At 42.0% G+C, this 60,948-nt stretch overlaps 2 protein-coding genes across 2 annotated transcripts; both read right to left on the bottom strand.

Moving 5' to 3' along the window:
- Positions 1 to 835: 835 nt before the first annotated feature.
- LOC121605630 lies at positions 836 to 19,509 on the bottom strand. The gene is made up of 14 exons (XM_041935625.1): positions 19,393 to 19,509; positions 15,048 to 15,173; positions 13,844 to 13,999; positions 12,409 to 12,547; positions 11,847 to 12,016; positions 11,521 to 11,655; positions 11,025 to 11,210; positions 10,268 to 10,872; positions 8,834 to 8,976; positions 7,959 to 8,180; positions 7,260 to 7,499; positions 6,554 to 6,687; positions 6,085 to 6,411; positions 836 to 5,966 (listed from the first exon to the last, which is right to left on the bottom strand). The coding sequence occupies exons 1-14, from the start codon at positions 19,447 to 19,449 to the stop codon at positions 1,602 to 1,604; spliced, it is 7,005 nt and encodes a 2,334-aa protein (XP_041791559.1). The 5' UTR covers positions 19,450 to 19,509; the 3' UTR covers positions 836 to 1,601.
- A 5,631-nt stretch (positions 19,510 to 25,140) lies between these two features.
- Positions 25,141 to 44,420, bottom strand: LOC121605326 (desmoglein-1-like). Its single transcript, XM_041935198.1, has 15 exons — positions 44,259 to 44,420; positions 39,896 to 40,012; positions 37,907 to 38,062; positions 37,347 to 37,488; positions 36,455 to 36,624; positions 36,216 to 36,350; positions 34,493 to 34,678; positions 33,523 to 33,610; positions 33,012 to 33,252; positions 32,355 to 32,497; positions 31,824 to 32,045; positions 31,476 to 31,730; positions 30,990 to 31,111; positions 29,447 to 29,728; positions 25,141 to 28,092 (listed from the first exon to the last, which is right to left on the bottom strand). Exons 1-15 carry the CDS (start codon positions 44,304 to 44,306, stop codon positions 26,587 to 26,589), a joined length of 3,813 nt encoding a protein of 1,270 aa, XP_041791132.1. The 5' UTR covers positions 44,307 to 44,420; the 3' UTR covers positions 25,141 to 26,586.
- Between the last annotated feature and the right edge of the window lie 16,528 nt (positions 44,421 to 60,948).

Genomic DNA, 60,948 nt, shown 5'->3' with positions numbered 1-60,948 from the left:
CCACCAAGACACCAAAATACATAAATGATGGTTGTTTCAGCAACAGAACTATATTTGTGATTGTGTAGAGAATGTTCTGAAATAGAATTTAGAATTTACTTGTCGGCAAGTATTTTTTACATAAAAACTATAATCAAACAGTTGAATGAAAAAAAAAAATCCAAATCCAAATGCGTTGGGTGGACCTGACCTCAGCATTTCTAAAATCCTCATCGACTTGCTGCCCCTGGTATTGGTAATTGTTGAGTAAGGATGCATTGATCCAATATGATGGATCCATGTCAGCACTGGTACTGAGCTGAACTGGCCATGAAGTGACTGAACAACATTATAGTTTTATTTTGTTTTTTTTATTTTATTTTTGTTAGCACCACATCAATGTCTGGTCTCATTCCAACAAGTTCCATCCAGAACACTGCTATCACTACTCAACAGCAGGCAGAGTGAGTTCAGGAATCAGAATCAATACTGAGAAAGAAAAAGTTGGATCACTGTAAAATATGCAATATGCACAAAGGTATGTACAAATCTCTAAAATAGTCTCTAAAATCTCTGTAGCCAATATTCTAAAAACACTTAATCTCAATTTTCATACAGTATGTCCGACTCTTTTAGCGTACAATGGCCCAAGTTTAAGTCTGGGATTGTTCATGTTGAATTTATCTTGTCTTAGGGTTGTTGAGTTCAGGGAAGCCTTTCATCAAAAGGTTCACATGCAAGGCAAGTATCCAGAACAGTCCTGTACACCACTCCCACATCAAATAAACTTTAAAAAGAAAATCAAAATAAGACAAACTATTGCATCAAGCAAAGAGCACACTGACTGTACACAACCTGATGCTGTGTGTAAAATCTTTAATGAATGATGAATGAATGATGACAGTATTCAGCGTTCCCAAATTGAGTTGACTAAAAATAGAGATATATTTATGAGTAATGGTATATTTTTTTAAAAAGTCTCCCAACAAAAAAAATGAAATTACCAAATTATTGCTTTAACACACACACACACACACACACACACACACACACACGCAAACACACACATAAATCCAGCATAGTTTCTCCATCTTATCTTTAATCTGGTAAAATGTTCCACCCTGTAATGATTTACATTTACAGTTCAGCCACAAGTCAGTAAGAAGAGATGTCTCTCACCCAAACATAGTTACATGGTGAAATAAAGGGCACATCATACAAGATATTCAAGGCTCAATATAGCAGTAATTAGAAAAAACAAAGGGCTGACCCATCACCAAAATTTTAAACAGGTTTGGAACTTGGAAAAGCATCATCAGTGTCTGCAATCAAGGCTATGAGGTGGGCGTTCTTTTTAAAATCATGATGACATGACATACAGTCTTATATGATGATGACAAATGAGAATTTACCTCAACTTTATATGGTCCACAATTTATGATTGGCCCGTCGAAATGCAGCACTCTGGCCCTTTTTGAAGGTGTCTAAAATTTAATTAACCCCTTGTAATTTCTCATGACAGTGGTGCAGAGAGTTGCCAGTTCAACTGGGGTGCACCACCTCAACATTTAACACTGTATGGAAACTGTATAGTTGTTAACACAGCTTGAAACTGAGAGCGATCACTGCTGCTTGCACTTTGCAGAGGAGCTTTTTGGGCTTTGAGGACTCTTGCTTGAGTCCTTTCTACTCTTTCTGGATTTGTTCCGAGGAGTTTGGCCAGTGACTGTCTGAAGCTCAACAGGACTCACTTGGCCACCACTTGCCTCAGCCCCATGCATGTAATAAGGAGTTTTTGACACAGCATCTATTGAGCCAGCCTCCCCAACAGCGCTTGGCCTTACCCCTGCTACCTCTCCAGTCATATGCACACTCTCATTCTGAAGAAGGTAACCAGCCTCCTCAGCTACCTCACTTGGAGCAAAGCTGGCAGCTCCTGTCTCTGCTGAGCCTGGGTCTGTTTCCAACACTGAAGATAAGGGCTGGTCCACCACTTTAATCTCTGAATAATGCATCGGTGATACCTGACCAGATGCATTATCTAATCCCTCTCTATTCTCTAGGTCAAAAGAGACATCTGCTCTGCATTTTTCCAAAGAGAAGTCTCCACCCTCATTCTGTTCAGTTTTAATTACCTCTCCGTGCTGGTGATCACACAGATTTGTTTCACCCTCAGCTACTTGTCCAGATGCCGCTATGCTACCCCTGGCTCCTCCGTCTTCACTGGACTTCAACACGAGACAAACCTGTCCTGTTGCCACCCTCAATGGTCTCAGTTCCTCTGATGATGTGACTACATCATCTAAACTCTCTATGTTAGCAGCACCCACTATCTCTTGGCCATCAGTATTTTGGCTCTCAGGAATATCAAGAGTTATGCAACCTGTCTGAGAGATTTCTTGGGTTTCAGTCACCTTTGGTGTTGCTGCCACCTGATTCATCTCTAAACATTCAGTGTCTAAATACTGAGCGTCCTCTTCTAAAACATGGTATGATTCTTCTTCTTCCTCTGTGTGAGAACTGCCTGATGTGTCAACATCTTGGTTATCTAGGACACTTATGTTTTGCTGTGAAGGTGACATCACCACATCCTCCTTTTCTCCTTCATGTATGCTATCTGAACACATGAGATGATCCTGCGACTGAGGACTTGTTCCTGCTGCGTCTTCTCCTTCTCTCTCTTCATCTTGGTTGTATGAAATGCACATGTTTTGCTGTATGGATGGCGCCTCTTTCTCTCCATCACTTACACTGTCATCTGAGATGTTCTCATCTTCCACTTGTGGAACTGTATTGAATGCATCTTCTTTTTCACTGTCTTCATCTTCATCAGAGATGCTAGTCATTCGCTGTACAGGTGACACCTCTTCCTCCACTATATCCTGTTCTTTCACTCCATCCCTGATGTTGCCTTCTGAGAGGATCTGATTCTCCAATGGCGGACTTCCTGAAGCAGCTTCTCTTTCAACCTCTTCACTTTGGTCTTTGATGAAGCTAACATTTTGTTGTACGGGTGATGCCACTACCTCCACAATTTCCTCGTTATCTGAGGCTAAGGTGTCATCCATTTGAGAACTCATGTGTGATGCGTCTTCTTTAGCACTCTCTTCATCTTGGTCATCTGAGAAGCCTATATATTGCTGTACCGCTGGCACAGTAGCTTCATCTTCCTCGTCATCAGTAATGTTGTCATCTGAGATGAACTTATCCTCCATTTGAGAACTTGTGCTCAATGCATCTTGTCTCTCAGTGTCTCCATCTTGGTCATCAGATGTGCTGAAACTTTGCTGTGATGCTGCTTCCTCATAATTTATCTCCTCTTTCTCCCCATCACTGATACTATCTCCATATGACTCGGCTTGATACTTGTCTACTCCTGATCCTACTCCTCCTGTTATATTGTGTTGATCGTCGTCATCTTCTTCTGCTAGTCCAATTTCTTCTGATGCTGATATCACATTTGAATCATCCAGATCTCCTTCCTCTTGGTTAGTTAAAATAGTGCTCATAGTGTGCAATGATGTTTTTGCTTCTGCAGCAGCAATATCTGTCTCTGCATGGCATTCATCCATTTTATGCCCTTCACGATCATTCACCTGTGGTTCTGGCACTGTTTCTTGATCAGGGATGGACCTTTCTTCAGACTCATTTACAGTGTCTGCTGAAATCTCATTTGGAGGTGTGTTCGGAGGCAATTCATCACCCACAGCATTGAGTCCCACTTCAGCATCCAACAGTTCCTCCTGCTCAGCCTCGACCTCTTCAGGTGCAGTACTGGTAACTGTAGTCATTTCCTCCATACTCTCTTCTGCCAGGATACTATCAGAAGTGGCAATAAGATGATTTGCTGGACTGACATCTCCATCGAGCTCCCTTCCACTTTGATCCTCCATGCTGTCATTTGATTGAGGATCTGACCCATCTTCAAAACTGTCGTCTGGACCTTCAGCTATGCTGAGCTGAACAGGTTTTCCTGCTTCTTGCACTTCTTCTTTTAAATGTGCTGCTTCCTGTCTGCCCACACTGTCTTCTATGCTATCATGTATTCGATCGTCCACAATGTTCATGTGGTCTGAAGTAGGAGTGGCTTCCTCTCCTTGAAGAAATGTTGATGTCTCTTCAGTCTCTTTTTCTGGTGTAGCTAAATTAGTGACATTTGATTCGGGTAGGAAATCCTCTGTGGAGGACGTTTTAGTGACCATAGATGTATCGTCCATAGAAAAGCCCTCAGAGGGAACATGATCATCCTGCTGTTCTGGTTGTGGAGCTTCTTCCTCTGTGTTCTCTGTGTCACTGGATTCTGTAAATTTGCTTGATGGCGCCTCAGTGATTTTATTCAGCTGATCGGGCACAATTTCGTCAATTGTATCCTCTGGTTTTTCTGCTACCATGTCAGACTGCTCAAATGATGTCTGTAGTACATTTGGCCCTGGTATTGACTTTACAAAATCTTGATGAACCTCATTGTCGATAAGCGCATGTTGAGTCACCTCACCAGGATCCTTCTCATCTAATGTTGTGTGTTGCTCTGATGTATAGATGGTCACATCTTCTGATTGCTTTTCTTCAACTGTATCATCATGCATGTTCAGAGCTAGATCATTGTCATCCTTAACCTCTTCCTTAGAAGGCAGATGAGTTTTAGTGGTTTCAGCAGAGATGAAGGTATTTGCAACATTAATGGTGTTCTCTTTCTTCGGTGATGATGTGCTATATGGTTTTGGAATACAGCTGGCTTCCACTGATTGTTCCAGTGGAGAAATTCCTTGGAACTGCTTGACACTTACCTGCCTAATCCCAACTGGCTGTATCCCAGCTGGCCAAATTCCAGCCTGTGTAACTTGTGGCTTCACTGCCACTACATGCCCCATTCCCATTTCTGGCTGCCCAACACCAACTCCCAAAACAGAAACTGGCCCGGACTCCATATGCCCACGCTGCCCAACCCATGTTTGCCCCAAATTTCTATTTACTGCACCAACGACCCCCTTTGTAGGAACAGGGTGTCCTGGCAGAATGGCGCGCACACTCCCCTGGGCTGCTGGGCCTAATACCCCCTGAGGGGGAGCAGCCTCTTTTACCAGGATAGCACCTCTGGGCAAAGTGCCCTGAGATGAGCCTGGGTCCACCCCCTGTGCCTCACTTGGACTACTCTTAACTACCATGTAACTAGCATTAGGACTTGGCCCTAAAACTTTCCAACCATCCACAGGGACTGATCCCTGAGACACACCTTGGCTCAAAGGTAGCAACAGGGTGGGGCTGACTGGACTGGTGGGGCTGACAGGGCTTTTGGAGCTCTCAGTGCCCTGGATAACTAGCCCAGGAGGAGAGCCTGGGGAGCCACTGATAACAAGTCCAGAAGAAGGACTCTGGGGCCCAGTGACTACATACATACCTGAAAAATTGGCTCTACGGGTCACATCTGGCAGCAGAACTGTGTTCTGAAGCTGTGGTTGAACTAGTAATTGCATGGGCTGTAGCACAGGGCTGGTGGTGTAGTAAACTGGCTGCTGCTGTAGTACCACTGTCTGTACTTGACGAGGGAGAGAAGCAAACTGAGTGGTGTTCGAGGAATGACTGATGTTAGTAACACTGGACCGAGGAAGTGTCAGGGATGGTGGGGCAGTGCTTGCAGTACTGATGGCTGATTTGGAAACGTTAGTGGAGGCCATGAGTTTCTCTGTCTTTACTTCGGTATGTTTCGTCTCAACACTTCGCTCAATTTTGGGCTTAACAACTGGTTCAACAATATCAACTGTAGTTTTGACAGTGCTTGCTACTTTGTGTGACAGGGAGGGCTCGGGTGTAGGAGGCAAGCAGACCTCAGCTAGGGTCTTGAACTTGGGCCCGAGGTTGTTCAGGAACTGCAGGTCATTGTCAGACTCCAGGAGGCTGCAGCAACCCACGGAGCCAGCAGAGGAGCCCTGGCCCTCAAAGTCATACTCCAACAGACCGTCCTTCACTGGCACTACACACCCCGCTTTCTGTTTAGGGCAAATAAATGTCACAAACACTGGTGTCAACAAACTCTGAATATATATTTGTATGTCAAAGATCTGTTAAAAAAAGAAAAAAGAAAATGAAATGAAACTCTAATAGTACCTGCGAGTAGTAATCATTTAGGAAAGCATCAGATAGAGCTATGTCATCAAACAGAGCTGTTGTGCTTTGGACGCCAAGTGTGTGCCTGCTGAACGTAGCACTGCCGTAGCCATGGTTGAATGATTCCCTTGAAAACTTGTAGGCGTTATCGACCTCCATCAGACTTTGGCTGGTCTCGTGAAACTTCTGCACAGATTCATTGTAGATTCTAGATGCCTGTTGCGTTTCTGTGATTTTTGAAGTAATGATGTTGAAGTTCTGTGCTGCTCCCATCTCAACATTCTTTTGGTTACTCATCATGATAGGGACACTATGGAGTGGCACTTCCTAAAAAAGAACAGAAGACATAAAATGCTAGCTATCAACACATATTATGTATGATTTTGACTTGGTATTGTGGGTGTGGTGAAAAAAAAGCATATAAGTCACTAATGGCTCCCTGAATAAGACGGCAAAAATGCCAGCCAACCTTATCCTCGCCTTTGCCTTCAGTGTGGTAGGATATGAGGTGTTCTTTGGCGTCAAATGGCATATCACTAAATCGGTCAGGAAAGATAGCATCTGCTCCTCCACACTGACAGAACAGCATGAGAAGCGGGATTACTGCAGAGAGGTACAAAACATTCAGATCAATATAAAGCAAAAAAAAAGGCATTTTTTGACTCTTGTACCAAGATTTTCTGATTGAAGACTCACAAAAGCGATAATGAGATATTGAATGTTAGCAATGTAATTTTATACTACAGTGACAAGAATAAATCCTACTTTTGAGAATCTTCTAATGTTAAATTTATGTTGAATCAGAGAGGTGGCAGAGAGATAGTCATTAAAGGCTATTGTCATTGTTGAAGCTATACTTATTTGAGGCACTTCAAAGTATAATTCTGTCCAAAACAGCACCACCACTGATGTTCTGTTCCCTTGATATATGTAAATCAGAGAGTCAGTTACTTTCATCAGTAATGCTTTAATGCACTACACAATTAAGTATACTTGCTGGCAGGTCTATGTCATACACAAGTCATTTTTTGTATATATAGTGTCAAACCATCATGAAAGTTTTCGCAGAGCACTTTTCATATAGGAACCTATAATAATACTGTTTACAGATACCCAACAATTCAAACAATGATCTCGTAATAATGTTTATCAGTGTTTGAGAAATCTCAACTCACACAGCAGTAAGCACATTGCTGCTAGCAGCAGGCCGATGGCTGGAGCAGAGAGCTCAGAGGGGGAGGTTGATTGTCTGCCTGTCTTTGAACCGCAGTCCTCTGTTTCCACGCAGGTACAAACATTCACAGTAAAAACCTCATTGGCTGGGCAGGACAGACCCTTAGCGTCCGACACTTCCACCTGCAGCCCATAGAAGCCAGGCCACAGCTTCTCATGTGAGTGAAGAGCGGCAGTCGTCTCTAGAGACAACAGAGAAGAGAGAGCTGTCAAGCTCACATTGTATTATCATAATTACTATTAGTTTTATCTGTAGCTGTAATACTAATAGTGCAATAATAATAGTGCGATTTCTACTGTATGCTACCAAAATAGAATTCTTACAAATTATTTTATTTTGGTTAGACCTTCAAAATCCAAAATCTTTATACATATTCTCAGATTAAGGGACAAACATCCTTACAGAGGCAAAGATTAATCTGAATTTGAAATTTGCTTTGCTTTCATATCTCATTATAGTGCATCTGAGATTTTTAGCACTTCACTGAATATTTTTTCATATAATATGGGCTTTATATTGATCATTTACACTGTTGCAAGTCTTTGCTAAAAAGGAAATTATCACAACAATCGCTAATGCAAGTGGAAAGAAAACAGTTTGTGCCTGCTTTTGTGCTTAACCACTTCCAACAGTTTCTTACCATTGATGACTTCTACCTCCCAGCTCCCTCGCGTTCCTTCAGGTATGACTGTGAATGTGAATGGAGCAGCGTTGGGGCTAACATCCCCATCAACGGCAGTTACATAAACCGTTTTTTTATCGGAGCACAGACTGCTGTGAGTTGTGGTCAGGGTGGGGCAGTGGTCGTTGGAGTCAGTCACTTGAATGGCTATTGTTCCTGTGGCTGTCTTTGCTGGCATGTCTGAGGATGACAACAGCTTAGTTAGTTAAACAGGACATCACATGTATGGCCAACACCAAAAAGGTCCACTCAGGACTGTAAAGGTCAAGTCAATAGTGAACACATGTGTCCTACTGCAGCTTTACACAAAATCAATGACTCCAACTTAAGTCTTGAACATTAGTTGGGCCTTAACTGCACAGTATGCCGCTGTAGCAAATACATATGATGGCAGAAATGTTATATTTCTCTCTGATAAAATTGCCATAACACACATCTGAATAATTCTTAATGTAAATAGCGTTTTTCTAACTATGTCAAAGGGTTCTCCCCCCACAGTTTGTATGGAGGCCTGATAAAACTGGCAGTGGATGTACATCTTTTCACCCGTGGGCCTCTTCTCATTCTTTTGCTGACACACCTTGAATCACAGAGTGGTTTGGTGGGTTCTGTCAGAGATCAGTGTGCTTCATTTCATAAATTATGTCTGGCAACCACGCATATGAAGTGTTCATCCAACCCATGAACGTACACATCATAAACCATGCCAGAGATGAAAATAATTAATTAGAGTCCTTCAGCAGTAAAACCGTAGTTTGACAGGAGGGAATAAATCAAGCCTTATTTTTGACAACAAGCCGACAGGATTTTAAATACAAATGGTACAGTATTACCTTTGGTTATGGCCAGAATCTTGGCAATGTAGGTACCGTTTACCAAGTACGGTGACTCCCTATCTGGATTCTTGTTGAGTTTGATCTCAGCTGTGTCTTCATCGATGCTAAACCAGTTATCTGGATCGTAGGCTTTGGCATAACTGGAGCCCAGCAAATATGTAAGAAAAGCAACAAAAACATTAAGAAAGTAATAAGGAACAGCAAACTGTTCAGGCAAAGGCAGTGAAATAGTTTGACAATAGGGAGAAAGGCTTAATCGCTTTCTTACAGAGAGTTAGATGAGAAGATCGATGCTAATCTCATGTCTGTGTAAGGATGTAGCTGAGGCAAGAAAAATATTTGCTAAATTTAGCAATTAACACTACGTAGCTGTTTCCCTTCTTCCAGTATTTACTTAAGGATCATCGTATTACCATTTGTTACTTCAAGGTTGGATTAATGTATATGAGGAAGGAGGCAGACACCCTCACCACACTGAAGAGGATTAAAACTTAAGTCTTTGATAAAGCTCGTATTTAGGGCTGGCTCGGGCGAGCATTAGCATCTCTTAGTTATGCTGCTGTAGGCATAGACTGCCAGGGGACTTCCTATGATACACTGAGCTCCTAGCTGCTCTTCTCGCTGTTCTAATTCTTATCAAATTAATGCGTGTTACTGACTTGGCTTCCTCTCTCTCCTGTATTTTAGTGCTTTTCCATCTCTCCTGTCTCTCCTCTCTTTCTGCATGTTCCTCTGCCACCGAAGCTGCACCCTCTGCTACAGTTCTCTTCTTCTGCTTCTCCTTACTACTTAAAAGGGAATTTTTCCTTGCAACTGCTGCCAAGTGTTTGCTCATGGTGGGAATCGTTAGGTCTCTATAAATAACATTGTCGTGTACAGTCTAGACCTGCTCTATGTGTATTCAAATAAAGGCAAAAAAGCAAATAAATGTATTTTCTAAATTATAAATAAAAAATAAACTGTTTCATATATTTGATTATATTATAAATACATATATTACTGTTGCATTGTTGGCATAGCTTTAGGGATGGTAACATCAATAAAAAAAATCTGTATCTAAAATATCTCAGTCATTATTAAATGAATTGTCATGAAATTTGGTTCAGATATTTGTTAACTTTGATGAGCCCCTGACTTTTCATACAGCCATCATGAGGTTGATAACGTTTGGTTTTGAGTGAAATGTCTTAAAAAAACTTTTGGAATCATCATCATCAGGTGAAAATCTTCATTTGTCCTAAAACAGAAAAACTGATTACATTCCCACCAGCCTAAATTATACTGTGTTTTAGTTGTAGAAAGTAAATATTAGCATGTTAACACTGTAAACAAAGATGGTATCCAGATGACATGGAAAACATTACAAACATCAGTATGTCAAACACTGTCATCTACAGAGAGCAGAGCTACTAGCTTCTGTTATTGACTAACCTGACGTTTTCAGCTGGTTTTCCTGTATCTGGATCAACAGCAGAAAACACTGTGACCACACCATCCTTGGGCTGTTCATTTGGATCTTCTGATACAGGAACTTTCTTGGTGCTAGGTTTGAATGCTGGGCCCTCTGGCAGATTATTTACTGCTATCTTAATGGGATAGGTTTTCTGCGGTGCGTCTGGCTTCGGCTTTGTCCCTGGTCCTGGTTTGTCACCTGGTTTCAGTCCACCACCCGCTCCAGCCTCAGGGCCAAGCCCTGCCCCAGGCTTTACTCCTGCATTCGGCCCTGCATTTGCACCTGCACCTGCACCTGCACCTGCACCAGCTCCAGCTCCAGCTCCAGCTCCGGCTCCGGCTCCGGCTCCGGCTCCGGCTCCAGCTCCGGCTCCAGCTCCGGCTCCAGCTCCAGCTCCAGCTCCGGCGCCGGCGCCAGCACCGGCACCAGCACCGGCACCAGCACCAGGTCCAGCCCCCTGAGGATCACCCTCTCCAACCTTAAGGCCCACATCCATCACTACAGCTTCACCTTTCACAAAAGGAGCTACATTCTTAATGTGCAGGCCAAGCTCAAGATTCTTGACTTCTTCAAAGTCCAGTGGCTGTTTGGTCCAGGATGGAAGGTAAATGAAGTTGAGAGGGAAGACAGCAAAAGGGATCGGAAACAGTAAGCTTAGGGAGATAACCGACCAAAGTTACAGTAACAAAGTAAAATGCCATAACATTTAAAGTCACATCACACAAGTCTAAATACCTTGATCAGCTTCAAGATGCCCACATTGGTTTTATTGTCTGTCTCAATGGAGAAGATATTTTGCTCATTTCCTTTGATGATTGTGAAGACAGTCAGCCAGTTGTCTGAGCATTCAAGGTCTTTGTCCTGAGCTTTGAGTTTCATCACAACTACATCTGCAACATTTTCATCCACTGAGCCAGTGTACTGCAAACAGAACAAGATTCAAATCACACAGCAGATAATTTAAACTGTTTATGTGCTAAAAATGCAGGTCTGTGTCTGCATCAGATGTATGTCTACACTTTTCTGTACAAAAAACAAAAATGCTGGAAACAGACAGAACCAGACCAAAGCCCCTCACCGCACATGATGTGAAAATCCATAACCCTAACCACAAGAGGAAACAAAAACTAAAAAAAAAAAGAGGTAAAGGAAAATAAGCAGTTGTTGCACATCATATTCTTTGTGTGTGTGTGTGTGTGTGTGTGTGTACTCTATAGGCTATATGCCTCACCTCCGATTTCTCCAGAGTGGGGATGTTGTCATTGATGTCCAGGACCTTGATCTGCACCGTTCCTGTCCCTGTCAGCCCACCTGCTGCCCCTCCCAAATCGGCCCCCTGTACTGTCAGTTTGTATAAGTCATTAGTCTGTCGGAGGAAAACCAGTAGGTTAGGTTAGGTGTCAGTCAAGTCCAACAACAGTGTTGTGTTTAGAGGGTGAGGTGCTGTAAAACTTTGATTCCACCTTGAATTTGAATTTCAGTTTTTCTCATACAGATCTGATAAAGCTTTTAGAGGCAGCTTGAACGGCTGCGACACATGTGAAGCGTTTTATGTACCTCTCTGTCCAGCTTGGGGCTCTTCACATACAGTTTGCCCGTCTTTTTGTCTATAGAGAACATGCGACCATCGCCTGCTGGCTCCTGACTGATGATGCTGTAGGCGATCTCTGAATTAATCGTCCCAGCTTGGTCCTTATCTTTTCCTGTGATCTGCATAACAAAGGTTCCTACAGTGGATCACAACAGGACAAGATCAGGACCATCAAATGAGTGTTGAGAGAACCTGCTCACACATACAGTGTTTCCAGCCAGTGTTTTCACAGGAAGACATTATGGTATTGGTCAGTTTGGGGGAAAAGTGCCCTTTTGAATGCCCCAATGTGCCCTTCTAGTAAGAAAATGTCTATGTCAAAGCCAGAAAATTTGTAGTATTAAATATCTGATACACATGATAAAACATTTTAAATCTTAACTATTGTGTGGCACAGTTTCACCAGAAAGGCATCACAACTTCCTGTGCCCTGGTGCCCCATTTCATGCAGCTGGTATCCTTTTTTTATTTATTTATTTGTCCTCCACTAAGGCAAGCTGATGGAGGAAACAGGTGTTGTGGCCGTACCTTCTTTGCTTGCCTCTGTGACGTTTCCAACATGAAGCTCAAAATAGGGAGCGTTGTCATTCTGGTCCACGATTGTGACAGGCAGTGGGATGCTGGCTTCTGCTGTGGTCCCGTTCCTGTATTTGGCGATCCCTGTTAGCTGCATGAATTACATCAAGAGATAACAGGACAGCATTAGACAGCAATTGATATTTAATTTGAAAAGGTGTAATACAGAAACAAAGCTACGCATACAAAAAAATATCAATTCTCCTTACTCCTAAACTTTCAGCCACATTTCAAGGCTTTCATCAATGTCTACGACCGAGCTGTCAGCCACTTCTCAGCATGGATCAGCACATGGAGTTTGTTTGAGCAGTAATCCAGTCAGCACACTGAGCAACTGAGCAAACTCCATTCACTGATGAAGGCTGCATGATATGATTTTGTTGACCAAAGAGCAGATTACAAAAACACAAAAAAAAGATAAATAGTGTCTGTGAACAAGACAGTGACAGAGACTGCCTCCACCACCCTTTAAAAATCAGAAGCCCCCGCCAACAGGCTAACTGATTACATAGCACACTGAAATTAATGCAGTTATCTCATCAAATGTGAACATCAATCATTCTGACGATGACTGGCTGTTAGTAATGATCTGATAGCACACACCTTCAGTGACACGAAGGCGAATGAAACTCTGGTGCCAGTCAGTCAATGCAAATGTGCTCTGTCTAAACTAACATGATGCTCCGCTCTTTCTTTCTGACTTTCTTTAATTTTGTGTTATTTTTACAAGATGCAAAATTACTCAGACAGTTTAAGCACACACCTTGTCTGAACACCAGGCAGAACACATTTTGTTACTCCAATTCTAATCTTTACTACCACCATTTCCAATAAGCAGCTCTCTTTGGTTTGTCAATATATGCATAAGAAGGTATGTGTGACAGGTCTTCCTCATCATCCAAAGTGTTACCTGTCCTCTCATTTGACCATATGAGCAGATATAGTTAGAAGTTTAGGTCAGTTACCGCTGACCCTGCAGTGTTAGCATTGCACAAATGTAATGTACACACTAAACACAAAAGATAACTGGATTAACTTCTATCTTGGCCAACAAAGAGTCTAGCCTAGATAATTTTAAATTACCGTCACAAAACTCAAACAGTCATCTAAAACCCAGGAGGTGAAACAACATTTCTGTCAGGAAGTCTCCTTCCTCCTCCCTTTCCCTTTGTTCTGACAATAAAATCCTTTTGCCTTCTACTCTTTTGTGTGTGTTCTGCATCTGGAGTTCAGCCATTAATCTCAGACCAAAACAAATTGTGTTTAAGAGGTGCAAATATGTGTGAGAGGAGGCTTGGAGACATTCACTGAAGTCTTGTGACTGAAGGAAATCGGCTGTCCATACAGTACAGTACAAGGCATGGAACCTGTTTAGAGAAAGACTTACGTTGTAGGAGTCATACTCCTCCCGGTCCACAATACGAGTTATGGTTACAAACCCGGTCTTATGGTCCACCTTAAAGAGGTTGTAGGGTGGCTTGTCAGCTCCTGGTCCAGCGAGGTAATACTCCACTTCTGCACGTGTGTCTTTATCAGAGCGAATCTGACAACAAAACACAGTTATTATGTTATTTTTCTAGTTTGGTCCTTTTTCATGGGAATACTTCTTTGTATCCTGAACAACATAATGTATTTCCACATAGCACATTTGTTTGTTATGGCCACTGTTGGATGGAACCATAAGAACCTCTTCAGCCATTGCTGTGGAGCAGATGCAGTAAAATCAGACTTCTACCACATTCATAATCTTTCCTTTTTTCACTCAGGAAGAAAACACCCCACTGCTTCAGTGAAAGCTCATCTAAAATACAAAGTGGTTTACAAAACCCTGAACTTTAGTCCACTCCTAGCAGTGCAGGAAGTCTGAGCCCTGTCATTTTTTCTTGTTAAAACCAGAATTTTGCACAGGAATTACAGTTAACTAAAGTCAGAATTCAAAATCAAATGCACATTTGTAGTCACACACATTCCAACATCCCATTACAACCTCGTCCTCAAACTGCGCTTGTTACTGTAGCAGGCTTTTACTTTGGGGAGCCCTGCTCACTTGGGCCCCTGGATCTGTGCCTGGTGCCCTCCAATTTGCTTTTTTGGAGATAAAAAAGAAAAGGCTACTGGAGCTGGTTTTACCAGGGCCAAGGTGGTTTTTTTTATAGGTGTAATAAACAAACAGAACAGTTTTGCTAGTAAGGGGCTGGTCTAAGATGTCTCAGACTCTGTCATGCCTGAGTTTGTGGTTCACTACGTTCCACACTGAACTGGTTCTTCAGTCTGAAAGGAGACTTGATTGGCACTGTCACACTGTTAAAACAGCGCTTCTCAAGGACCATATATTAGCCTTTATCCCAGGGCCAAATTCCCTGTATAATGATACAGCTGAGGACTGGAACTTACTGAAATGGTCTGTTTCAAACAAGCAGAAACAGGTTTTTCACAGCAGTTTGTGACAGACCAGCCGCTGACATGACAGAAGCCAGCTCTTTGTCGGATAGCTCTATCTAAGTTCATCTAGGCACTTAGCCAATGTTTTTATGATGCCGCCATGTGCTAACTGTGGGAAATAAGATTTTAACGAGCAAAAGTCAGATGACCTTGGCAATGAATTCCCTTTTGGTATAGTCGACGTTCTCCACGATCTTGGCAGGAGGAAGGATCCATTCTCTCTTCTTTCTGCTCAGCGTCTTTGGCTTGTCCTCTTTTGCCTCAACACTGAGCATCTGAAATCAAACAGCAGACGTACACTTGAGTTTGCTTGAATGGAGACTGTAAACAGCAGTACAGTGTGCAGTACTGTATGGTATATATGTACGTGTGCTTTAGAGACCAAATGCCAGCCTTGTCTCTGGTAGACATTTTTCAAACTGAAATGAAGGGAAAGTAGTAGCTTCCTGGAAGACACAATGTACTCTATATAATATATGTAAATACGCCATTGCTGAGTTGGAGTTTCCCTGCTTGGATAGAAGTGAATCTATGATGAGAATATGTGCTGTGGTGTTGCTGATACACTATAGACAAAGAGTCAAATAGAATGATCATGTGGGAAATCATGGGAGACCCCTGTGAGGTGTAGCTATTTTAGCCCTACTGATTTTGTACTTATTGTATAAATGATACTCTGTTAAGAAGTCAAATGTTAACATTTAACTGCACTTAGCATAGCAGGATCTAGTAGAATAACCATGAGTGTTCATAGAAACATAGTTTACTAAAATAAAGTGTCATTTTGCGTGATTTTGTTGAAGCGTGCGTGTGCTCTTTAAGGTGGAGGTGAGTCTAAGGTGTGGTTCAGTTCTGGAACACTGACGTTAATAACATCAGAATGAATTGGGAGTCCTCCAGCACCGATTGACAATGAATGTTTGGCACTCAGCACCTGGCATTCCCTGAAGATGAAACCATGGTCCTGTGCCAACACTGGGACAGGTAAACAGCGTGAGATTTGCGACCTGGTAACTGGGGCCCTGCTGATGCCAGCTGTGACATGATTGCATGGTTTTGTGGCGTTGTTTGTGAGTGTGTCAAGATAGAAGCTGTGGCTTTTCCTGGAACTCTAGTGCTGCCATGTTCAATACTACAAAATGGTGCAGTTGGTGGATAATGGCCAAGTGCAATATGTTCAACCAGCCACCAAAGGTTCCACTAATTGCTTCATTTAAGATTGCACGGGTGTGGTGATCTGGGTGTGGATGGAGCCGGTAGTGTGAAAGTCTGATCAGTGTTGTCCCACCTGTGTTACCAAGTGTTAGACAGACATTGACCCAGTTTTGCACAGTATGTGTTAAACAAACACAACAGCCTACCAACCTAAAAAAGCCGCTGATTGCAATGTCATGTTTATTTTCAAATGATATTTATCACCAACTGACAAACTGGCACATGTTCCAGCAAGCATGATGATTTTCTTCTGGCTCTGTCGGTAAACTCTCAAGACTTGTGTTAAGGCGGTTGTTGTTGGGAGGGGTACTGACCTGCAGGTTGTTCTGTTTTCACTCAGGTGTTATTCACAGCAACAAAATCCCTGCGCCTCATCATGCAAATGCCACATTAAGAATAATATAACCTGAACTACTAATTAGTTGAATAAGTTTTAAAAAATATGACATATGACATGATTCCTTCCTCCCGCCCCTCAGCAGAGGCCAAGCTCCGACCTGGCCTCTGCCAAACCTTCATAAAGGAGGAATATGCATGGAGGCAGGAGATCCTTGTCTGCATAGTGTGTAGCCGTGTTGGTAAAAGTTATGGAGTAAGAAGTCATCTGGTCAAGTTTGAAGATTTCCACACACCAAAGGAATTTACCGGGCTCTGACCATTTTATCACCATTTTCCCCCCTGCTTTTTTCTGCAAAGTGCCACTTAATTGAGCCAGCTCTACTGCTACCAAGCTAAGCTCCTAACACGGGTGCTAACCGGTAATCACCACTAGCTATGTGAGCAAAGTTCACAGTTACTCTTAGGAGAAATGCCTTCTGTTTTCCAGATATTTCTGTGAAGATGCTTTCTGAAGTCTTTTGTAGGGTCACACAGTGAATTTTAAGGGAGAAATATGTGATAATACAACTACCTTTTGGCCAGAAGCTCACGTTTGCTTAAACACTGATGAAGGGTGTAATGGACTGTAATGGCATATTCTGAAGGGAGGTAAGCTACTGTCTTTAGTGTCAATAGGCCTATTTCACAGCAGACGTGTTGATATGTGACAGCAGTAATGAAGTGAACGATGGCTGAATTCAGTTTCAATGTGCTGCTTTTGTTCATGCTGTCACGCTGTCACACTTCAGTAGAACCATTTTCAGTGTGATTAACTCTCCTGCCTTTCCTGTTATCACCAGTCAGACTGGGTGCTGTGAAAAAGGAGGATTTCTTCTTCTCATACTTGTGTTTATATTTCAAAAATCTGCACTGATTATTACCTCAATCACATTACTTTCATTGCATTCTGAAAGAATAGAGCTCGAAGTGGGGATAGGTTCGACCAATTCCTGCTTTTTAAGCACAGATGTGTTTTGTTCTCCTCTGCTGATGATGCTCTCGCATCAGGTTTTACAGCAGGAGTATCAGCAAGGCTCATCAGCGCAATGCTGGCTCGAACACACAAGCAGAACTAGCAGATTATGAAGATTATTTATGAAGTGAAATCTTTTCCACACCTGCTCTTTTTTACATCCTCCCTTCATAAATGATCGAATGTAGGCCGGTAAGTTCATATGCTTCTAAATGTACAGTTTTCATATCTGGATATCTCGTGTTCGATGAGGGTGAAGCACAGAGCCAGTGACGGGACCACCATACTGCAAATAAACATTTAAAGCTGCTGTACTATCCACAAAGGCCTGTGAGAGGCTACTGAGGCTTTGTACTTATATTTTCTGACATGTTCGGTGTGAAAAGTTTCATTTTGGTACTGTTTGTATGTGTTGTTGATAGCTGTTGGCACTCCCTTTTCACTATTTGACAGTGTTGAAGTTCTTCTTCTCTTTCAGAAGTTATTTAAACTTATAGGTAGGTAGGTATTTAAATAGCATTTTAATCCAAAATATATGGAACAAAAACAAGAGACGGATGAAAAGTGAACTGTGCTGGAAAAACCTGCCATAAATTCAAAAAAGCAGAAGAAAGACGAACAAACTCTTAAATCCATCAATATTTTTTGCAAAGGTGGCTAAATTTATCACAAAGTTTGAACATAAAGAGTTGTGTCTTTAAAAATGAAGAGTTGTATTCACTAATATACATTAGTGAATACAACCCTTAACCGATGTTTCAGGTAGAAGCCAATTCCACTCTATAACAAGGACTGTAGTGATTCAATTCAATTCAATTCAATCTTATTTATATAGCACCAAATCACAGCTGAAGTTGTCTCAGGACACCTTCCATATAGAGCAGCTACAGACCAAACTCAAATTAAAGATACTCACTGTCACTCACTGATAATGCAGTGGTGCGGTAAAGCAGATAATATCCTGACATTACCTTCAATAGCTTAACAAGACACTGAAGGAAGTCTGACAGACAGCTAACAAAATCCATCAACAAAGGAAAGGCTTAGAAAGTCACTCGAGGTAATGATGTTACGATTGTGTAAAAGGATTAAAATGAATTATTTCCATCAAAATCTAAAGCTGCATGATAATCAAGCTGGAAATGAACTATTAAATAAATAAAAGAAACATGCAGTACAGTATAGACGCACACTTACAGGGCTGCAGCCAGGATTTTAAAAAACAGTCGTCATTTTGAAGAGACATTCATTCATTCATTCAAAGTTCTGCAAACGTTGTAATTGATCTGGATATTTTCCATCTGTATTTTGCCCAGCATTTTTATTATCATATTGTTTTGGGATTTTAGTATTCCTTTAAAAACAATGTTCATCTAAAGGTCGATTGAAATGCAGTTTCTAACATTGTTCGCTGCTCATCAGAAATGATTTCTGGTTGGTTAAAAGCTATTTATTAATTTATGTATTTCTTAATTTTTTTTGGCCTAAAAATCGTCCAATTTAAGGACGCAGAGTCTAAAAAAGTTGGTGTCCACCTTTTAAACCCCCTTTAAATAATAAAATGTGAACTGCACTTCAAGTCCCCACATTCCTCAACAGTGGCTTTACGTCTTGTGTAGGATTCCACGAATAAAAGCACGAGTTACCAGTAATATTTAGCAACTTAAATATAACTTAAATATAATAACAACAGGCTGTGACCTTGGTTGGGCCATCAGTGAGTCAACAGCGAGTTGTCACTCAATGTAAATGTGGCTGATAGTTCACATCTACTTCAACATGTTTTGTCATGATCAGTAATTGCTTTTAATAAAGTGTCATTTAGTCCAGGTGAAGAACAAATCCCTCTCGTCAAATAACAGGTTCCCTCATGGCTTGCAGCATGCCCTGGTGTGTCAGGCTGGAAGTCATTCAGGGGGATTACTCACCAAGGCCAGCACTAACAGAAGCAGCAGGTCCACTTCTGCGAGGGAGAGCCGAGCCATGACTGCAGGGAAGCCTGTCCCGTCCGGAGCCAGGTGGTCCGAACAGAACCAAATGATCGGCCTTAAATAAGTTCTGTTAAGGACACACCTATGCCTGCTTCATCCCCCTCCCTTCACACTCACAACCCCCCACCCCCTCCCCCCTCCACCCCATCTCACTGTAAATTCAGTGTGCGTGTTTCTCGAAGGTGTGTCTGCTCTCTGCTGTGTGGTTTGAACGGCTGCAGTTTCCCCGCAGGGCTCTACATTTCATCAGGCTGATAAGGACAGACAGGTGGAGCTCACAATGAAACACACCCACTTCCTTCAACTCTTAAATCCCTCAGGACATTATTTACCACTTTTTTTACCACAACCAAAATATATACTTTATCTTTTTGTAATGTCTACAGAATGTTCTACAGAACTGGTACAAACCAAGTCTGTACAGCACACTGTGCAGCAGTAATGTTAAGTTTAAGTAGCATTGAGTTCTCCCCCTGAGGTTATAACATAACAAAGTTCTGATATCTTACAACCGATGTGCTCATTATTTGGTTTTTGTTTAGGATCATCTAACCTTCTTTTAATGACTGTTTACAGCATCACTGCTCTTTGCTGCTGCTGACCACTTATAGATGATGATTTAATGTAAATCCTAAATCCTAAAGTTTCTTTTGTTCATCAAGATAAATTGCGGCAATTTAAGAAGTAAAAGGCACTTTTAAAAAAACGGGTAAACATGGTCAAGATTCACCTTCTCAACAATCTGCCAGTGTGAAATGTCGGTTGGAGAATTTTAAAAATGTTTGAACAGTTTATGGTTAAAGACTCCTACATATTCTTCTCATGTGTCATTGCTGAAAATCACAGTTGCTTTTTTATGATTCTAGTTACTGGTTAAGAACCTTTGAGAGTCTCTGACAAAGAATTTCCCTTTAAATTCTTGTACCTGCAACATTCAAAACAAGCATTTCATGTGAACAGCTCTGCAGTCGTAGTCTCCCACTCACTGTCTGTCCTGTTCAAACTGTTTAAAACTGTTCGGTTTTATTTTTAATACATTTGCTAACATTTCAAAAACACGTTTTGTACGTTGTCATAATGGGGTGTTGTGTGTAGAATTTTGAGGGAAGAAATTAATTTATTCCACTTTGGAATAAGGCTGTAACATAACGAAAAGTGGAAAAAGTGAAGCGTTGCTTCTGGATACACTGTATGATTGGCAGCTTTATTAACTACCTGGCACAAACCACTGGTTACACCTGTCAAATGTAGGACAGTGAAGCTGAAGCTGAGTGGCCCAGATCCTCAAACTGACTGACAACAACAGCTATAAAGAACAGGAGATGACAGTGTGGATTGTGGGTGCGGTCCACAATGTTTTTTTTTTTTTTTCAATGTCTGGGTGACCCCGAAGGATGAAGACCGATGTTGACCGATCTGCGGTGTCAAGGTCTGACAGAGCCGATAAACTAAGCAACTGTAACATGTCACTGAGGGTAAAAAGCAACAAAGCCATGTCAGATATAATGATATCTACTGTATATCTTCTTAATGCAGACACTCACACACAGATACACAAAGAAATAAAATCCCCTCCAAACACACACACATTCCTACCATACATGCAGTGAGAATGTGTGTATGTCATTCCTGTCTCTGTTAAATGGATTGTTTCATCGATACTGCCACAACAGCGTGACTTCACTGCAGAGGAAACAGTTGTGGAGGTCAGTCCCGCTGGTGCCGACATGTAGAGCACAGGTGATTTCACTGCTGTTGAATGGGACATTCGCATTCATGAAAGCACACGTGCAGTTGTGCAGGTGGAGAGTAAAGAACACTCCTGCTGAAAATACAAATACAAAATAAAATAATATAATAATATACAACAAAATAATATTAAAATGTATACATTCATATTGTTAAGGATAACATTATTGCTATGAATCAGCCATTATTCATCATCCACAAGTCTATGGCAGACTCTGCCTTAAGGGATGCTTCTGACTTTAGACAGGTGTGTGTGTGTGTGTGTGTGTGTGTGTGTGTGTGTGTGTGTGTGTGTGTGTGTGCGTGTGTCTCTGTGTGTGTGTGTGTGTGTGTGTCTGGAAGGCAGGAGGTAACTCGTTGATTTATGATAACTGCTGGTATCGATATAGTTAAGGTTACTTTGAAATGCGTGAATCAGAATGTTAACCCAAATACTTTGTACTCAGGCAGCAACCGTGAGAAACACAGTCTGAAACACAGTGCATATGAAAACAGTGACTAGAGGACACGACAGACCTGTTGGCTAATTATCTTAAATCATCAGGAAGTTAAGGTACGTGCGTTGGTCAGTACTTGTAGATCTGCATGTTTGTGAGTTTTATCGTCTGAGGTCAGAGGTCAAGGGATTTAGATTCATCCTGACTACAATAATTATTCCTTGTAACCACAAAGCATGTTTTTGGTTTCTTCACAGTGTGACTCTGTTTGGATGCTGTGACAGTTTTAAAACATCTTTATATTAAATGGAAAAGGCTCTAACAAAGGAGCGGTAGGATATGTTAGCATCTCACTGCAGCGTTGGCTTCCTTTGCTGAAGAACTCGTGATGGATGTACAAACACTGCAGCTTCATAGTTTTTTGCTTTTTCATTGTCATCCCTTTACCCTTTGACTGCTCAGATCTCAGATGCCTAATTACATGAAATAGCACAACGATAATAATGATAACTAGACACTAGAGAAATTTTGACAGTGGCACGAGGGGGCTGCTGGTGTTATCTATATTACTGCTTCTCAAACCTGGTCCTGGAGTACCACTGCCCTGCATGTTTTAGATGTATCCCTGCTCCAGCACACCTGATTCAAATGAATGGCTCGTTATCAGGCCTCAGCAGAGCCCAGTAACGAGCTGAGCATTTGAATCAGGTGTGTTGGAGCACAGAAACATCTAAAGTATGCAGGGCAGGGGTACTCCAGGACCAGGATTGAGAAAAACTGATATGTACTAAACATTCAGTAGTCACAATTTCAGTTCAAGATATCTCTCCCTTGTTTTAACTAGTTAAAACATAATTGAAGGTCACTTCAAGGGACAATATACATACTTTTAATTAATGGGAGTTAATGGGAGAAACTCCCCTGCTGTGTCTCGAGCCACAAATGCATTTTTTTCAACAGGGAAGTGTCTGTAGCCAATCAGATTTATTGGCATATTTCAATAAAATTATTGATTATCAAACCGTGGTATATGTATATATATCTACTAGTGTATATGTATATATATCTACTAGTGTTGTCATGATACCAACATGTATTTCAGTACTTTTTGATACTTTTCAAAAAAAAGAAAAAAAAGATGTCATTATTGGTTGAGACAGATAACCTAAAAAATATTTTCATTAGATACAGCCTGTCTTAAGTAGGACCAAAGTCTTTAAATGGTATGTTACTATCTTAATATTAAATGGCTAAATGTGTATGTAAAATTTTGGGTTCACTGTTTGTCAAAGAGATGTGTCTGGTGTGTGTGTGTGTGAATGTGTGTCTGTGTCTGTCTTAACTGTGTGTGTGTGTATACAGTATTTATACTCTGTCCCAGGTGTTTTGAGCCCAGCCCAACCTGCAACACTGAAGCTGAGTTCAGCTGCTTATTGGACAGAGGTTGTTTTCAAACAATGCTCTTGTTTTGACGTGCTCATTTAGTTGGCACCTTTGATCTTAATGGGCTTTAATCATGCTCCGGCTGGTTGTCATGGAGATGTGTGTGTGTGTGTGTCTTATGACACTGAATGTGTGTGTGTAACCGACAGTTACAGCTACTTCGGTTTCTCCCGAACAACTTGTGATTGTGAGAAAACGGTAGCTGCTATCAAAAAAAAGGATTAGACTGTGAGAAGTGTAGAAGTCTGGGCCAGATGTACGTGTGTTTGGTGTTGAGATATGGTTTAGAAAAATTAGTAAACGGTCGATTTAAAAAGACAGACTGCGGCAGGCTGCGAGACACAAAACTGGAGACTGTATTGGCTTACATGGAGCAGTAGAGCAGGGCTGCTGGTGCAAAATCCCTCCTTATTTAAATTTGGTGGGGGCTAACCCTTTTAAATTGAAATCAGAAGTGAGAAGAGACGTTTGTTTACAAAAGGATCCAAAAATTATGTGTCTCCTATTCACCGTTCGGAGTTTATGGCAATTTAAAAAAAAAAATTCAAGCGATTTCTCACCGCCTCTCGCACTCCAGCTGATGACATCACCCACTCTAGGGGCAGAAATTCTGAGCATTTTTTGAGAAACTTTCTGGTCTTCAGATCTAGGGACTAGCTACGCGCCGAAATTCTGGCGGAATATGAAAAATAAGAAGAAAAATGCGAGAGATTACAATAGTGGCTCAAGCTACGCTAATAATTGGATGGATATGAAGTTTCTCATAATTAGTCCTAATTACAACTAGGATGGTGACGTGAACGTTGTTTAGAGTCTAAACATCTTTTTCCAGATATTCTGATGTGACCTGAAAAATTTCCTCTCCAGTTGTTTTTTTCTGGCAAAGCCTTGCAAAATAGAAAGTTTTCTGTGATTGTGTCTCCATCCACAAAACGCACATTGGCCAAGAGTTGAGCATGTCCACTTATATCAGTAGACTCATTAAGTTGCAAAGCAAATTTATTACTGATACGGATCTTGTCCAAAACCACACTTTCAATGTCTTCAGACATCTCATTAATACGTCTGGAAATTGTGTTATCTGAGAGAGGGACTTTGGCTATTTCTTTAGCCGCTTCGGGTCCGAGCATCTCATTTACAATGGCTTTGCAAGCAGGAAGCATTAATTGCTCTGCCACAGTGTGGGACTTTTTTGATTTAGCCACAAGTTCAGCGACATGGTAGCTAGCTTTAAGGGCTCTCTCATTTACCTTTGCAGTTTTTCTCATGAAAGATGCCTGTTCTCCGTGTGTTCACGTAGGCGAACAAAATACTCAACATTTTTGTTTTGAAGTGAAGGGTGCTTCGTTTGGAGATGGCGTTTAAGCTTACTTGGGACCATAGCACTGTTGGAGAGCTTTTCATCACATACCAAGCACAACAGAGTCGGTGCCGTTGCATCTCCGGTAAAAGTAATTCCAAATGAAAGATAGCTTTTGCTGTATTGCCTTGCGCCATAAACTTTGCTGGACGTCACCGTCTTTGCTTTCTTTTGACCTCCACTCATACTAGGGCCTTCATCTGGGTCTGGATTTTGTCCAGGGTCCAGTTCAGAGTCAGCATTTTTCCTCTTTAAAAAAGTTATCCATCACTTTCACCGTCGTCCTGCTATCCACAATGCCACCATCAACGCCACCTGCCGCTGCATCCATGCGTCACTAATTTGCTTGTCTCCAAGGACAAGGCAATTAGCTACCTGCTGCTGCCACCTACTGGTATGGAAGAGTAGGCTGCTACTACATGATTACTCTACCAGGCGCTAGACCGCACAGGCACACAAATTGATAATTTCCCACGGCACACCTGACAATATCTCGCGGCACGCCAGTGTGCCGTGGCACAGCGATGAAAAACACTGGTTTAGACAGAAATATCTGTGTTGTACTCCCTTGTACAACAAAGGCCTGTATCAAAATCCTTTTTCCAAATCCATTTTAATTGTTCATATATATTAACATCTACCAGTGGAATACAGCCCTATGAATGAACAAGTCAGTGATTCCATATTGATGCAAAATATTCTTTATTGATATATGGTCGTAAAAAGTACAGCCTTTTTCCACAAGGAGTGGTATGAAGTTGAATATGACCTCTGCCATTCACAGCTGTTTGAAATGAGTTTCCAAGCCCAAATGAAGCAACCCGGGCAGGGGTTAAGGGGGTAAAAAGAGGCCGGAGCTGCTGTCCAAATTGCTGTATCAAAGTTATGTAAGGTGGCACAAAGAGAAGTTTGAACCAAACTGGTCATCAGCTGGGGTTCAACAGTTCAGAGAGTTCATCAGCAAAGAGGAACACTAGAAACAAGCAAACCCTCACCAACACTGACTGAAGCAGAATATTTCTTCAACAGCACCACAAATCACAGCCTCAAAAATGACCCCAGAGTTAAATCAACCAAAATGTACAGAAAGAGCTTTAGAGCTGTACTGCACAGCAATCATACAACTCAATCTTATTTCCTGAAATATCTAAACCCATATAAACAGCCTGATGCAAAACATGTTTGGATATACAAACTGTATCCGATAACAACTGTATGCATTAGTCTTCTTGATGTTATTTTCAGTATTTACCCTCCACCAGACCATGTAATCTCTAAACTGACTATAAGCAATGGGCCTTTAAAGAGCCAAATGTTTTAATTGTGCTTGTATGTCTTCCTAATAGTGGAACACTATGAATCCATGTTAGTCAGTGGCAGCATTTGATCATTTCTGGAACAATATCCTACGACAGAGTTTACAGGGAGAAAGGGCGTCTCTGCTTTCACTTTGTGTTCAAGCTTCTTACAGTGCTGCACACAGTAGCTCTCTACTGCCCTCTAGTGTCAGAACAACCAACAAGAACCAGATGTGAAATCCACCCTTTTCTCTCTCTGTCTCACTCACCACAAACACACACTTGTCCAAACTCTTTCATTCTTCACAGTGAGGTGTTGCACAAAAGCTGCACTGGTTTAGTATATACATATATTTATACATTACATCTGAAAGCAAGCATACAATTACAATGGGATAAAAATAGAACACAAAGATATTTCATTTTCGTTCTTACACAAGTCACTTTCTAAGTTTTGTGACTTTACAAGATGTAAAAAATTGGATTTATTATACAGTGAATGTAAAAGAATATGTTAGAAATTGTAATTTTGAACAATGCAATACTGTGTTTCAAAATGAATCATTACATTAATAACACTTGTCAAGGAGAAGTCAAGGGAGGGGAAGGATTTCTGGCTATTCTCTCACTGTAATGAATTGGCACCATTTGATCAATATTTGCACTGATTACTGATGGAATATTCAGCCTAAACCATAGTTTCCACATCTATTTTTCTGATCAGTCTCACTGATGGACATTGAACAGATCTGGTATGTTAACTGCTATTACTATTTGTTAAATTTGTATAGGTATTGGACTATTCAGTATTGTATTGTATTTCCTTGTCAGTATATAAGGGAATCTATTGATGTTCAATGTTACTTGAGAAGGTATTTTGTATGAAACCCATGAAACCTGTGTCTGCTGATGCTGTCGACCTAGTTCTTGTCTTGTTTCCTATCTGCCCCTGCTCAGCACCTGTTGCCCCTGCATCAGTGTGTGCACCTATCATTGTCTCTACAGTACTGAATTCAGCCCTTCCTCCACTCTCTGACTTGATCTGTTGACTGTTCCTCCTGACACCCATTACCTCTCCTTGGCCATCAGACCTCAGCCTTGTCCTCTTGCCTTGGTTCATCTGAACCTTCTCAGTCCCTGTTGCCCCTGCATCAACGTGTGCACCTATCATTGTCTGTATGTTACTATATTCAGCCCTTCCTCCACCCTCTGACTTGATCCTTCGACCATTCCTCCTGACACCCATTGCCTCTCCTTGGCCATCAGACCTCACCCATGTGCCCATGCCCTGGTCCATCTGAACCTTCTCAGTCCCTGTTGCCCCCGCATCAATGTGTACACCTATTATTGTCTGTATGTTACCATATTCAGCCCTTCCTCCGCTCTCTGACTGGATCCATTGACCATTCCTCCTGACACCCATGACCTCTCCTTGGGCATCAGACCTCAGCCTTGTCTGAACCTCCTCAGTCCCTGTTGCCCCCGCATCAATGTGTGTACCTATCACTGTCTGTATGTTACTATATTCAGCCTTTCCTCCACCCTCTGACTTGATCCGTCGACCATTCCTCCTGACACCCATGACCTCCCCTTGCCCATCAGACCTCACCCATGTCCCCATTCCCTGGTTCATCTCAACCACACCGTTGCCTGTTCTCCTAACAAGAGCTACAGTCCCGGCAGTCTTTCCCCCTTGCATGACGTGTTCAGCGTGTCCAGACATCCCGTTCAGCAGAATCATGCCCTGCAGGTTGGCGACAGGAGGCTCAGCCAGCAGCACAGTGCTCTGAAGCTGTGGTTGGACTACGTAGGGCATCGGCTGCAACATGGGACTGGCAGCGTAGTAGAGAGGCTGCTGCTGCTGTAGGAGGAGTACCTGTCCAGCAGGAGGCAGCATTGCTCTGGTAGCAGGACTAACATGACATGACTGAGCCATGCTACTGTTGCTGAGTGAAGCCTGCCTATGCATGCTGCTGGAAGCTGCTCCATTAAAGCCCATGACACTGGTGGACGACTGGCTGATGCTGACATTCTGGTTGCACTCTGTGCTCTCGCCATGGATACTGGGTGGTTTAGCTGTCTCCAATTTGGGCCCAGAAATGTGGTCAACTTTATCTACCACTGGGATGACAATACTTTGACGTGTGGGAGGAGTTGGAGGTCTAGGAGGAGAGCAGATGTCAGACAGGGTCTTGAACTTTGGTCCGAGGTCATTAAGGAACTGCAGGTCGTGGTCAGATCCCACGAGGCTGCAGGAGCCCACTGAGCCGGCAGAGGAGCCCTGGCCCTCAAAATCATACTCCAGCAGACAATCCCTCGATGTCTGCATCTCTGCTGCACAGCTCGCCTTCTGCACAGACATAACATCAACATGAACACAGAAGAAAACGAAAGACACGTTACTCCTGTCTTACACTTAACAACCTGCACACTTAAACTCTAATTCATCGGTTACACTGTCAGGTAGACCAGCCTAGGCTAATTTAGAAACATGCCATCTGAATACAATTAAAAAATCCTGATATAACACAAATGAAACATTATGCACAAGTAGGCTGCAGCTGTTCTCTGTGTGTTCTGATTGAGACCCATCCCTTCTGAAGTACTCAGTTATGAGCTCTGAACTAAAAAGCCATTCACATGTAAGATACTGTGAGATGTAAAGAATCAGTGGTCACTTCCAGAAACATTTAGTGAATTATCTACACCACCACCTAAATCAGAGTTCTGGTTATGCTGTTTGTTTTTTCCTTCTTCAAAGATCCAGTGAAATGAAAAATACACATTTCTGTAAAATGTTCAATTCTTTTTGATGATCTTATCCTACACTCATGGGTGTATACATTAATATATTCAGTCAGTGTGAATTAGGGTGACCTGAACTACACCGAAAGTGTATATTTTGATGTCACTTGGTAAAGTCTTTGTTCACATTTCCAAAAAATGTGATTCATTGATTCCTTCCTCATCCTTCGTCTCCTGATATGACAATGTAAGTGAGGGAGATATGCACGGAAAATAACCTCCTCCATAACACGATGATTCTCCACAGCAATGCCTCGTGCTCGCTCACTAAAAATGATACCTTGAAAAGCAGAGGCACTAATGGTGGGGTCCAGTCTGTAGCTGACTAACAGCATCCAGCACCCCACCACACTATTCCTGAGGAATATAGCACATTACACATGCTATTCTATGTATGACATTTTGAGACTACTTTGTGTAGAATTTGAATATTTCTGACTTTAGCACCCACCAGTGGTGGTATCAAACACGACACTGTGGCAGGACCTGAGCCAGGACTAATAGACAGCACCGTTTTTAACTGGAATTGTACTATGGTGCCATCAAAATAATGAATTACAATAATGGTATAATCACAACAAAAAGTAAACATAGTGGTTTTAACAATAATACTTTTATATTACCTCCTTTTCATCAAAATTCTAAAAATTAACAACACAATATATCATCTTTCAATCAATTTCAATCAACCAATCTCCAACAAGAATCCAACTTGATCAATACCATTATCAATAAATCTGTCACATGACAGGCATCAGACAGTCTAAAGTAAGCCAAACAAGAGGCTGAGCTCTCAGAGGCAACATACACTGGTCATGCTATTAGGGTTTTTTTTTTTTGGAATATATCTCACATGCTCACCATGAAACTAGACAGTTTATTTTTACGTCTTTCCTCACCTGTGTGTAGTACTCATGCAGAAACATATCAGGTAGGGCGATGTCATCCAGGCAGTCATATTGTTCTGCCATTGCGTACATCTCTCTCCAGCTCTCCCCGTACTCTTCGAAGCTGCTCTGCTGCATCCTTGTTGGCTCAAACCCGATCTGGGCAGTGCCCATGTTCAGAGGCATGAAGGCAGCTGTTGTGTTCGGGTTGGCTTTTGAAGCTACTTTGTTGGCCTGTGCAGCAGATATTACAGCGGGTGACATCTGGACTGGAGAGCTGAGCAGGGGGACGTCCTGAAGGGAACATGGACAGAGATCGAGAAGAGGCATACTCATTTTAGATTTAGAGTTTAATTAATAATTTAGGAGTGTAAGAAGCATGAACTGGTGCTGCTGCAATATTTTCATATCAGGAGTTTGTGGCCACTTGTTTTGTATGTATGTTTCAACGTTTGCTGCCTTTTAGGAATTAACCCCCACTATATAACCATTTGACCACAACGTACAGTGATATATTGTGGTCATATGGTTTATTTGATTCTTAAAACTGCATTCAGAGCCGCTTTATGTCTTTTTAAAAACATATTTTCCCTCATGCCTGTAATGGATATCTACAACTGGTGGTGTTGCAGGCGTTAATGTGCACAGACGGCAGCTTCTTTTGGATGAAGCTGCTGAATCTAAAGCAACAGTGGAAGGTGCACAAGTATGTGAAACGTTAAATTTAAAGTGTTAACATGTCCACATATGGACAGGGGAGTGCTGGAGACATATTTAATGATACCAAAAATACATTTGCAAAAACAATCAAGGCCCGCAGGACGAAACAGACGTCAGAGCACAGAGTGTAATAGCAACAGTGTTTTGTTACTAACACGACAACATTACAGTGTGAAACTTTGTTTGGTTCCCATTTAGAGAACCAGGACAGTGTACAAACACCAGACTTGTTTTCAGCGCACACATGGAACAGACAGCTAGCTGATCGAGAGGAGATACTCGCTAATAAAACTAAACCTTTAAGCTACTCATTTGTGCGTTTGGAATAAATTATTCTCAAATCAAATGCATGTACTCTTATATCAAAATCCAGTCATGTTTTCTTCCTGTAAAACATTATATTACAAGTAATACATACGTTTGAACCAACCAGTTTTAACCAATAACGTCATGACATCCATCCATCAATAAATCTTCAACTTTTAGCAGCACAGAGTTAAGATTCATTTGCCAACTAGCTACATAACAACAGCATGGTACAGCAGGGTATCTTTGGGTGTTTGCTGCCTCAAACCTTGTTCTGTGGGCTGGCCGAGGGCTACGTCTTTCTGCTTCAGTAATGGGATGGTGAAAGTGTTGAAGGAGGTGAGCAGTCCTCTACAACTGAATGGAGGCTAGCATCCAACTCTGAATTACTGTAATTCTCCATGTTTATTACGACACAGCCACCTTTCAAGATCTGGAGCTCAGTTCACACTCAGACTAATGTGCTACAGCATGCTTCCATCGCTGTGCACTCTTGACCACAGATACAGATTCACACTGTATATTTTACCTTGTCCTCTCCTCGGCCCTCTGTGTGATAGACAATCAGGTGATCTTTGGTTTCAAAAGGAAGCTCAGAGAAGCTCCCTGACATGTGTCCACACGAGCAGGACATCAGTAAGAGACCTGCGACTGAAAAACACAACCACAACAAAAGTCAAAATCAAATCAAAAGTCAAATGTCATCTTGCACAAATATTTTCTCGCACACTCCAAGTGGTAGACATGGAGATTTGTAAAAAAAAAAAAAAAAAAATGACACTCATAATGAATTTTACTAAATATTTGCCATAAGCCATGTGATGAGGAAGATGTCATTTCCAAAATGACATATATTGGTTCACGACTGCAGAAGAATCCTGCCCGTCAACAGGGTATCTTCAGTCATAATATCACTCAGTAAGGTTTTAAATGTTCCTGGTTTTTGAACCACAGGCCTTGATTAAGTGTATTTTAGCCATCATTTCTGAGTCATGCTAACATTATTCATACTCACGAAGCAGTGCCAGAAATCCCAGGATCAGTGCCCCCACTCCCAGTCCTGCAAATTTGGACGTGGATTTCTTGACAATCGCTCCTTGACTTTGACTCCTGGCTGCTTTACAGGTCTCTCCTCCCTCACAGGAACACACATGTAGGTTCAGGTACTGGGGGTCTGGGCAGGCCAGACCCTGTTTGTCCTTGATAATGAAGACAACCTTGTAGCGACCAGGCCACAGCGGTTTCAAAGCCCTGAGGGATACACTGGTATCTAAGAGAACAAAAGAAAAAGGGGGGGAGGCTTATGGTTCCAGTGCATCAATGTTCAAATAAAAAAGGTAATAATAAAGATAAGGTACCATACCATTCAAAGGTTCAAGCCTCCACTCTCCCTGACTCTTCTCTGTCACAATGCTGAAGTTGAAAGGGGCTGCATTTGGGTCTCCATCCACATCCACTGCCGTGACATTAATGATTTGAGTGTCTGAGCAGACGGCCTTCATATTGCTGGTCAGTGAGGGGCAGTTATCATTCACATCTCCCACCTGCAACGCTATTGTTCCAGTGACCATCTTAACAGGCAGGTCTGTGGGAATCAGAGAACACAAGGAGTCCACAACAGAAAGGACAACCAAGCCTGTGGGAGCCAAGCATCCACACTGAACTGCTGAAGTGTTAAGTGTCAGCTGCATAGTTGATATTGTTTCACAGTGTGAAGCAGTGGAAGCAAAGCCTTGACATGACTAGGCACCAGTTCAGCGCTGGTATGAAAAGTACTGTTTTCACTTATGGCCACAACAGAACGGATCAAAGAAAAACTAATTGCAAATTCAAAAGCTCAGCAACCCGAAACCTTCTCTAAACTCAGCACCTACTATCCATAAACAGAGCTTACCATGAGTCATACTCAGTATCTTGGCGTAGTAGGTCCCATTAACCAGGAATGGAGACTCTCTGTCTGGGTACTTTTGAAGTTTAATCTCTGCTGTTTCGGGGTCGATCAGCAGCCAGTTATCAGGATCATAGCCTTTAGCATATCTGAGGGAACAGCATGCAGCAACACCTTTTAGATTCCAACAATCAAAGCAGTCACATATTTCAATGTGTCTACTTATAATGTCATTTCTATTAATTCCTCTGCTGCAGAATTTCACAGTGAACACAGAGTTAAATGATGATCACATCCTGTACAATTTGTTGCAAGTTAAAGATGATGTTCTGTTTTCTCATTGTCATCAAATCCCTCGAAAAGACAAAATCAGTGATGTGTTTGTCAGTAAGTGTTAATTCATCTCTTAATAGCCCACTGACTTCCCTACTCATGTGACCTTTCAGGCTTGTTTAAAAAAAGGCTCAGTAATGTCTTAAAACAGCTGGTCACTTTAGTTTTTAGCAAACGTTGCTAAACAGGATGAAATAGTGCATTTGTGGGGTAGTGTTTTATACTATTAAATCCACATTGCAATCTATTATTGTATTTATATGTGATTATTGTTTCTGAAGATGCATTTCAGGACCACTGAAGGTAAAGTAAAGTGTGACTGTATCTCACCGAACGTTCTCTGCAGGCTTTCCACTATCAGCGTCGCTGGCTGCAAACACGGCAATCACCTTCATTAATGTATTTTTCTTTGGGTCCTCTGAAACCGCCACAGGTTTCGTTGAGGGTTTGAAGGTGATCCCCTCGGGCTCGTTCTCCACTGTGATGCTCACTGGGTAAACTTTGCCTTTTATTGGCTTCTTTTTGTTGCCGGGGTTTTTAGCTGTGCCGCCAGTCCCAGAACTCCAACCACTCGTGCCTCCCTTTCCTCCTCCTCCTCCTCCTCCTCCTCCTCCCCCTCCTCCTCCTCCTCCTCCTCCTCCTCCCCCTCCTCCTCCTGCTCCTCCTGTCCCACCTGCCCCTCCTGCCCCTCCTGCTCCTCCTGCCCCACCTGCCCCTCCTGCCCCTCCTGCTCCTCCTGGCCCCCCTGCCCCTCCTGCTCCTCCTGGCCCCCCTGCCCCTCCTGCTCCTCCTCCTCCTCCTCCCCCTCCTCCTCCTCCTCCTCCTCCTCCTTGACCCCCACCATCACCATCGTCTCCCCACGGATATGGGGCCACATTGGATACTACCACTCCCAGGTTGATATCAGGATTCTCCTCAAAATCAACAGGCTGGAAGCAAAGACAGAATTGAACCTCATCAGTTCCTCTCACAGGACACCGTTAAACAACAACTACTGAAAATGAAGGAACACGTTGTCCAATAAACCACAAACTGTAGTACGACTGAACAGCAATTAACACACTTCTCGACATGCTGTTTAGCCATTAGGCATAAAAAGACAGACTTTACTCTAAAAGTCACATTTGACGATTGCGCTTTTGGTGAAAAGGAAAATGTCAGAGTGATCTAGCCAATATCCATGGAAATGAAATAAATAAATCTAAAATCAAAAAATTATTTGTTCAAATAGAATAAATGATTAGGTTTTAAACTGTTTTTATGAACATTATTATTTAGGAAAAATTAACATACTACTAACTACTTACAAAGATTAGATCAGCCAGTGAACCCATGTATTCATCTGCATCTGTATCTGTATGTAAGATTTTGGCAGAGGTACATTTTTAAAGTTTTCCTCATTTTTTTTTTTTAGGATTTGATGCTTTTGTGCATTTTGACAGAAGGAATCAGAAGGAACTTTTCTGATAAAGCTACTAGCTGATTTGCTTAACTTGAAAACATAACTGCTAACTACAATAGCACAGTCATAGTCGTCTCTTTAAAATATAATGAGGTTGAAAGAATAATAATAATAACAATAATAATAAATGTTTCTTGTTTCATTTGAAACCTCATTTCTTTAAAGCTAAAAAGTAGCTGTTCCCCTTTAGTTTTTTTTTTTTTATATATATAGTATTTGCTGCTTGGCTTATGTATAATGATACTGTGCATACTGAGATTAGAATCAAACACCTTGCATCTTCTTGATAAATAATCATGTGTTCTTAAGGGGGTGCATCCTCAACCAGTTCAGGTAAAGACAGATCTACCTTTTCAAGCATCAGGACACCCTCGTTGGTTTTGGGATCGGTCTTTATGCTGAACGTTCCATTTTCATTTCCGCTGACGATGTGAAAAACAGCCAGCCAGTTGTCAGTTTTCTCCTCATCAGCATCCAGCGCTTTGAACCTCATGACCTCCTTCTTCGCTGTGTTCTCCATAATGCTGCCTGAGTACTAAGAGCACAGCACAGACAAGAAACATGTTTCATTTTCACATTATTATTTTGAATAGATTAAAGGAACAGTTCAACATTTGGGGAAATATGCTTATCTGCTTTCTAGTGGAGAGAGATGAGAAGACTGATATAACTCTCAGAATTGTTAGATATTAAGCTGCAGCCAGTTAGCTTAGCACAAAGACTGGAAGCAGTGGCAAACAGTAAGCATGGCCCTGCAGCTCCTCTAAAGCTCACTACTGACATATTATATTACCTGATTTGTGCAAGAAGGTGCTGGGCAATGATGTAGTTAATTATGCCCCTTTTACATTAGACAAAAAATGATTTGAACATCTGGGTTTTGTCTGCAGTGGGAAAGTAAAATAAATCTGCATTCATTCCACCATCTAAAAGCTATAACAAAGTAAGCACCAGTCTGCATGCTGCTTTCTATTGTTCCCTGTTAGAAAGTTAGTAGTCAGTAGTTAGTTGTTAGAAAGGCAAACTCATCTGCTGGCAAACATGGCGGTGCTGCATCAAATGCGGGTATGCAGGTATTAAGAAAGCAAATGTCTTTAAAAATTCAGTGTAAATATCCACCCAAAGTGTCTTATTGGTTTAGTGATGTAACGCAATTCATACAATTAAAGACAATTATATATACTATCAGGGGATCCAGGGACAAATTCTTCTCTGTCTGGGATCCAGTACTGAAGCATTTAGATAAACTTAAAACTGTGCCCACTTAATTAACGTGTGGTGGCCATCTCTCCCATATGCTTTTGTGATGGTGATTGTATTTATGTGAATTACTTCTTGCTTAGTGCATAGCTTGTATATTTGTTTTTGTGTATGTGTATATGTGCATATGTATATATATATATGTGTGTATATGTGTGTGTATGCATATGTATCTATTCTTCTATTTTTATTGTAATCATATGTTCTATGTTGCTAATGCTCAATAAAAAGACATTTAAAAAAAATCAGTGTATATATAAGTAAGTGACTTTTCATATTATTAAATGTTCATGGACAGAAAAATTGTGTTTATAAATAAGAAGCCACACAAATTACATTCAAGAAAAAACTCTGTCCCACTGTTTTTTAACAATAACATTTGGAATTAAGTACCATGACTTATCTTTCTTCTTAAAATGTTAAACTCAGTTCAACTTGAAAATAATGATAGATGACTGGAAATCAAGCACACTGAGCTTCTTCTTGATTGTGTGACTTGCAGAAGGCAGATGTTTTGTTAAATGGCCTCAGCATGAAGGACAACAAATGTTAAAGTTTCGTAGCCAACACTGTTGGAGAAATCACTTTGAGAACAATAATTGAGAATTGATTTGTAGAAACTGAATCGTTCTATGTCCAGGCCATGGGTCAGTAACAGGATGAGAGGCAATGTGTAGTTGTTGGAGGGAGCTGGCTGGGAATGTAGGCTGCACACAGTATGTTGACGGTGTAGAGAAATACTGGGGAGGGCTGTTCACACGCTGTTTTAAGTCACTGACACTGTTTATTTCTCATCATCAAAACAAAGTTACCTCATCTTTTTCCAGGACGGGTTTGTTATCATTGATGTCTGCTACTTTGATAAGAATAGTTCCGGTGCCTGTGTTGCCTCCAGGAGCTCCACCCATATCCGTTCCTTTAATTGTTAGGTTGTAGAGGCTTTGTTTCTGTGGGCAGAAGAAGGAGCAGGAAAGATTTGATATAGCTGATGTACAGCATATGAAACTTGAATCAGTTAAGTTGTACCAGAGTCACACCACACTTATCTGACCTCTCTGTCCAAGGTGTTTTCTTTGACATAGATGGATCCGTTGTATCTGTTTATGTAGAACAGGTCTCTGCCATCAGAGGGCTCCTGCTTCAGAATGCTGTACGCAATCTTTGAATGGCTGCAGTTGGCCTTGTCTGCATCAGTAGCTGTAACCACAGCAACCAGAGTCCCTGGGCGAAAAATAGAAAAACAATATTCAGTAGCTGTTTTCATCAGTCGATAACGCTGCTGTAATTGTCTTGTCTCTGTTCTCTTGCCATCAGAATGAAACTGAATCAGGATTTTCACGGTTGAGAGTCAGACAGAGTGTGACTGAAGAGTCATTCACACTGCACAGCAGTAGAGGAGGTCGCACCAGCCTCTGGTTCAGAAGTAGCTTATTTAACTTGACTAATCCTGAATCAGGCTTAACTTGATTTGGGACATCAGCAAATGTCAAGAGTCCTGGTTAGGATGCAAACTGCTTTGCCCATGATAGAAACAAAAGCATGCCTGCATGCTCAGATTGTCACTGTACAGCCCAGCTGGTGGCTCCTGGAGGCTGCTCCACAGTTACATGATGGACCAAAAACATTCATGTGTTTGCTATTCTGATGGTTTTACCATTGTAGCTAGAAAACAAGTCTGTCCAGAGAGTGTGCTGCAGAAAAATGTCCAAATTAGAAAAGGTTTACCCTGTGAGGACCATTAATATCCACCGCAGGTCTCATGGTGATCTGACCAAACATCAGCATCGTCATTTAGATAAATTGAGCAATCTGTGTGCTGAATTTGGTTTGGCTCATTTCTCTTTTCTGTGGCAGTAGAAGTAAGGCACATACCCAAATGGCAACTTAAGAAGACAGGATTTGAATCCCATATTGAGTGCTGGTGGCAGAAAACAACGTGTTACCTGGTGGACTGGACTCTTTGACTGCAGCTGGAGGCACGCGGGCAAAAACAGGCGGATTATCATTCTCATCGTCCACATCAAACCTCAGGTCTATTCCCTCTTCAGCCACGGTGCCGTTAGGAAACCTGACCCATCCTCTCACCTGAGCACAAGCGAAGACACACACATGTTCAAGTGGGAGAGCAACTCACTCGGTTTTCACAGCTTTTCAAGTTAAAGAATTAGTCGCCACTGATCACTTTTTCATTTTTTATTTTCATGTGGATTTTTCTTGAAAATTCTTGTGACCGGCACTACTTTCTTTGCGCACCATGATGACTATCACTGCTCTTCTGTTTAGTTACAGAAAAACACACAAGAAATGCAAAATGTAGCAGAAAATTTGTCAAAAGTTTAACATTTCTGTGAATTCACTCACAACCACTTGTATGAGTTTGGTCTTTGGTTTTAAACCTCTGCCAGTTGAGGCCACTGTATTCATTGTACTTCAGCATTGTTAAATGTTGAAGTCTAGTTGAGGGTTGATTAGTGAGTAGAAGTGTAATAAGCTGTGTCCTCACAATGTAGGTTTCTTTCTTCTCTCTGTCCAGTTTTCCTCGGACATACACCAGTCCAGTATTCTCGTCTACAACGAACAGGTTCACTGGTGGTTGACTGGCCCCCTGACCCTGCAGAGAGTAGAACAGGTTCTTCCCTCCATTCTTGTCTGACCTGATCTGAGGATGATAACAACAATCATAACATCAGTGAAGTTATTAAGAACACATTACAATATAATACGATCAGTGTTGTCTGTCTCACGTCTCAGTCAAACCTCGGTGACACTTAAAGTATGAAATTCTGCTCACACTGACTAGAAACAAGTTAAAGCTCATGTGAACAAACATAAAAACAATTCTAATTTAACTCATGTATTTTTAACACAATTTTAATTCTTCACCTTCATCAGCTCAAGAAGACCACAAAGTTGTGGGACTGCATCTAACACACCATCTGCTCTGCTGGAGTTTGGATTTCAGCTCAAAGAAAGTTCCACAAAGTTGTATTTATTAATGTTTGAATTCAAAGAATCGTACTCCTTCTCTCTCTCTGACTGCACTCTGGGAGTGAGTACGATGAGTACTCTGAAGTGTGATGATTGTGTGACTTTTCCACTCTTGTTTTAGTTTGTGTGTAGTCGCTGCTCTGTTCTTTGGGGAAACAGTGGTTTGTGGATGCGCCGGCTGCTCGCGTGGCCGGTCAGCAAGGCTGCGGGCGGAGGGTCCGACTTGCACAAACTAACACACCAACAGGCCGTCAAGCTTTCTCCAGCTCTCGTGTGTTTGGCTGAAGAGTGTTGTCTAGCTACAGTTCAGGCTGTTGAAAGTGTTAAATCTGCATCCAGCATCACGATGCTGTCGTGTTTTTTCTCCACAGGAGAAAGTGAATCAGCTGTTTGAGAGTGCAGTCGTGATTAAAGATACTGTCCAGCTACACACTGTCTATTATTGAAAGTTGGATAATGCAATGATTAGCAGCTGCCTCTACAACAGGTGCTGCACACATGCTGGGTGCCTCAGCCTCGTGCTACAGGGCACGGGAACAGATGTGAATATGGGTACAATAATGATACGCTTTTTGTGCAAGAAAAGTTTTAATGCACCGCCCGATGAAGAAGTCGAGCCTGAACACGAGAGCTGCAGCAGAGCGTGACAACTTTCATCGCTCCTGGCAAAGCATTTTTATGTTTGTGGAGCTGTTTCCAACTCTGCTTTGTCTCGAGGGTCTGTGTGTGTATTTATGAGTTAAGCCTAACACATGCATCAAAATCACAGATGATTCTCAGCAATCAAGTTTATGTCTTCTTCTTCAGGAGATCTTAGGTCTCATTCTGAGTTATAACAGAGCAGGACCACTCATGCAGAAGGTTTTTCGCTCTCTCTCTCTCTGAGCTCCAGCAAAAAAACCAAATAAATCTCTTTTTACGAGTGAGGACGCTGACGGGATTGTTGCAGAGGTTTAGCACAACAATCTGCCTCAGCGGGTCCCTTCCCCATTTAATACATCTTTAAATACAGCCAGAAGGAGTCATGTTTATAATGTTTTTAAGAAAGTCTTCACAATCTGAAATCTCAGGAAATTTCGGCCTCTCCTCTCAGCACACTGTATTACTGTACACAGCTTTCACTACAACATTATAGAAAATTATATCTGTTACAGTATTTAGGTCTTCATTATTACCTGATCATAAGACAAAGGTGGAAAACTATCTGGCCCAAATACTGAGAGAGGACTAAAAATCTGACTGACTGGTGTTAATACATGGGATAATGTTCAATACTAACTAAAATAAAAGTCTGACTTATTAAACTTTTCTGATGCCCCTGAGGCAGAAGAGCACCTCAACCAGACAGAGTCTTTTTTTCAAAAACATCAGATCCTGCCAGTCTACTGGGGAAAAGAGCTGCCAAAAGTCGTATTTCAAGAATGCTGGACTGAATTCAAATGATACCTTTGCCGTGTACAGACACACAATGTGAAAACACAGAGGTGACATGGAAATTTCTTACCCTTGCAACATAGCCTCTTTCACTGTAGTCGACGTTCTCTTTAAGCTTCTGTGTCGGGATAAGCCAGTCCCTCTTTTGGCGTCTGAGCTGTGGGACGTTGGCTGCGCCGCTGCCCCACTGCAGGGAGAAGAGGACATTCATGTCACATCACTGTAGCACTGTTGGTACCACTATTTGTTTCTGTTTTTAGGTCAATTATTTTACAGAAATGACCTAAAAGCACCAAGATATTGGAATTCACAGGGCTCATTTGCTGTCGGCACCACTATTTATGATCAATCCTGAAATGTAAAATGTAAATGACGCCACCCCTCAGCATGGTGACATTCTGGACATACTGTTTCAGTATGAGAATGACCTATTTCTGACAACCTAATCGTAACAAAGAGCAAAAGGGAATTTTTGGTTCAAAAGACCTTGAAGTCCTGTAATATTATGAGATCAATTGACTCACACACTGCTGACTGCTCTTTAAATGACGTGGCTGCCATGTCATCTGCTCTAAATACAGCAGAATGAAGGAAAACTGGACTCATGGTTCACTGTAATATATACAAAGAAGCCATGACTGTCTGTACCACAGCAATACGTCTGCCACAGAGGACTGCTTTTCCAAGATTATGAATCTAAAGCTCTTGAACAAACTGCCCACAGATATCAGGGAAGCAGCTCGCTGAAAATGATTGACTTTAGCTTTTAACTAGCTCTGACTTTTTTTATAACAAGCCAGAAACTTTTGTGCACTGCTGCACTTCTTTTCATTAGTTCATTTACTTTTTCATGCTGCTCTGTTTTTGACTTTATTTCATTTCTATTATTCAGTGAGTTTAATTTCCATGCAAGGTTTTCTCTTTATTTTATTTTCATCCTGATTTTTATCTTATTTTTACTAGATTTACTATCATCAATTGGGTTTCATTCTCCATTGTATTTTACATTATTGTGCTATCTTCATTCCATGTCTTTTTTAGGTGACGCACATGGTGTCTGACAGTCTGAAACTCCTTCGGCATCTCATACAGGCTGTAGTGTTCATTCACCAGTTTGATATCACAACTGCGAATGTATTTATAGCACTGCAGCTGTTGCTAACATGATGCTAATGCTGCACAGCTGGTGTAGACCAGGTGTTGCTGTTCAACCTCTGTGGAGCAGGAATATGATAACTTTATGGCAAACTGCCACATCTTGACATTTTGTCCTGGGGAATGGCTAAAATGCACTTTCCAAAAAAAAAAAAAAAGGATGATAAAAATCACAATTCATAAATAATTTCAAATTAAGTTTATAAGTGTCTCTGAGTAACATTTCACAGTCACTGAAATTGTCAACAACCCAGCAGACTGTGCTCTACTATAAGGTTACATGTCTGACCTTAAATTTCACCTCACCATGTGTACGCCTGCTCTGAAGTATGCTCGAGGCGCACCCATTCTCACCTCACATTCCTCCAGCGTATGTGTGGGAGAAGCTGCGCTCGTGCTTTGTGTACACACTTATCGTTTATACTGGCCCCAGGTATTTTCATTCTGTCTGATGGTTTAACTGGGTGTAGAGTTGTCATTCATTCAGGTGTCTAAAACAACTATAATCATAGTGACTCAGCAGGTTTTCTTCGAAGGATTGGATCAAAATGTGTAAAAAGCTGGCTTCCCCCATCGGCTCGAAAGCTAAATCCGACCAGTCATGAGGTAACTTATTTAAATTAAACTGTATAAGAAAACAATATATTCAATGTTCTCCACTCATGAATCTGTGTCTAACTCTACTGTACTTCCATCGCTTTGTGATGAACAAGAGTTTCTGATTTGTGAAACCATCAGACTTCCTGTGCCAGCGTACCATGGACATTTTGTGTTGGCTTAAGATCCAAACCTGGATACCCAATCACCTGAATCTGTCCATTTACAATACTTGGTATTATAACGTAAGAGTGCACATTTCCCCATTTTTCAGCTTGTGGCAGGAGGCTTTGATGGCCTACAGGTGGGAGACGGGAGCTGCTGTGTGTCCGTGATCTATGATGAGCCTCAGTCAAAGCCACAAAGTAACAGACTGAGTCTGTAGACCACATTTTTACTGTGTGCTGGCCTGCGGTGGTCTCCTGAGAGGGCTTTGTGTACAGACACAATGCAGTTTAAAGGGCTTTTGCAGAATGATTTGTTTCCACATAGCTCAAGTATCCACTTTTATAAAACTCAACCACATTCACGCTAATAAAGAGTATGCTCATTTTTTTTCTTTTGCTTTAAAATATCTATTTTATATTATATATTATCTTTGAAAAAACAACTAAAATCTTACTGGTTTTCTTTATTCTATTCTCATAAAATAAAATCAAAAAGTCTTTCATACAGAGAGGGGGTCTGTGCAGTCAGTGTGAAAATGTGGCGTTAATGTATATTCACAATAAAGAATGATAAAAAAATTGTCCCGCCATTCTTTTAACATGAGACTGAGGGTCATCCACATCAGTCACAGTCTTATCAGCTGATGCGTGGGCTTCCTGTAAACACATGTAAACCTGTACTTAGAAGATTAAGACTTGTTTTTTTGTGATATTAACTCAGCATATAGACGCGATCAACAGCGTGCCATACATGTTGGTTGACTAATGGTCACTTTGATTAATGCTTCCTGTAAATGTTCGCTCTGAAATCCCCTTTTTCTTATTAAACCATAAATACAGAAACAACAACAACAACCATTATAGGCTTACAGGGCATGCACCTCGTCAGTTCATCTTATTCATGACACAATATATAGAGAGCTACTTTGTTCTGTCGGTATGCAACCACGAACTTTAGCAACTTAAAAACCTCAAAGTTAATGAAATAACAACACGTCCATTAAGACATAATAAATAAGATAAACAGGATGCAGAAACATTTGCATTTGTTAAAACTGTTGATTTTCTGACAGTTTTCGTGAAGAGTTTTTCCCTTCTTGTTAGGGAGGGGAGGCAGTTAGGGCATGTCCACACTGATACGAGATCAAAAAAACAGAGTGGCGTCACTTTCTGCTTTGTATGCAAATATATTATGTAACTTGAAGTAATTATGGTTTCAAAGTTCACTACAAGAAGATCAAGTCAGTACAGTTCCTCTTCCAGGAATCCCAAATTGTTTTTATTTTACCTGCCTGGAGAGAATACTCTCCTAACAAGCATATCCAAAGCAAAATTAAGACGTAAACCATGATCCCAACACCACAGGCTTCATTGTTTTTTGGACTATTTTGCATAGTAAATACAGAATCAGTATACAACATGAACACACTCTAGTGAAAAACATTTGCAACATTCTTTAGCACATCAGGTCAAACAGCAAGTCCTAATCTACAGAAATGGTACAGAACAAGCCATTATCATCAAAGCTGCTTATAAATACTACAATGATAATCATTCAACAATGCAACATCATTTTGCACAATGTTGTCAGGGTTTTCAGCCACATCTTCCTCATGAGATGCGTTCGCTTAACATACTTCATTTTTAAGTAACTGAACCAACATCCATTAGGAAAAGAAAACAAAATCAACCTTCCCACCACGCTTCAGTCAACCTGATGTCCTATTAGTCTCTAACATTTAGTTAGGCATGACTTAGAAATCAGTGAACTGTGGGTGAAGTGAAACAGATATACAGAGGGAGAGGCCTGAGTGGGGTCATGGCACAAAGTCATAAAAGAGCGTCTTTAAAACTAAACCAATTCCAGCTAATTCAAAACTAATTCCTAACTAAGGTGCCACTAAGACAGCATTGCATCTCTTTAAGGCTTGTTATTTTAGACTTTATGTGCAGATTGTGTTGATTGTTAAAGGTGGATTCAAAAAAAAGAACACGTGACGCCATGTGTTTAGACTAGCGTGCTCTATCTGACCACCGCCATTTTCCATTTTTCTCTCTTTCTTTCTTTTCTCTTAAATCTTTTTAAATTGTATTTTAAAATAAAATGCATTATTATTTATTATTATTATTATTATGTACTTGACAGCGGAAAAAAAACAGGGATCATTCCAGCTGAGGCAGAGGCCTGGATGGAAAAATGTTTATCAGACCTATGATGATGTTTGTTACACTGACGTGAAGGGAAATTTAACACTGTAGGAACATTGGGTGTGAACTTAAAGAGTTTTTTCATATTTTTACTTCACATATAAAATCAAAATGACTTAAAATGATCTCATCATAAATTAAATTTTCAAGTAATTTTCCCTCCACATGGCTTTTCACCTGTTTTCCATTTATACGTCCTTTTTCATCCTTCTCTTCATTTCTCTGACTCCCTTCCCTCTTACATGCAGGCACATCGAGGTTCATCCACAGACTCACACACACACAGACAAACAGGTGTGAACTCACCATAGTGGACAGGTGAAGCAGTAAAACAATGGCTAACATGGCGTCCATGTCTCAGGTAAAAGGTAGGCAGAGTGGGTAAAGAGCGTTCCTCCACACACACTGAAGCTCAGTGTGCTGCAGCGATGTTAGCGGCTCCTCAGAACGTGGAATGTCTCACTCACATCATCCTCTCCTCTTCTCTTCAGCTGCTCCTCCCTGCTCTCCTCTCTTATCTATCAGTCCTCTTCACTCCCCTCCCTCCTCACGACTCCTCCTGCCACACTCACAGCTCTCCCATCACGGACCATACGGGGAAAAGTCGAAATTCACGTTACAGATTTGATTTTTGTTTTTTGACTTTGAGAAATTCAGTGAAAGTTATCATTCAGAACCATTTCCGAACGTGTCATTGTCCTCTGAAATGAATTTACATTACTCATCAAATTAAGTTTGTTAAAGCTGCATTAATCTTTTTTTTTTGTCTCTTTTGTGTCTATTTTGAGGCAGCAGAATAAACAGTAACTATAATGTTGACATGTTGTTACCCTATAAAATTGATGTGGCTAACATGTTAACAAACAGTTGCCTATTTACACATCCAGAATTCATTTGGATTGTTATTTGTGATCTCCTGAAAAATGTAAGTCCAATATTCACTCTCATTTTACCTCCTTTTGTTGAGAAACTATCTGTCTCTTTAGCTGCTAAATGCTCCACTGTGTTCTCCAGCTAGTCTAACAGTGCCTGGCTACTGTTTGCTGCTCTGCAGGTAGTGTACAGTGGGTTCATTTGTATGTTTTATGTGTCTCACTTGAGTGGCGAGTCAAACAAAGACTGTCCAACAATGCTGCCAGCTGCACAGCAATCCCAACTAACCCTGCGAGTTCTCCACCACGCAGGCTGGAAATCCACCTGAGAAATCAGTCACTTAAAGCACAGTGAACGTAGCAATATACTCATAGCGGTTTGTCTTCAGCCAGCTCAGTCAGTTTTACAGGAGTCACTGAAGCAACTAATAAAAAAATTATTCACATGGGTTCAGTTACCTCATTATGATAATGACGCAAAGGAAATTCACCAGGGGACATTAAGGGATATTATAAATCGGTGACATTTTAGGATATACAGTATACAGCATAATGTGTCTACTTAATTAATTTACCTTCTGAGATTTCCTTTGTTATTTCAAGATTCAAGTTTTCTTTATTGTCATTGAGCATGACATGTCAATGTTAATTTAAACACAAGATACTTGTGCTCAAAAAGAGGATTCATTCTCAGTGAAGAACCTTGGAGCTCTAATCTGCCTCTATACCTGCCAAAGAGCAGTGATTCCTAACACGTCTCTGGGGGTCATCAGGTGGAAACCTCCCTTCAACAGTGTTTCGCCTACTTAGTCCCACTACACCTCCAGGAGGTTAGGCAGTGAACTCCGGCGTCCCAGAGTCACCCCCCCTAGTGCCAGTTCACACTGCTCCTACACAATCCAAACAGCACCGCCACGTTCAACTGACCCAGAGATGCTCCAGGTAGTGGCCAGTACCGATGCTACCATTTAACTATTGCTAATGCTACTGCTAACCGCTAGGAAGAACAGAAGAAGACAATACAGTTCCGATGCTACCATTTAGCTAATGTTATGTGCTAACCGCTACCTGCTAAGAGAAACAGAAGAAGACAATAACGCTAGATTCACCTATACTGTTAATGTTAATTGCTAGCTACCAATACTAACTGCTAAGATACTATCATACTCTCACCGCTTTAGCTATTGTTAGCTGCTACAATGCTACCACAGGCCTAGATGCCACATGTAACTGCCGATTGCCACACTACCATCATCTACCCCTGCCTCTCACCAACTGCACCAAGAAAAAGCGGGGTGGGAATACAAACCCTGGTTCGGGTAGGGGATAGAAAATAAAGAGGTAGAGTCAAAAGATGAAAGTAGGGATTGGATACAGACCCTTGTTCGGGTAGGGGGTGGAAAATTTAGAAGGTGCTGAAGGTGGAGGCCTAAACCACAGACTAGATTTAACAGCCTCTTCTAACATTTCCTTCAAGAAGCAGCAAACCCTACCATTTCCTTCAAAAAGCAAACAGAGCAGGAAAACAAACCCTAACATTTCCTTCAAGAAGCAGACAAAACAGGAAAACAACCAAAAAGATCAAAAAACAAGCCAACTCTGTGTCTTACCACGCAAACTCACCTGAACAGGCCGCATGGTCACAAAGAGAGACTCTAGCTGGCCACACCCCCACCTTATCTAAACTTCCTGGTTCTCTTCCTATTGGCAGAGCGAGAAGATGGGGCGGGGAAAGCAGAGCAGAGGAGAGGTGTCTTGTTCAGACTTTAACCTCTTCTCTTGCCGGGTTAGGCATGCATGTCCTCTGCCTGCCCCCCCACTGTCCCTATTTCACCCCCCAACTACTATTATTTCTCCTGATCCATATCCACTGACTAGACCTAGCAGCCTCATCTGACATCTCCCTCACTGTCTTTCTTAAATTTTGCCCATGCACTCCCAGCTCCCTCAACAGTGAAACAGCTGACCCTGCAACAAAACCTCTACACCCCACTTCAACCGGACAGACCCTGGTCTTCCATCCCCTCTGCTCAGATTCTGTCTTTAAATCTGCATACTTAGTCTTCTTCCTTTCATAAGCTGCCTCCACTGAATTTTCCCAAGGGACTGTTAACTCAATAAAATACACAGTCTTTTTACTCATGGACCATAAGACAATGTCTGGCCTCAGATTACTATAAACTATTTCCTGGGGCACAACTAGCTGTCCTCCCAAGTCAACCTGCATTTGCCAATCATCAGCCCCTACCAGGCAGCCACCTCCCTGCTTTCTCCCTGACTTAGCAGCTTTATTTTCTCCCCCTCTCGAACAAACTGCACATCTAACCTCTCCTTTCTAGAACTTCCAGAATTCACCTGCTTCCTTCTCTCCTCAATGCCTGCGGCTAAGCTTCTCAGCACCTGATTATGCCGCCATGTATACCGGCCTTGTGATAAGCTAATTCTACAACCTGACAAAATGTGCTTTAAACTTGCTGTACCTGAGCAGAGTGGGCACGATTGATCGCCCTGTACCCAGAGACTTAGGTTCTGCGGGGTTGGCAACACATCGTATGTCGCCCCTATCAGAAATTTAATACGGCCTTCCTCCATATTCCACAGGTCCCTCCAACTAAGTTTCCTCTTCTCAACACCTTCCCAATTCAACCATTGTCCCTGTTTGGCTTGACCAACTGCTTTTGCCCCTCTTAACAACTCCTCCTGCCTACGCACCTGTTCCACTACAAGCTTTCTTTTCTCCTTTAGACCTGCTTTATTCCACACTGGTTTGCCTGGGCCAAGCCCCAAGCCTCCCCGGCCAAATTGAACATTTCCTACTATTTCTGCATGCCTAAGAGCTGCCTCTGCCTCCTGCACTGCTGCCCTTGGGTTCCATTTCCTCCCCCCAGAAGGATTCGGAACCACATTGCTAACTAACATGTCCTTACTCCCAGATAATAAAAGTTCTGTCCTAACCTTAGTGCATTTAAACTCCTCTGTTAGACTGGATACTGGCAGCTGAAGCATTCCTTTCCCATACAAAGCTACATTGCTTAAGCACCTGGGAGCACCCAACCATTTTCTAATATAAGAGCTAACTAGCCTTTCCATTCTCTCTGCTACAGATAATGGGACTTCATATACTGACATTGGCCACATTAACCTAGGATACAAGCCAAACTGCAAGCACCACAACCTCAGTTTTCCTGGGAGCCCTGATTTATCTATTCTCTCCAGCCCTTCTGCAACATCCTTTCTAAATTGCACAACCTGTTCAACATCATTCAGGTCCACATTGTACCACCGTCCTAGACTCTTAACTGATTTCTCCCTAATTGTTGGGATTTCCTCACCATCTATAGCAAACTTTCTATCACTTACTTTCCCTCTGTATATTGAAATACTCCTTGACTTACTAGGCTTAATCTTCATACTAGCCCACTTGAGATTCTGATTGACTTTATCTAACAACCTCCTTGTACATGGCACTGTTGAAGTTAGCAGTGTCATATCATCCATATAAGCCCTAATTGGTGGAAGACGCATTCCATTCTGCCGTCTCTCTCCACCTACGACCCACTTGGAAGCCCTAATAATTACCTCCATAGCCATTGTGAAAGCTAGCGGGGACACTGTACATCCTGCCATAATACCAACCTCCAATCTTTGCCAGCCTGTTGTGAGCTCTGCGATACTTGCACACAGTCTGATGTCTTGGAAATATGCTTTCACCAAGTTAACAACTATCTCCGGCACTTTAAAGTAGTCAAAGGAACTCCAAATAAGGTTATGTGGCACTGACCCAAACGCATTAGCCAGATCTAAAAATACAACATTCAAGTCTCTTTTCTCCCTCTTAGCTGTCTGAATCTGATGCCAAATCATGCTAGTATGCTCTAAGCATCCCGCAAATCCTGGTATCCCTGCTTTTTGCACTGTCGTATCTATCATACCATTCCTTTCTAAGTATTTAGCCAGCCTCTGTGCTACGATACTAAAGAAAATCTTTCCCTCAACATTTAGGAGAGAAATCATCCGAAACTGGCTAAGGTCCGATGACTCCTTCTCCTTAGGGATGAAGACACCTCCTGCCCTGCGCCATGCTCTTGGAATACTTTGTTTCTCCCAAACTATTCTCAGGTATCTCCATAGTGTCCTTAAGATGCCAGGTGCACTCTTATAGACACGGTAGGGGACTCCATTAGGCCCTGGGGCCGAAGAAGCCTTTGCACGCCTAACCACCTCCACCACTTCTCTCCACCTAGGTGGGCTCACATCCATCTCCTGCTCCACTTCCCCTAATGGTGGCATGTCAGGTGGAAGACCTATGTTCCTATTCTCCTTTGAATCTGAATACGTCGACTTCAAATACTGTTCAATCTCTGATTTCGTTGCCTTAAGTTGCCCTCCTTTTTCTTGATTAAACAAGCCTTTCACAAAATTAAAGGGGTTCCTAAAAAATGCTGACCTTGCACGTTCCTTCTTCTTTCTCTTCTCCCTAAGGTGTTCTGCCCTTCTGAGTACTGCTAACCTGCTTCTCAGTTCCTCCTGCAACACCTTAATTCCCTCCCTTTCTTCTTCTGTCGCCTTCCTCCACTGCTTTCTTAACTGCCTCCTTTCCTTTACTAACTTCTCTATTTCTCTTTGCCGCCTAGACTTGCCGACCTGCACCCTCTCGCCTTTCCTTTTGACAAGCACCCCAAATCTCTCTCGACCATAGGAGTAGATCACATCTCCAATTTTATCCAATTTCTCCACTACATCTCCTCTAAGCCTGCTTAATATGACTGATAAATCTCTATCAACTGCCTCCCACTCTTTGCTATCATTAGCCCTCGGCCACTTAACTCTAGCTTTCTGCTCCATGCTTCTCTCCTTGGCTGGCCTGTTGCCCTCAACACCAACTGCATCCCCTCTCCGTACCTCCTCCTCTCCAGGGATAGTGTTACTGATATCCTGCGAACTGTGGTTTTCTACCTGTCGCTGGACTTCATCCGACTGATTCGACTGACTTCTCAAGAAATACTGGTCGATGCGGCCACTCTGCCCTTCCACCGCTAAACACTTCCTCCTTCCCTGATGAGTTCTAAGGCCTCGGATTGATGTTATTTTCTGCCAGCCACATGGGCAAACTTGAAGCTTCTTATCCTCTGCTGCACAACTTTTGCTCTCCTTAGTTGCCTTCCCTGTCACCTGAGTACTGCTACCTCTGGCCCTAAGAGATGGGTCCGTGCCCCCATCCCTCACTGAGTCATGTATCCAAGGCATAGTCATATCCGTTATCCTGTTCGTTACCATGCAATCCACCTGTGAGTCATCTTCCACCCCTGCTCTCGCTGACTCTTGGGGTATTTTCCTTATATTGGTTGTAGCTAAGTCTGGTTGTAGCAAGGTTAAGGCTTGCCACTGCTGCCATGGGTTGCTAGCCCATACCAGCACCTGTGGGGTCTTTTCCCTCCTGTCAGCTGTCTTTCCAAGCAGTCACATGGTCTTTCCCATGTTGTCAGCTGCTCTATTCACAACAGTCACTAGCCAAGCTAGTTGTGAGTTAATTTAAACACAAGATACTTGTGCTCAAAAAGAGGATTCATTCTCAGTGAAGAACCTTGGAGCTCTAATCTGCCTCTATACCTGCCAAAGAGCAGTGATTCCTAACACGTCTCTGGGGGTCATCAGGTGGAAACCTCCCTTCAACAGTGTTTCGCCTACTTAGTCCCACTACACCTCCAGGAGGTTAGGCAGTGAACTCCGGCGTCCCAGAGTCACCCCCCCTAGTGCCAGTTCACACTGCTCCTACACAATCCAAACAGCACCGCCACGTTCAACTGACCCAGAGATGCTCCAGGTAGTGGCCAGTACCGATGCTACCATTTAACTATTGCTAATGCTACTGCTAACCGCTAGGAAGAACAGAAGAAGACAATACAGTTCCGATGCTACCATTTAGCTAATGTTATGTGCTAACCGCTACCTGCTAAGAGAAACAGAAGAAGACAATAACGCTAGATTCACCTATACTGTTAATGTTAATTGCTAGCTACCAATACTAACTGCTAAGATACTATCATACTCTCACCGCTTTAGCTATTGTTAGCTGCTACAATGCTACCACAGGCCTAGATGCCACATGTAACTGCCGATTGCCACACTACCATCATCTACCCCTGCCTCTCACCAACTGCACCAAGAAAAAGCGGGGTGGGAATACAAACCCTGGTTCGGGTAGGGGATAGAAAATAAAGAGGTAGAGTCAAAAGATGAAAGTAGGGATTGGATACAGACCCTTGTTCGGGTAGGGGGTGGAAAATTTAGAAGGTGCTGAAGGTGGAGGCCTAAACCACAGACTAGATTTAACAGCCTCTTCTAACATTTCCTTCAAGAAGCAGCAAACCCTACCATTTCCTTCAAAAAGCAAACAGAGCAGGAAAACAAACCCTAACATTTCCTTCAAGAAGCAGACAAAACAGGAAAACAACCAAAAAGATCAAAAAACAAGCCAACTCTGTGTCTTACCACGCAAACTCACCTGAACAGGCCGCATGGTCACAAAGAGAGACTCTAGCTGGCCACACCCCCACCTTATCTAAACTTCCTGGTTCTCTTCCTATTGGCAGAGCGAGAAGATGGGGCGGGGAAAGCAGAGCAGAGGAGAGGTGTCTTGTTCAGACTTTAACCTCTTCTCTTGCCGGGTTAGGCATGCATGTCCTCTGCCTGCCCCCCCACTGTCCCTATTTCACCCCCCAACTACTATTATTTCTCCTGATCCATATCCACTGACTAGACCTAGCAGCCTCATCTGACATCTCCCTCACTGTCTTTCTTAAATTTTGCCCATGCACTCCCAGCTCCCTCAACAGTGAAACAGCTGACCCTGCAACAAAACCTCTACACCCCACTTCAACCGGACAGACCCTGGTCTTCCATCCCCTCTGCTCAGATTCTGTCTTTAAATCTGCATACTTAGTCTTCTTCCTTTCATAAGCTGCCTCCACTGAATTTTCCCAAGGGACTGTTAACTCAATAAAATACACAGTCTTTTTACTCATGGACCATAAGACAATGTCTGGCCTCAGATTACTATAAACTATTTCCTGGGGCACAACTAGCTGTCCTCCCAAGTCAACCTGCATTTGCCAATCATCAGCCCCTACCAGGCAGCCACCTCCCTGCTTTCTCCCTGACTTAGCAGCTTTATTTTTCTCCCCCTCTCGAACAAACTGCACATCTAACCTCTCCTTTCTAGAACTTCCAGAATTCACCTGCTTCCTTCTCTCCTCAATGCCTGCGGCTAAGCTTCTCAGCACCTGATTATGCCGCCATGTATACCGGCCTTGTGATAAGCTAATTCTACAACCTGACAAAATGTGCTTTAAACTTGCTGTACCTGAGCAGAGTGGGCACGATTGATCGCCCTGTACCCAGAGACTTAGGTTCTGCGGGGTTGGCAACACATCGTATGTCGCCCCTATCAGAAATTTAATACGGCCTTCCTCCATATTCCACAGGTCCCTCCAACTAAGTTTCCTCTTCTCAACACCTTCCCAATTCAACCATTGTCCCTGTTTGGCTTGACCAACTGCCAACTGCCAAATTTGCATTGCAACTCCCATGTTAGAAACAAGATAATAAGAAAGATAAGAAAGATTATAGAATAAAATTAAGATACTAGAATAAAATAAACCAACATGCAGTAAAAAATATGAAATGAATGCAATTAAAAATATACCAGAATTCTTTTGTCGGTATGATCACAGGTTGTGTTTAAATACAACATAACTAAAGAGCTTTTAAAAAAGCTAAACAGGCAACATCCAACGTTTAGAAAATGTGTAAAAGACACATTTATAATAAAAGCGTTAAAACAGTCCAAATTGAAATAATGAAATAAACTGTCTACGCCCTTTATAGGTACATGTAGAGGGATTTTCTGATTTCCTGATCTGACACCCTTATCAACAGGACCACATTATCTGTTTGTGCATTCAAAACTGTTGCAAATCACTGCTTCTGTGATTCTGTTTATACACACATAAAGGTTTAGACACAAAAACAACTTGGTTAGCTGGCGCCCCAGAAGCTCCCCTGGTGGGGCACTCACCCCATGTACTGAGACTGAGCCCTTGGCAGCCACCAGGGACCCTTTGCTGTGCGTCGTCCCCTCTCTCTCTGTCCCCCCTTTCTTGTCTTTCTCCAACTGTCCTATCTAATGAAGGCAAAAAATGGCCAGAAAGATAAAAGAAAACACAACTTGGCTAGATTCATGGAGAATTGGTGAGTTGGGTTAGTAAGCATTTTGTTAAGGTGAGAGAAGCTACATCATCTTGGTTGTAATAATAAACACTTGACAGTTAAGATAAGTGAATGATGGTAACCATGGTTAAAAGAAACCAATGTTTGACAGGAGGCCAATATTTGACTTTTCATTGACCTCTCCATCCACCTTGAACATCCAAAACAGGAACCTGCCAAGAGCAGAAAGGCAGTGCATGATTCAAAACAGAGGAATGCTATGATGTGTAAAGGAAGATGTGTGAAGATAATGGCACATCATGCAAAACATTTAGGGAGTGGTGAACGTTCCCCACTGCAGACATGAAGTTTTACAAGCAGAAAACCAAAACACTGCCACAGCCATGGTCCACCCCCATGTCACCTGATCAGAGCTCTGCTCGGGACTGTGTGACCATCCTTTACTGACATTTCCCTGACTCATCCAGTTCGGTTCATTGCAACTTCACTGCTTTTACCTTTGAGCTCCTCTTAATACAAGACCATTTACTGGCTTTAAAGTCGAAGGTAAAATGTTCATTTTAGTGTGGAACTGTAAAGAGAGCTGGCTGGCATAATACGCAAATCTTTTACACGCATGCAAATTGTACTGTTAGACACTATATTCTGCAGGGTGCCAGCTCTTTCCTGAGCGTCTTCATTCCTTCAGGGTGTGTTCTTCCTTTGAAAAACACATTCATTTGATATGTTGCCGAGCCAATTACTGCCAAAAAACAAAAGGCTTGTCATATCCAACAACATATTAGCCCGTCCCGATGCAGTCACAGGAGGACATAAAACACGTGTTTACCTGAAGAGTTCCACACAAAAGAGTACATTCAAATCATGATCGTCACTGTCAATCATGAGAAAAAAGCTTTCTGTTGGCAGTAATAACTTAATCCGGATTTTCTACCATTGTCTAACCATGAACATTTACATACAGTACGATTTAAAATGCAAAGCATGTTTAAATTGATGTGAACATAACATATTTTGGAATGAAATAACACAAAACTCATGTCACCATGACACTGACTGGTTTAGAAGATTTTATTAGACATGAAACATTTACTGTTAATTCAAAAGCAACAATCAAATCTTACGAACAGGAGAACTCCCTAAAAGTAGATCAACGTCTGTCAGTCTGACCTCAGAGCCAACCCAGTACTGAGGATACATCTCAAGTCTCTTATTTGATAATTCACCACTGCTAAATTGAACTGGTTTCCAAAGTTGTTCTGGTCTGCCATCTTGAAGGCCATCTCAAAGCTCTTATTTCTGCTCTAAGGAGTGAGGAGCAAGGAGAAATGTCTGAAGAGCCACACCACATGAGGATACACAAGACAGGTCTTTTATTGGTCGAGACAACCCTTACTGGATATCAGTTATTGGTTGGACGCTGCAGCTGATACATCACAACATCACTGCTGTTTCACACCCGAGTGAAGACACATAACAGATTAAAGTGCATCACTCCAAAGTTTTACATTTTATTTGTTTTCTGATTCACTATCTCGTTACAATTTTAGCCTAAGAGTCGAAGTAGGGCCAACAACATCTGAGCTGCATGGGCTGGAGATGAGAATCACCACAAGCTGCAGTATCTCAGCGATCTGTTTGCTCTGGCAGTGAATATGCTGGTCAAATCCGCAGAATCTGAGTACAGAGGCTCCCAGTCAAGGACATGGACGACTTAACGATGACTACTGAGTTAGTGCCTGAAGGCAGATGAATTCTGAAGTGGCTCTCAAGGCTGACGGGATGGGCCAGGATGAAATCAAGATACTTGGTCTTGAGAAAAGGCACACTCCCTACCATCTGGGACAAACCTGTGAAAAGCCTGGGGAAGATCTTTGACAGTAGCCTCAGGAATGCAACATCCATTAAGAACACTTGGGATTAGATGGAGGGGCGGCTGAAAGTCAAACGGATTGGCCATCCAGGAAAATAAGGCGTGGGTCTACCAGCATAGGATTAGATCTTGTAAGTACTGCTCCTCTATGCGTTCCCAATCTCCAACATCTCCAAGAGCCGTCAGACAGAGCCATGGCTATGGCATGGAGTGCTGCTGCAAACAGTGGGCTAGGAATCACTGCAGGCTTGTTATGACAAGGTTCATGGAAAGAAGCTGTGGCTGTGGTCCAGAATGAAGTAATAACTGCTGTTGAGGAGGAGAGGCCCAGCAGAGCAGTGGGAATGAGACAGCAAGGAGCCTGGACAAGATGGGAGCAAGTAGTGGAGAGAATAATATCATGGAAAGTGGAGCAATACCAGTTCTTGGTCTAGACGGTTTATGATGTCCTTCCAACCTGCACTGTTGCTACTTGATCGATACACAATTATGCTCCCTTTGCAGGAGAAGGGGGACCATTGAGCACATCTTGAGCTGCTGTCCCAGTGCTCTGGGGGAAGGCTGGCAGCACGACCAGGTGCTCAAGATCAGCACCACAGAGATCATCTGTAGCTACCAGAGGTCAAAATGCTCAAAGCAAACCATCAGCTTCATCAGAGCTGGAGAGAAGACAACATCAGGGCTTCTCAAAACTGAACAGCTGACAGTGGACTAGGGTAGACAACTCAAGTTGCCTCAGCATATTGCTAAGATCACCATCAGACCTGACGTTGTTCTAGTGTGAGAGGCAACAAAGAATCGTACGGTGTTGGAGCTTACCGTGCCACAGGAGGATCATATGGTGGAGGCTTTTGAGCCAAAGAGGGAGACATATGAGGCCTTAGTCATGTGACTGTGACAAACAAGGCATCGGAGGCAATAAGGCGCTTGCTTGTGGAGGTATGGTGTAGATGCTCTTCAGGACAGACCCTCTGTAGGGCTTACACGGCACTCAGCATCACAGGTGAGAGGAGGAGGAGGGCCATCTGTAACAACACAGAGGCTGCAGAGAAAGAGTCCAGGTGGCTCTGGATCAAGAGCGCAGATCCGTGGGAGAGTGCAGTGAGGGCACACGCTGAGACTTGAAAAACCACAGCTGTGTTGCCTCATGTTTGAAATAGACAAAACACGATCAGTGATTTGCCTCATTAACTTTAATTATGGATACAATCAAAGTCAGAGAGAGTTGTCAGTCAGGAGTCACGAGCCTGTCAGTCAGCAAGAAGTTTTTTATTTAGTCATATATGAAGCTAAGGAGCATCCGGGTTATTTGTTACATAATTCCAATTTCCCTGAAACGTTTTGCCTAATAAATGATTTCTAGTGTTCAAAATGCACCATGATCATATTCTGTGTTTCTAAATAATGAATTCACAATCAGAATATTAGTAAATACAGAAGAAAATAATGAATAAATAATATAAACACATTCTGCCAGCAGAAATGGTTCCTGTGCCTTTGAGTATTAGTACAGAATGCAAGTTGTTATTCATGTTCACGTGTTTGTTAAACAGGTAACAGGCTACAGAGAGAAACCACTGCTGCTCTGGCACTGATCAGCACAGCTCTGACTGCTTTCCTTGTTTTAGTGGGGTTTTTTTTTGTGTTTTTCGTCTTTCTTCCATCACTAGTTTCAGTCGGTTGTGCGTACCTTCAGATGTACAATTAGGGAGACTAGTGCTTTGCTTTTACTCTTTTCTGGACTTTTAAAAACAACATCGGGAGATCTATTCAGCCACGGCTCCATTGTTTACACTCGGGACCAGCTGTTAACTCTGTGCAACACCAGCGTACTCCCAACGGAAAGACCGGAGATACGGAGACGGAGAAGAGACAAGAGAAGTCGGAATAAACCAACCTAAGATCTCTCCCTAATAAGATGGAAGTGCTAATGGCGCTAAACAGGCTGCAGTGGGAGTATCGGACGTCGTGTGTGTGGCAGGGGCCCAGAATCTGGAGACCGGTAAGGGCAAATGAGCTGAACCTGTTTTTTAACAGGTTGATTCTACCCCCGTTCACCCCCTTGTCCCCCACCCTGCCTCTACATAACAGCACATCAGGTGAGGAAGGAGCTCAGGAGGATGAAGGTAAGGAAGGCTACTGGCCCTGATGGCATCAGCTCCAGACCGATCAGGGACTGTGCAGATCAGCTCTGGAGTTATTCAGCACATCTTCAACTTGACCTCAGCCTGAAGAGAGTTCCTGCCCTGTGGAAAACTTCCTGTGTGGTTCCAGTGCCAAAGACTGCATCCCAGGGAGCCCAACCACTTCAGGCCTGTAGCCTTAACTTCCCACCTGATGAAGACTCGGAAGAGGATTATACTGAATCACCAGGTACTGTGCTCTCTCCTTTCCTCTTCACCCTCTACACACCGGACTTAGAACACAACACAACCAGCTGCTACCTCCAGAAGTTCTCCAACGATACAACCATCATTGGATGTGTATCACAGGAGAACGATTTGGAATTCAGGGAAGTCATCACTAACTTTGTCAACTGTTGTGGACTAAACCACCTGCACATCAATGCTGCCAAGACCAAGAAGATGGTCCGCAGGAAAGCACCACAGACTTCACTGGTGTGCATCCAGGGTTTGGACATTGAGCTTGTGGAGGAGTAGAAATACCTGGGTGTCTGACAAGGCCCGGAGGCACGAGGGTTCAGGACTCAAATGCAAGACTCAGACACAATCAGCGAAGTTACAAAATAAAGAATTGATTTATTAACAAAAGACGCTCAGGATAAATAACACAGCACATTCAACGTATGGCAACAAAGTATGAACAAAAGACGCTAAGGATAATTTAGAAGGTAATTTCAAAACTCAAAAAGGGCTCAAATGGCAAGAATTCAAAGTAACAAATGAATCAAATCTAGACTAGAAAAACTTGTTCAACAAAGATTTACTTACAAAAAGCACAAGGCAAAAAACAGGAGGACAAGGATCAAGGAATGCTGGATAAATCACGGCTGGGTACAAAGACATGGCACGAGACAATCTGGCACAGAACAAAGGGAGACGCGGACTATATATACCTGAGGTAACAATGAACAGGTGGAGACAATTAGGGCGGGGAAGACAATCAGACAGGTGGGAAACACACTGGGAAGTCAAGGGACCTGAAACGAGAGGAGAGTTAGGTTTCACAATAAAACAGGAAGTGCAAGACAAGACATGATGCTCGTGAACAAAAACACTTAACAAATCTGACGAGACATGACAGTGTCCACCTCAACAATGAACTGGACTGATGAAACACTGATGCCCTGTACAGGAAGGGCCAAAGTCATCATCTGCTGAGAAGACTGAGGTCCTTTGGAGTATGTAGGACATTACTGAGGACTTTCTATGACTCTGTGCCTGCATCTGCAGTCTTTTTCGCAGTGGTCTGCTGGGGCTGTGGAAGCTCTGAGAAGGACAGGAAAAGACTTAGCAAACTGGTCAGGAGGGCTGGTTCTGTCCTGGACTGCCCTCTGGACACCACTGAGAATGTAGGTGAGAGGAGGATGTTAGCCAAGCTGACATCCATCATGGACAACCACTCCCACCAGCTCCTTTAGAAACAGACTGCTGCATCCACCCTGTAAGAAGAAACGCTACCGCAGGTCCTTCATACCAACAGCTGTCAGTGTTCAACTCCAGCGTTGCTTAACTTAGCACTGTTTTCCATACTCTGACTGGTTTTTGCAGTGATATATGATCTATCATACACCTAGTACCTTGACACACTGCTCTTTCCACTCTCAATGAGTAATCTACATATCAAAACATAATAGTATTCTACTGTGACATGTACATGTACATTTATTTCTGTGCAATATCATTAATGCTGTAGTCACTTTACCCATTCCATGTGCAATCTGTGTATAGTCTGTGAAATTCTTGGCAGTATAAAACTATACTATACTATAAATTGTCCACATATATAGTCAGCTTTAATTTTGTATTTCTCTATTTCTGTTTTTTTTTGTTTTTTTTTTGTTTGTTTTTTTTTTGCTGCTTGTAATACCCAAATTTCCCCAGGATTAATGAAGTCTTATCTTTTCTCATAACTGTGTGCCTTTTTCATATTAGCACAGCATAGTTCACATGTGTGCAGACATAAATCCATCAAAAGTCCCTACAGCTGTTAAAACCGATCCAGCTGTGACTAGCTGCCACTGTCAACATTGCTTTTCAAAGGAACTTCTCTCCATGCATGCTTGACCGGTTTATCCACCATGACCTGCTCCTTATGCAGACTTTGTCACTTTTTGGTCTGTTGCGAAGATGGTTCTAGAGCAACATTAACTATGATGTTGAAGGAACAATACCTACACGAGTCACAAAGCTATGACATCTCAACAATATGATTGATCAGTTGCAGTGACCAACACAGCAATATCAGATAAACTATACATTACCCTTTAGCCTTGGGGGTGATGCATAGTTTGAATATTGTGTTGGATGTTAGATTTTTATTCAAATAAATGAAGACAAACCTGATATTCTTTTGTTCGCCATTTCTAATTGCATCTCAAAATTAAACTATGAATTTGAAAGTTGTGCTTTATTCAGCTGAAATCTATTAGAAATTAAGTGTCAAATAACAGTGTCAGTGGGTATTTTTCAATTTATAGAGGAAGATAGAAGCTAGAGTGACAGGAAAAGCAAGGAGGAAGAAAGAAGGTGAAATGCAACAAAGGTTCGCAGCTGAACCTGAACTGGATTCAATGGTGAGTACCTCAGACCTTAGACTCCTCCGTCACTACAATGCCTTGATCTCTGTCATATAACAGCTGCCTTCATTAACTGCTACCAGTGCAAAATGCAGGTGCTTTATGATAAGCAATTTGTAACAGTGTTAAGACAGGTGGTAAAGACATTCTTGAGGGTTGACACGTGGCTTGATTCCAGCTGAGAATGTTTGGAGCATGTTATTCTTGTCTCACTTTTATCAATTTTTTCTTGGCTTGTCTGTCTTAACTGCTGACTATCAAATAAAGGCAAAATGCAGAAAGACCCAACACAATCTAAAGAAGAAGAGTGGAGTATAAATATATATGTAGACTGTAAAACTCACAACAGAATTACGATGCAGTCATTTTCGTTCTGTTTTCAAACCAGTAATTAGTTTACAAAAAAGTTGGGTCAATCGGTTAAATGTAAGTAAAAATAAAAATGTGAAGATTTGGAAAACACTGAAATCCCATATGTTAATTTGAACACCACATGTTGAAACTGAGAAATTTTGTTGTTTTTAAAAATAATATAATCATTTAAAAACTGACACCATCAAGCTGGGACAGGTTTTACCGCTCAGATGTGAAATGTCATACTGCTCTGTTGCACTTCCTCTCCTTTTACCAATACTCTGCAAGCGTCTGGGAACTGAGGAGACCAATTGCTGTAATTTTGACAGTGGAAGTTCAGGGTCTCCTTTGTCATATTTTACATTTCATTATGCACCAAACTTCTTCAATGGGTGACAAGTCAGGACTGCAGGCAGGCCAGTTTAGCAGCCGGACTCTTTCACTACGGAGCCACGCTGCTGTAACATGTTCAGAATGTGGTTTTCTGTTGTGTGCAGTACAAAAGATGTAGATAAAAAGCAAATGGAAACAGCTGCATGTGTCTGCAGAGATGAAAACATCAGATCTGTGTGGAGTGATGAGGATACTGTAGCCTTCCTCATATTAATATAAAGGTAACTATAAGTTAGTGATCCATAGTGATTAGATTAATTGCAACTTACATCTCAAAAGTACTTTGGAGGAAAAACCATCTTTACACAAGGTGGTGTCAACCTGAGCCCAACAGGTAAATCCAGTCATGGCTCCACCTTTGAATACCTTCCCCCAAACCATTCACAGATACTGAACTACAGTGACTGAATTACACACAACTATATTCTGCATTCATTCATTTGGAACTGAAATGACTGATAATACACTTGAGAAAAGCAGGGTGATATGTGATTTTTTCAGACTTGTACCCCACAA

This window comes from Chelmon rostratus, chromosome 4 (genome assembly GCF_017976325.1).
Source record: "Chelmon rostratus isolate fCheRos1 chromosome 4, fCheRos1.pri, whole genome shotgun sequence".
NCBI lineage: Eukaryota > Metazoa > Chordata > Actinopteri > Chaetodontiformes > Chaetodontidae > Chelmon > Chelmon rostratus.
Note: the sequence above shows the minus strand (reverse complement) of the source record. Positions and strands in the feature narration are given on the sequence as shown.

Bases quoted from the DNA above. Each gene is read 5' to 3' on its own strand.
- LOC121605326 (XM_041935198.1), bottom strand. From the start codon at position 44,306: ATGGACGCCATGTTAGCCATTGTTTTACTGCTTCACCTGTCCACTATG. The intron at 31,731-31,823 runs GTATGGTACCTT...TTGTTCTCTTAG, and splicing joins GAGGCTTGAACCTTTGAATG to ATACCAGTGTATCCCTCAGG. The intron at 29,729-30,989 runs GTAAAATATACA...TGTTCCCTTCAG, and splicing joins AGGGCCGAGGAGAGGACAAG to GACGTCCCCCTGCTCAGCTC.
- LOC121605630 (XM_041935625.1), bottom strand. From the start codon at position 19,449: ATGGCTCGGCTCTCCCTCGCAGAAGTGGACCTGCTGCTTCTGTTAGTG. The intron at 14,000-15,047 runs GTCATCTGACTT...TTTTGTTGTCAG, and splicing joins AAAGGGAATTCATTGCCAAG to ATTCGCTCTGATAAAGACAC. The intron at 8,977-10,267 runs GTTAGTCAATAA...GCTGGGCTCCAG, and splicing joins AAACCAGCTGAAAACGTCAG to TTATGCCAAAGCCTACGATC.